At 41.5% G+C, this 66,371-nt stretch overlaps 1 protein-coding gene across 1 annotated transcript; it reads left to right on the forward strand.

Annotated features, from left to right (window-relative positions):
- The first annotated feature begins 18,405 nt into the window (after positions 1–18,405).
- Positions 18,406–57,091, forward strand: LOC110497498 (storkhead-box protein 2). The gene is made up of 4 exons (XM_021573630.2): positions 18,406–19,856; positions 31,213–31,365; positions 41,580–44,010; positions 55,102–57,091. The coding sequence occupies exons 1-4, from the start codon at positions 19,673–19,675 to the stop codon at positions 55,304–55,306; spliced, it is 2,973 nt and encodes a 990-aa protein (XP_021429305.2). The 5' UTR covers positions 18,406–19,672; the 3' UTR covers positions 55,307–57,091.
- The last annotated feature ends 9,280 nt before the right edge of the window (positions 57,092–66,371 follow it).

Consider the following 66,371-nt stretch of genomic DNA (forward strand, 5'->3'; position numbering starts at 1 on the left):
CGGCTAGCAGGCTAGCAGATGGGCATTCAGGGGACGTCGCGACCTAGGAGCCAGTTGAGTACCCCCTCCAGCAGATTGCGTCGGTAGTCTAGTCGTGAAGGATCAGCGGGGTTCTGTGCCCCGTACCGGCAGTAGAAGGGATCCGGGTATTGTTGCCCAGGAGTGGCTGATGGGCCTCTTCAGCTAGCCGGGAGATGGGCCTAGCATCGGCTAGCTTCAGGCTAATTGGTGCTTGCTTCGGGACAGAGACATTAGCCAGGAGTAGTCACTCAGATTGCAGCTAGCTAGCGGTAGGAACCCGGGGATATGGAGAGAAAATAGGTCCGGTATGATTTGGTTTGAATCGCGTTGTACAAACTGGCGAGAGCTTTCCGAGCTAAAGGTGATGACCGCTAGCAGTGGTTAGCTGACTACTAGCTAGTAGCTAGTGAGCTGGCTAGCTTCTGTTGGGGGATTCCGGTTCCGTGGTAAATAAAAATATTTTAGAAAAAAAACTATCCACACCACATTGGGTGAGGCGGGTTGCAGGAGAGCATTTTGAAGTTGAGGTTTAGAAAAATATAAAAAAGATATGCGAAGAAAAATATATAAAAAGATACGACAAGACGAGGATGAAGATGTCCGACTGCTACGCCATCTTGGATACTACTTGGTGGTCATGATGGGGGAAAAAAACGTTGAAATATACAGTATATTTTATGTAGGAAACTTTATTTAGCACTGTCTATTTCTACGGATGTGTGTTTACTAGGTGGATCACAATTCTATAACAAAAGCTTTGGATGGGTCACACAATGCCAAGCTTTTTGTCGCCTGCTGCTCATTGCTCTATCATTTGTATTTGTATTTATTAGGGATCCCCGTTAGCTGCTGCCAGCACCTTAAAACACTTACATTACACATAAAACAAAAGATAAAACACTACATCATATAATTAATTGGACCCTTTTCCTGCTTAGCATTCAAAATGTAACTAGTACTTTTGGGTGTCAGGGAAAATGTATGGAGTAAAAAGTACACTATTTTCTTTAGAAATGTAGTGAAGTAAAAGTTGTCAAAAATATAAATAGTAAAGTACAGATACCCCAAAAAACAACTTAAGTAGTACTTAAAAGTCTTTTAACTTAAGTACTTTACACCACTGGTATTTTTTTACCTGTTTTTCTAAATCTGATTCTACTGCTTACATCAGTTACCTGATGTGGAATAGAGTTCAATGTAGTCATGTCTCTATGTAGTACTGTGCACCTGTTCTGGACTTGGGGATTGTGAAGAGACCTCTGGTGGCATGTCTTGTGGGGTATGCATCATTGCTTTCCTGGCTGTAAATACATTAGACATCACTCCCAGATCCCTTAGTTACCTCACAAGGGCAACAATCATAACCACATAACTTCATCTAGTTACTTTGAAATGATTTGTGCATGCAAAAAATGGTATAATATTCTTAAATTGTGTTTTAAAACAGACATTTAAAGTAAATTGAACACTTGGGTTGAACAAAGGATTTGGAGAAAGTACTCAACAAAAAATACAGAGGTTAATTTATTTTTCACAGCTTTAATCCATTGTTATGATGAGCAGGTTACAGATGACTGAAGTTTCGATGTCAAGCTGATGTCTTCCTCAGAGTGACCCAACACTTGCACTCAACTCCTATTTAGAGCCTAGTGCCCTATTGAGACACAACTATGTGAAAATAAACATAAGGTTTGGAGAAAATGTGGGCAATTTTACCCTGCGAGGGGCCAATGTGGGTGCAGGCTCCACCTGATTCCACTAAATCTAAGTTTTAATGGAAGACGATGAGCCTTCATGGAAGACGATGATTCATTGGATGATTCATAGAATCAGGTGTGTTACTGCTGGCTAGACCAAAAACCTTCACCCACAGATTGCCCACACCAAATCTATAGCGATCTATACAGTAGTGATGTGTGACATCTTGGAGCAAACGTAGTTTCTCAGAGATGTAGTACCTTATGCCTCATGACATGTCGGCTTGGAGCAAGGTCAATGTGGAAACAGAATTATTTTGAAAATAAAGGTGTTGGAATTATGCTTTTAATTCGTAAGGCCTTCTCAACCCCTAACCTGTTTCTACTTGAACGTTCTAGTTTTGTAGTTTTGAAAGACAACATTACAGACCTGTAAATAATAGTCTACACCCTGGATGTCTCTGATGTGGAATGGAAAGGGTTCTGTATTTACCCTCATTAGAACACTTCCTTCACTATGATAATGCCAGCAAATGGGGATACTCTGAAAACTAGAAGTACTGCATTTGGAAATGTTTTTTAGTACATGTTTTAAAAAAAAAATGTGTGTGGAATAAAAACTGGCAAAAGTTTCTTCGCTTGTCATGGCAACAAAATGTGTTGAATTGTAATTGTTTTCTGCCCAGGCAACCCACATTGACAAAGCCATAGAGGGAAGTTGATGCTGCAGCTGCACTGACCTCATTGGCTGATATCAAGTAGCAGTAGCTCTTCAGGTGTGGTTGCACATTGAATTAAGCATAATAAATAGTATTTTGTTTTCTCACACACATACTCTTTTTAATTTCGGCCCAACAGTAGATTGGTCCCTAGCCTAATGCTTACCATATTTTGACCTATAGTGTATGTTTCATAGAAGTCTAGATATTCTCCATTGAACATGCTTCGCAGTCCAGGACAAGGCTTAATCTGTGTCCTGTAAACTGGACAGATTAAGCCTAGTTCAGGACTGAAAAGCATTCTGAATGGAGAATCTCTGTCTGGAAAACAGGCCCCCTAGGCTATTCATTTAGCAGTGTGAGATTGCTAGTATTGCATTTTGTTGCTGTAGTCACCTTGCTTAAAACCTGAAGATGATTATCAAGGCCAAGTGTACAATGTTTATTTTAAGACCTCGTCTAACACTGTACATGTACTTCTGATTCACCAGCTAAGGGGATGACTCAACTAAGGGGATCCCTGCCAGGGTCATGTTCATTATTAGGGCATAGCCCTGCAATGGAAAATGATTTTTTTTTTTTTTACTGTATTTTTATTTAACTAGGCAAGTCAATATTGGAGAGATTCAGGTAGTAACTTCCTGTTTCACAGTTTTTCCCACTGTTTTGTGCCTACTGAACACCACCCGGGATGTATTTATTCACTAGGAATCAAACGGAAGCCGAAATGGGGAGGGACATGAATTTGTTCATTAAGAAACACATTTTTATTGCAAAACGTTTTGCTACGGTTTGCTACAGTGTGCACTAATGTATTCACACCTTTGGGTTTGGTCAGCAGCCACCAGGGGGCTCAATACTTGTTTGCATATGAACAGTGGCCCATCTTTTGAGTTCTGTGTGACCAGATGCATATTTAAGTGAAAATACTAGGCACACTGTAAGGTGGACCAACTATCAAAGAGTGGGCCTGACCACCAATCAAAATGTAAACATTGCAAATGCGTCACACTACATTTTCACTTGCAAATAGGGCCCGATCTGTGCTCAATGAATGCCATTTCATAGAAATATAACTTTTTTGTTGTGATTTAATAGTCATCATCTGTTTGCAAACTGTTCAAGTGCTGTAAGACAACAAAAACATAAATAACTTTGGTTATCACCAGGTAAGAGAGTTGTATTAATTTATTAATTCATATTCTTTAAACAACTCTAGAGGTTTACAGTGTTTCCTCAATTTAAATTACGTGAAATTTTACAGACTTTGGCTTTAACACACACGCCAATAGAAAGAGATCCCAAATGCTTGCAAAGTATGTATTTAATAGAATATTGTATGAAAGTACATTCCATATACACAACAAATGCTGTTTCAAATGAGTCATTACATGTAATTCAAATACAGCACATGTGTATTTGATCCATAGCTGGCTCACTGGTATGAAACTGAATTGATCTGAACATTGTTGTACTCTACAATGCCTGTGTTCTGCAGAACTCTACATATTTCCCATACAGCAGCTTCTAAGTGTCAGTTTTTGTATTGCTTTTCATGTGAGTCTGCTGTGTGCCTGGCTCTGTCTGTGGTCTGTTCCGTGTCTATAGCTCCAACAACAACTCTTGGCTCTTTTTAAGGGATGGCACTCGGTAGCAGCTATGAGATCATCGGACTGGGTTGTCATGGCTACGGGGGCTGTTGCAGCGCGATTGAGAAATAAGATGGCTAGCTTGTTGTGTCTCCCACCTCCTCTCTTCCTCTCCTCTTTTCTCTTTGGTATGAATGAACTTCAGCAAACTTGACACTGTCCCCTCTATCCCCCTCCCTCCCTCATCTCCTCCTTCATTTCTCCCTCCATCTATACTCATGAGTCAGCAGGCTCTGCAGCAAGCAATGGCCGCCATGCTGTAGAGACAATGACTGGGGGCTCCATTGTGAGCTGGGGTTTGCGTTCACACTCAAAAGAGCCCTTTGAGGGTTTTCAACAAAAACAAACATGCTTTAAGGAAGGCTCCGTTTCTGGAGTGGTTGGCTGATCAATGCACAGTCGCAGTGTCAGTCTGTGGAAACTTATTGTCGTTGGCCGTACAGAGGTATGATCTTACTTTGAGACAGTTTGCTACAGCAGGAAAATAATCCTGAAGCAACAGGAAATGTGAATTGTTATATGGATTATTGTAGGGGTTGATAAATTTTTCGTTATGGCAAATCAAGTCTGAAACGTCACAAAGTGGAAATTTTAAAACTTTAAACGCCTTTTTAAAACTCATACGCTACAAGTATGCATTTCCTACAAGAACTGGATGTGAATAAGTACACAGTAGCAATCAAGTTTGGACACCTACTCATTCAAGGGTTTTTCTTTATTTGTACTATTTTCTACATTCTAGAATAATAGTGAAGACATCAACTATGGAATCATGTAGTAACCAAAAAATTGACTTGACTAGTTAAATAAAGGTAAAAAAAAATATGAAAGGTCACTCAATCCGGAATGTTTCTTCAAGTACAGTCGCAAAATCAATCAAGCGCTATGATGATGAGGACCGACACATGAAAGGAAGACCCAGAGTTACCTCTGCTGCAGAGGATAACTTCATTAGAGTTACCAGACTCCGATACTGCAGCCCAAATAAATGCTTCACAGAGTTCAAGTAACAGACACATCTCAACATCAATTGTTCAGAGGAGACCTTCAGGCCTTCATGGTCGAGTTGCTTCAAAGAAATCACTACTAAAGGACACCAATAAAAAGAAGAGACTTGCTTGGGCCAAGATACAATGGACATTAGACCAGTGGAAATCTGTCCTTTGGTCTGATGAGTCCAAATGTGAGATTTTTGTAAAAAAATCTGCCATGTCTTTGTGAGACGCAGAGTAGGTGAATGGATGATCTTTGCATGTGCGGTTCCCACCGTGAAGCATGGAGAAGGAGGTGTGATGGTGTGTTGCTGGTGACACTGTCTGTGATTTATTTAGAATTCAAGGCACACTGAACGAGCATGGCTACCACAGCATTATGCAGCGATACGCCATCCCATCTGGTTTGCACTGAGTGGGACAATCATTTGTTTTTCAACAGGACAATGACCCAACACACCTCCAGGCTGTGTAAGGGCTATTTGACCAAGAAGGAGAGTGATGGAGTGCTGCAGCAGATGACCTGGCCTCCACAATCACCCGACCTCAACCCAATTGAGATGGTTTGGGCTGAGTTGAAAAGCATACAACAAGTGCTCAGCATATGTGGGAACTCCTTCAAGACTGTAGGAAAATAATTCCAGGTGAAGCTTGTTGAGAGAGTGCCAAAAGTGTGCAAAGCTGTCATCAGAGAATATAAAATTAGCTTAACACTTTTTTGGTTGCTACATGATTCCATATGTGTTATTTCATAGTTTGATGTCTTCACTATTATTATACAATGTAGAAAATAGTAAAAATAAAGAAAAACCCTTGAATGAGCAGGTGTGTCGAAACTTTTGACTGGTACTGTAGGTGGAAGGCTAATCTGTGACTGATCAATTTATCTGACCCAAAACATGTTTGAAAGTGTGACAAAAGTGTCAATGGCTGTGTATTTTAGGCATATTGTACAGTCAGTCATAGGGTTTCTTCTGCTGACATGGTGTTGCCACATGTTATCACAGGCTGTGATGGCAAGGACCATGTCAGGTCATGTACTACCATTAGAGGGCAAAGTAGGGTAGTTAATCGAGAGGAGGCTATGACCACACTCAAACGCATGAACACGGATTACATCGTATATGACGTACATCATTGTCCGTTTTTGTCAGTCAAAAGGGAATGGGAAAGGGGATACCTAGTCAGTTGTACAACTGAATGCATTCAACTTAAATGTGTCTTCCACATTTAACCCAACCCCTCTGAATCAGAGAGGTAGCGGAGGGCTGCCTTAATCGACATCCACGTCTTCGGCACCCGGTGAACAGTGGGTTAACTTCCTTGCTCAGGGGCAGAACGACAGATTTTTACCTTGTCAGCTCGGGGATTCGATCCACCAATCTTTCGGTTACTGGCCCAACGCTCCTACCCACCAAAAAGTACAACTCAAGTCAACTATTTGGCGACGGACTGTCTTTGAAAAAGCATTGGCTTCATCCGAAAATCTCAGACACAAAATCCCAGTGTGCCGATGGCCTACAAGTACGGCCACATGAGATGCATGGGCACGGATCAAATCGTATATGATGTACATTGTGGTCCTTTTTGTCTGTCAACTCATCTCTACTTTTTTGGGACTAGTTGCATACTTTAAGGCAGACATATTGTGCGACTATTTTATAGACAATCGTCTCTGGTGTCATTCATCTGGCAGCAGATGACTCATATTAAAAAAACATTGGTTTAATCGGAATTTGCAGACACAAAATCTGTGTGGCCGTACCATGAGATAACTACTGCCCCCTCTCATTGAAGCCACAGAGTTCAAGGCTGACCATGGTACTGCAGGCATTGTTAGCAGAAAAACAGGATCCCCTATTATAGTGAATGGAAAAATTCACTATATTTACACAATCTTTGTGTAAATAAAAAAGTGGTTTCAAGATTATCATGGCACCAATAATTGCTTTTAATACACCAAAATGTATGTCCCTGAACCTATTATTTTAAAATTGCAAACAGAAAAAGTTTTAAGGATAATTTAGTTGCTAATCAATGAGAGGTGGCAGCACTGAGCTACCCTGCAATGTCACTTACTGGAGCTCAAACTGCACATGTTATGTCTCCATGAGATGCCATCTGAACCGACTTAATTTGGCTTCAATGCCTATTGAGTCTTCAGAAAGGACTGAATGGTGTCACGTGATCGATGGCTTTGACCATTCATATATACAGTCATTGGGTCCTACCCTTAAGAAGATCAGATTGGTGAGTATCAAACTTTCCCGACAGGCAAAACTGGTTGTAACAGAGACTTGTTGGATCAGGTTATAGGATCAGGTTATAAGATCAGGTTATATGACGTCCTTTCAACAAGAACCAGTTTAAAAACTAAAAATGTACATAATGTGCCATATTTTGCCAGCTGGGTCACCTGTTTGGTTGACTTACAATTCATGCATATCCAAAAGTGTGTTTAAAGTTGGGGGCACAAGATAAATATAATATATAGTGTCCCTTTATGTACTGTATAACTAGCCAAAATATGGTTTTGTTTACTTACCCACAGCATAAGCGTCATTGCTAAAGATGAATTTTTTTTCCATTGATGTTATCCTATGTTGTGGACATGCAAATTGGCAAGAGCCAAAAAGGGCAATCTTGGCAGATTTTTATTTACTTTATTTTTTATTTTATTTCACCTTTATTTAACCAGGTAGGCTTGTTGAGAACAAGTTCTCATTTGCAATTGCGACCTGGCCAAGATAAAGCATAGCAGTGTGAACAGACAACAACACACAGTTACACATGGAGTAAAATATAAACAATAAACAAGTCAATAACATAGTACAAAAAAAATAATCTATATACATTGTGTGCAAAAGGCATGAGGAGGTAGGCAATAAATAGGCCATAGGAGTGAATAATTACAATTTAGCTGATTAACACTGGAGTGATAAATGATCAGATGAATATGTGCAGGTAGAGATACTGGTATGCAAAAGAGCAGAAAAGTAAATAAAATAAAAACAGTATGGGGATGAGGTAGGTAAATTGGGTAGGCTATATACCGATGGACTATGTACAGCTGCAGCGATCGGTTAGCTGCTCAGATAGCAGATGTTTAAAGTTGGTGAGGGAGATAAAAGTCTCCAACTTCAGAGATTTTTGCGATTGGTGAGATACACCTGCTGGAGCGCGTGCTACGGGTGGGTGTTGCCATCGTGACCAGTGAACTGAGATAAGGCGGAGCTTTACCTAGCATAGACTTGTAGGTGACCTGGAGCCAGTGGGTCTGGCGACAAACATGTAGCGAGGGCCAGCCGACTAGAGCATACAGGTTGCAGTGGTGGGTGCAGTGGTAAGGTGCTTTAGTAACAAAACGGATGGCACTGTGATAAACTGCATCCAGTTTGCTGAGTAGAGTATTGGAAGCTATTTTGTAGATGACATCGCCGAAGTCGAGGATCGGTAGGATAGTCAGTTTTACTAGGGTAAGTGAGTGAAAGGGGCTTTGTTGCAAAATAGAAAGCCGATTCTAGATTTGATTTTGGATTGGAGATGTTTGATATGAGTCTGGAAGGAGAGTTTGCAGTCTAGCCAGACACCTAGGTACTTATAGATGTCCACATATTCTAGGTCGGAACCATCCAGGGTGGTGATGCTAGTCGGGCGTGTGGGTGCAGGCAGCGAATGGTTGAAAAGCATGCATTTGGTTTTACAGTTGGAGGCCACGGAAGGAGTGTTGTACGGCATTGAAGCTCGTTTGGAGGTTAGATAGCACAGTGTCCAAGGAAGGGCCAGAAGTATACAGAATGGTGTAGTCTGCGTAGAGGTGGATCAGGGAATCGCCCGCAGCAAGAGCAACATCATTGATCTGTTTGTTGACTTGGCTTTCCAAGACCTTAGATAGGCAGGGCAGGATGGATATAGGTCTGTAACAGTTTGGGTCCAGGGTGTCTCCCCCTTTGAAGAGGGGGTTGACCGTGGCAGCTTTCCAATCCTTGGGGATCTCAGATGATACGAAGGAGAGGTTGAACAGGCTGGTAATAGGGGTTGTGACAGTGGCGGCGAATAGTTTCAGAAATAGACGGTCCAGATTGTCAAGCCCAGCTGATTTGTATGGGTCCAGGTTTTGCAGCTCTTTCAGAACATCTGCTATCTGGATTTGGGTAAAGGAGAAGCTGGGGAGGCGTGGGCGAGTAGCTGCGGGAGGAAGGCATGGCCAGCCGTTGAGAAATGATGCTTGTTGAAGTTTTTGATTATCACGGATTTATAGGTGGTGCCCGTGTTACCTAGCCTCAGTGCAGTGGGCAGCTGGGAGGAGGTGCTCTTGTTCTCCATGGACTTTACAGTGTCCCAGAACTTTTTGGAGTTACAGGATGCAACAGGATGCAACAAGGATGCCTTTGCTTTCCTGACTGACTGCGTGTATTGGTTCCTGACTTCCCTGAACAGTTGCATATCGCGGGGACTATTCGATGCTTTTGCAGTCCGTCACAGGATGTTTTTGTGCTGGTCGAGGGCAGTCAGGTCTGGAGTGAACCAAGGGCTATATCTGTTCTTAGTTCTGCATTTTTTGAACGGAGCATGCTTGTCTAAGATGGTGAGGAAGTTACTTTTAAAGAATGACCAGGCATCCTCAACTGACGGGATGAGATCAATATCCTTCCAGGATACGCGGGCCAGGTCGATTAGGTCGGCCAGGTCGATCTGCTCGCAGAAGTGTTTTAGGGAGCGTTTGACAGTGATGAGGGGTGGTCGTTTGACCGCGGACCCGTAGCGGATACAGGCAATGAGGCAGTGATCGCTGAGATCCTGATTGAAGACAGCAGAGGTGTATTTGGAGGGCAAGTTGGTCAGAATAGTGTCAATTATGGTGCCCATGTTTACGGATTTAGGGTTGTACCTGGTGGGTTCCTTGATGATTTGTGTGAGATTGAGAGCATCTAGCTTAGAGGACTGCCCGGGTGTTAAGCATATCCCAGTTTAGGTCACCTAACAGAACAAACTCTGAAGCTAGATGGGGGGCGATCAATTACAGATGGTGTCCAGGGCACAGCTGGGAGCTGAGGGGGGTCGGTAGCAGGCAGCAACAGTGAGAGACTTATTTCTGGAGAAATTAATTTGTAAAATTAGAAGTTCGAACTGTTTGGGTATAGACCTGGAAAGTATGACAGAACTTTGCAGGCTATCTCTGCAGTAGATTGCAACTCCTCCCCCTTTGGCAGTTCTATCTTGACGGAAAGTGTTATACTTGGGTATGGAAATCTCAGAATTTTTGGTAGCCTTCCTAAGCCAGGATTCAGACACAGCAAGGACATCAGGGTTGGCAGAGTGTGCTAAAGCAGTGAGTAAAACAAACTTAGGGAGGAGGCTTCTGATGTTGACATGCATGAAACCAAGGCTTTTTCGATCACAGAAGTCAACAAATGAGGGTGCCTGGGGACATGCAGGGCCTGGGTTTACCTCCACATCACCCGAGGAACAGAGGAGGAGTAGGATGAGGGTGCGGCTAAAGGCTATCAAAACTGGTCGCCTAGAGCGTTGGGGACAAGGAATGAAAGGAGCAGATTTATGGGCGTGGTAGAATATATTCAGGGCATAATGTGCAGACTGGGGTATGGTGGGTTGCGGGAACAGCGGAGGTACGCCCATGCACTGGGTGATGATAAGAAAGGTTGTATCTCTGGATATGCTGGTTATAATGGGTGAGGTCACTGCATGTGTGGGAGGTGGGACAAAGGAGGTATCAGAGGTGTGAGGAGTGGAACTAGGGGCTCCATTGTAAACTAAAACAATGATAACTAACCTGAACAACAGTATACAAGGCATATTGATATTTGAGAGAGACATACAGCAAGGCATAAAGTAATCGCAGGTCTTGATTGGGAGAGCTTGCTAAAACAACAGGTGAGACAACAACAGCTAGTCAGCTAACACAACAACAGCAGGTAAAATGGCGATGACTAGGTAGAGAGGGTCGGATTAACTACACACAGAGCCTGAGTTCGCGGCTGGGGCAGACAGATAAAACATAAATAAACAGAATGGAGGACCGTGATTAATGGACAGTCCAGCAGGCATCAGCTATGTAGCCAAGTGATCATAGTGTCCAGGGGGAAGCAGTAGATGGAACAGGGAAGCCGCCACTACGCTAGCACGCGGGCGACAAAGCGTTTAAAGTTAGTAGCCCGCGGGTGGTAGGGGGGCGGGTCTGCTCAGACGGAGGCCGTTGAAGGCACAGACCAGTAGGACCAGTCGTGGTGGTGCGGCGGGGGGCCGTGTCGACAGAGAATCCAAGCCAGATGGCGAAAGAGGTGTTGTAGAATTTGATGTGCTAGCAGGGAGATGTGCCTGGCTCACGGCTAACTGGTGCTAGCTTCGTGGCAGTGGCGTTAGCCAAGGTCCAGAGTTTACAGCAAGGATCCGGTGGAGTATTGGGCTCTAGCCGTGTATGAGTGGGGTTCGGATGAACAGCTGAGTAGGCTGGGAGGTGTGCCTCAGGGATAGCTTCGGTACTGGGTGCAAGCTAGCTGTGAAGATCAGAAGTAGTGGTCCAGGGATTACGGCAGGAAACCGGCGTTGTTGTGGAGAGACATTTCGATACTGGTAGACTGGCGACTATTATCCAGGCTAAAAACAGGGCTGGCTGTGCAGAAGGTAAAAGCCGCTAGCAGTGGCTAACAATGACTAAACAGCTTGTAGCTAATTAACTGGTTAGCTTCTGGAGGTTCTTGAATGTATTCTAAAATTAAAAATAATAGCAATTCCATATCACATTGGGTGAGGCAGGTTACCGGAAGGTATAATCGAATTAAAAATCGAAAAGAGATTGAAAATAAATATGGGTCCAGTGAGTGGTTTGGCTGGCTGGGGACACGGTGATTCAGACAGTTAGCAGGCCTGTGCTAACAAGCTAACAGTTAGTAGGCCGGGGCTAAACAAGCTAGCAGTTAGCAGACCGGGGATAAACAAGCTAGCAGTTAGTAGATCGGGGCAGGCTAGCAGTTAGCAGGCCGGGTTAACAAGCAAGCAGATAGCAGGGGCTAGAAAGTTAGCCTTTGGGGGACGTCGCAATGGGATTAAGTCTGTTTTTGCCTCTTCATGCGGTGACGTCGAAAGATATCCATAAAAATTGTTGTTTAAAGTTTGCCACAAGCCACCTGGGAGACACACCAAACATGTGGAAGAAGGTGCTCTGGTCAGATGAAACCAAAATTGAACTTTTTGGCAACAATGCAAAACGTTATGTTTGGCGTAAAAGCAACACGGCTGAACACACCATCCCCACTGTCAAACATGGTGGTGGCAGCATCATGGTTTGGGCCTGCTTTTCTTCAGCAGGGACAGGGAAGATGGTTAAAATTGATGGGAAGATGGATGGAGCCAAATACAGGACCATTCTGGAAGAAAACCTAATGGAGTCTGCAAAAGACCTGAGACTGGGACGGAGATTTGTCTTCCAACAAGACAATGATCCAAAACATAAAGCAAAATCTACAATGGAATGGTTCAATAATAAACGTGTTAGAATGGCCAAGTCAAAGTCCAGACCTGAATCCAATCGAGAATCTGTGGAAAGAACTGAAAACTGCTGTTCACAAATGCTCTCCATCCAACCTCACTGAGCTCGAGCTGTTTTGCAAGGAGGAATGGGAAAAAAATTCACTCTCTCGATATGCAAAACTGATAGAGACATACCCCAAGCGACTTACAGCTGTAATCGCAGCAAAAGGTGGCGCTACAAAGTATTAACTTAAGGGGGCTGAATAATTTTGCACGCCCAATTTTTCAGTTTTTGATTTGTTAAAAAAGTTTGAAATATCCAATAAATGTCGTTCCACTTCATGATTGTGTCCCACTTGTTGTTGATTCTTCACAAAAAAATACAGTTTTATATCTTTATGTTTGAAGCCTGAAATGTGGCAAAAGGTCGCAAAGTTCAAGGGGGCCGAATACTTTCGCAAGGCACTGTATCCCTCCCATTAGGCCCCGCCACACTCTAAAATGCAGAGTGTGGAGGGGCCTGGAGTATCCTTTAGGGGTTCTTCAAGTTGAAACTGTGGGGGAAACCCCTAAAATGTTATTTGAAAAACCTTTTGTGGGAACCCCTATAAGTTCTTCGAAGAACCCCTTATAATGGTTCCTCAAAGAACCTTTTGGGGTTAATTTTTTTAACTCCCTGTCCCTCCATTATAAAAAATATTTAAATAATAACAATAACAATATTGATTTCAATAATTCATTGTTTATTTAGTGCCACCACAAATGTGAATTAATATTTACAAAACAATATCCCAAACAAAACACATTACAAAATTGAAACATTTCTGCAGACCATAATAAATAATAAATGTACTTTGTATAGTGCTTTTCATGACATTTATAAAAAAGAATGATGTACAATAAAAACAACATGCATAAAAAAAATTATCATAGGTGAACTAACAATATTGTAGACTTGATGCAAAAAAAAAAATTTCTTTAGTGTGTGTGTGTGTGTGTGTGTGTGTGTGTGTGTGTGTGTGTGTGTGTGTGTGTGTGTGTGTGTGTGTGTGTGTGTGTGTGTGTGTGTCCAACAACCACTTAGTTATGTTAGGAAGTTTGCCATCTTTATTCCCAAAACATAGTAATTTAAGAACATAAGTGTTTCTCTGACATTTTTGGGAAATTTAACAGAAAATAAAAAATCCAGCCCTAGCAGAGCCCCAAGTCCCATGGGAACGTCCTCTAGGGCGTGTATGTTCTCCCCATCAAAGGCCAGCGGGATTTCACTCTCATGGTGAAATGGATTTCCGCCCATGTGCAATAAAGGAGTGGGGAGCGGTGAAATCTGTGTCAACAAAAGTAAGAAAAGATGAATACACATGTTCAGCTGTAGTTTTATATAAGCATGCACACTTATGTTTATGAAGAGACAGATTATTTGTGCATAGTCATACCTTGTCACGGACGTAAGGCCACTCGGGTCATCATTGAAGAGGTAGGGCAAGATCAGGATCGCTGCTGTGGTCTTGAGTCCTAGTAAAGTAAAGCAATGATCTTACTACACTTGCTAATTTTATTACAAAATACATTAGAGAAATGGAAGGAATAAGAGCAAATACCGCTTCTGTATTGTCCTTCAGGGACTGTTAAAATAGCAGGATCAAATCAAATCAAATGTATTTATATAGCCCTTCCTACATCAGCTGATATCTCAAAGTGCTGTACAGAAACCCAGCCTAAAACCCCAAACAGCAAGCAATGCAGGTGTAGAAGCACGGTGGCTAGGAAAAACTCCCTAGAAAGGCCAAAACCTAGGAAGAAACCTAGAGAGGAACCAGGCTATGAGGGGTGGCCAGTCCTCTTCTGGCTGTGCCGGGTGGAGATTATAACAGAACATGGCCAAGATGTTCAAATGTTCATAAATGACCAGCATGGTCAAATAATAATAATCACAGTAGTTGTCGAGGGTGCAGCAAGTAAGCACCTCAGGAGTAAATGTCAGTTGGCTTTTCATAGCCGATCATTAAGAGTATCTCTACCACTCCTGCTGTCTTTAGAGAGTTGAAAACAGCAGTTCTGGGACAGGTAGCACGTCCGGTGAACAGGTCAGGATTCCATAGCCGCAGGCAGATCAGTTGAAACTGGAGCAGCAGCACGGCCAGGTGGACTGGGGACAGCAAGGAGTCATCATGCCAGGTAGTCCTGAGGCATGGTCCTAGGGCTCAGGTCCTCAGAGAAAGAGAAAGAAAGAGAGAAAGAGAGAATTAGAGAGAGCATACTTAAATTCACACAGGACACCGGATAAGACAGGAGAAGTACTCCAGATATAAAAAACTAACCCTAGGCACCCGACACATAAACTACTGCAGCATAAATACTGGAGGCTGAGACAGGAGGTGTCAGGAGACACTCTGGCCCCATCCGATGATACCCCCGGACAGGGCCAAACAGGCAGGATATAACCCCACCCACTTTGCCAAAGCACAGCCCCCACACCACTAGAGGGATATCTTCAACCACCAACTTACCATCCTGAGACAAGGCAGAGTATAGCCCACAAAGGATGATGTCATCACACCTGCCTCGCCTCTCTACCTCTGCTAGTCCTTGAATTACATTACACTGAACCCAAACCGGCTGCGCGCGTGTGCTATCGTGCAAACATTTCTTTTGCCCCCCCCACACCAAATGCGATCACGACACGCAGGTTCAAATACCAAAACAAACTCTGAACCAATGACATTAATTTGTGGACAGGTCGAAAAGCATTAAACATGTATGGCAATTTAGCTAGTTAGCTTGCATTTGCTAGCTAACGTTAATTTGTCCTAATTAGCTAGCTTGCTGTTGCTAGCTAATTTGTCCTGGGATATAAACATTGATTTGTTATTTTACCTGAAATGCACAAGGACCTCTACTCTGACAATTAATCAACACACAAAACGGCCAACCGAATCGTTTCTAGTCATCTCTCCTCATTCCAGGATTTTTCATTGTTTAATTTATATGGTGATCGCATCTAAACTTTCATTGTATTATCACGATTACCAGCAAAACAGTTCGTCTTTCAATCACCCACGTGGGTATAACCAATGAGGAGATGGCACGTGGGTACCTGCTTCTATAAACCAATGAGGAGATGGGAGAGGCAGGACTTGCAGCGTGATCTGCATCAGAAATAGGAATGAGTTCTATTTTAGCCCTTGGCATCGCAGACGCTCGTTGGCGTGCGCAAGCAGTGTGGGCGCAATAATTGAATAACATGGATTTCTAAATGTATTTAGTGACTCACGCGACGTGTCCGGTCTAGTCAGCATGTTAGAGTGCTTGAGAAACAGATGCCTCACAAGTCCTCAACTGGCAGCTTCATGAAAAAGTACAGGTTAAAATGCCAGTCTCAACGTCAACAGTGAAGAGGCAACTCCTATCTGGTTGCTGATAATGGGCCTCTGTACGCCTATGTAGATATTCCATTAAAAAATCTGCTATTTACAGCTACAATAGTAATTTACAACATTAACAATGTCTACACTGTATTTCTGATCAATTTGATGTTATTTTAATGGACCCATTTTTTTGCTTTTCTTTCAAAAACAAGTACATTTCTAAGTGACCCCAAAGTTTTGAACGCTAGTGTATATATTAAATAAATATTGAAAGATAAATGGCATCGACATACAATTTAATGCAAAATAGAACATATTGGAGAAAGCACTCGCCAATACAGTATTGCCATACAGTAAAAGTACTGCCATTACAGGCCTAATATCAGATTTAAAGCGATCTTTGTACACATTGTTCAATATTTTATACATGTAACGTTTCCAAAATGGGATAGTATTGTACATGTAATGTTATGCCCCTTTGTGAGTTAATAGTATTGCTTGCTGTAGCAGGCTATATAAAGAGGAAGCCCTCCATTGACCGATTCAGTTCGTTGTAACATCTCGTCTGGACAGGTCACCGTCGTTAGTTAGTTAATGTTACTTAGTTGATTAGCCAGCAAAACTTAGCTAGCTAACGTCAACGAAGCTAACATTAGCTAGTTCATTCTCAGAAAAGTGAGAACTGCTCTAGATTGGAAATTGACGTTAATGAGTGTAAAGCCATGTTGGCTTTACGGAAACAATATACAATATATGAGACAGAATATAGTTCAGGAAATATGGGGGTTCCTCGATGAACCCCACCTCCCAAGAAGTTCTTTGAAGAACTGTTTGGGGCTGTTTTTCATTGCGAAGAACCCTAAGGTTCTTTGGGGATCTTTGAGGATTTTAGAAGAACTCCAGTTGAACCCATCATTTTATGAGCGCAGTTAGGTCAATCACTCTTAAGGACCACTCCCAGACAGTCCAAGCAAAATTCTTGCTTGCGAAATAGTTTTTTTGTGTGTTTTTTGTTTATTTTTGACCATTTTAATGAAAAAAACAGTTAGGCACTTAATTGTTACCCAGAAATGATTTGATATTGAGATAAAAACGTCTGAATGCCATGTGTGCCCCTGACATTTGTAAAGGTAAAACCAAATTCATGCATGTTATTTTGAGTTTGTTTATTTTTTTTTGCATAAATAACATATTGGTTTACAATTGTGATTAAATATAATCATTGGTGCTGAATTAAGTTTATTGCAAGTCATTGCATGTGGTTTTAGTCCTATAATTTTCAGAATAGTCAAGAGTTCACGCTAGGGGTCATGGAGGATGATGCCTGGTAATAGCAATGTTACATTGAATTCGCCCCCCAAAAAGTTTCATCTGTGTGTGTGTGTGTGTGTGTGTATGTGTGTGTGTGTAGAAGCCTCTGTGATCTCATTAGTTCTCTCTGCCATTAATTATTAAGATCCTTGAAATACAAAAAAATGTCAATTTTGAGGGGAAAGGGATTAAAGACCTTTGGCTCTGTACATACTCAAGTTGTACAACTGATGTACAACACGTCTGGCACAACTGTTGTGATACAACAGAGTTTGTCTGATCTAATTACACAAATGTTGTGGAGACACTGCACAATGGTTGTGTAAACATTTTGTGTGTAGACAAACTCTCCATTGTGTCACAAAAATATCAGTTGTACCTCAGTTGTTCAACCTGAGTGTGTATGGGGTCTTTGTGAGTGTGGGGAAGCTGCGTATCCTCATGCCTCTAATCCCTATCACCTCAAAGATACAAACCTCAGAGTTAAGGACTGACAGGTCTACCAAATGTTGTTGTTGAACTACGACATTTATTAAACACAAAAAAAATGGTATTCTCTAGACTAGATAAATGTAGATAAGGTCTTACTGTATGATCAAGATGGGACCCCTTTAAGTTGTCTTCAGTGTCACTTACAAGTGGGAATAGGGGAAAGAAGTCCTAAGCATGACTTTTGAAGGAAGTATCCCTGTTGTGTTTAAAACATTTAATGATTGTAAGCCAAGTAAAACTATATGCGGTTTTGAATAGAAATAAGAAATGTGAAATCGATGTGAATGTGGATTAAGCAAATCCTTGATGGTGTTTCTGTTGTATTTTTTAATATCATTCATTGTTATACAGTGGTGATATAGAGGTGCTAACAATTGTAGCACTTTCTCTTTCAATCTAGTAGCAGAGCTTTCATAGGCTGGGCCAGAAGCTGGGGGTGGAGCCAAGCTTTGGGGGTTGTTCAGTTTGCATGTAATGCAGGACAGTTCTTCAATTAGCATGGGACATGTCTCAAGAGGGGAGGAGAGGGAGAGGGTCTCATGCTTATCCTGCCCCCTTTCCTGCAGTGGCGCTGCACAGCTGAGAGAGAGAGAGAGAGTTAGAGAGGGAGGGAGAGAACGAGAGAGGGGTTGGTTAAAAAAAACATTCAACCAGAGGCTTTCTCTTCATTAGTCCCTTTATCCAACTGGAATAAATTGCTTGCAGGACACATGTGGTTGCTGCATCTTTGTGTGTGTGAATGTTGTTATTTTCTTTCTTCTCCGCTATACGTCTGTCCTCGGTCTCTCACTCGCTCTCTCTACCCCTCCCATCATCTCAGTCACCCAGACACAGACACACGCACAATCTCGCGCAGTGGGCAGGCACGCGCGCGCACACACACTCTTTCTTGAGGTTCTGGGAGCAGCGGCAGCTGCGGTGGTTGGCGTTGAAATACATTGGCCGTTGACTGGAGTTAGCTGCAGCTCTGTTGGTTGAATTAATGGATGATATAACGAGCCTTTTAGGATTGGATTCTCGTATTGGATTTTCACGAGAGAGGAGGATATCTATTCTGGGATTTGTTTTATTTATATGCGCTCCATTCTATGCGCCTTTTTTCTCTCCCCACCCTTTCCAGGTGTGGTGTCGTCGAGGACGAGCGGGTCTTGCGCGGTGGATTTGGCCTCCGCTACACTCTGCAATCTGTAGAGTTTTTCAGTGGAGGTCAGGGTAAAGGGCGCTATTATTTCTCTTTTTTTTCCTCAAAGGGGGGCTCTTTTGTTTTCTGCCTATAGCTCCCATGGTGAATTGAGCAATTGTCGGAGAACAGCCTCTACAGATAAACTGCCGATTCTCTACCCATCTATTCCCCCTCCACCCCCTCCCCCAATTCCCCTCCACCCCTCCCCCAATTCCCCTCCACACCAAAAAAACTACATTCACCTGAACCAACCCCCTCCAACCTTCCTTTCCCACACCTCCATCTATCCTCGCCATCCTCCCTCCTTGCTTCCCATGCCCCATTTTCTTCATCCTTACCCCTGCCACCCCCTCCCCTTCCGCAGCATAGCGGCTACGTAATGCGCCTCCCGACGCATGCGAACAGGGATGCTACAAATGGTGGTTCGGACTGATCGCTGACATAAAAAAAAGGGTGATGCCTGGCGCAACCACCACCGCCGCAATGGATCAGCCCGGGAAAACGCAGCAGATGCCAATCCACCGCAGTCTGGATTGAGAGGCGGCTGTAGTAGCTTGCCTGTGGATGTGAATGACTAAACGTGCGTGTGTGTGTATGCAAGCGTGCACGCTGGTCCTCCGTCATGTCTCTCGCCTGATCCATTGCACGGGGCGACCCTGCTGATGTGGGGGAGGCACTAAGCCTCAGGTTGGCCTCCCCCCGAACCCAGTAGTAGCCCCCGTGGCAGGCCGCTTGCCCCTGGGGTCGCTATGAAGAATACCCGCAGCACCAACCTGCGGCGGGCCTGGCCCAGTTCGGACCTGTCCGAGCGGCTGCCAGAGCGCACCCGCTCCCGGAGCGAGAAGGACTTCCGTCTCCAGCAGAAACACCACCACACTCCCCCTCCTCCACCCCACATCTCACCAGGCCCCCCCCAGGGCTACCAAATGCCAGGTGAGTCTGACAGCAACCCCCACCACAACCACTACCATCCCTAACTCACCATTTTCTCCGATGTTGGCAAGCGTGTGTAAAGTTGTACGTGAGGGTTAGTAACGTCTTGGTTTCTTCCAAGACAACATGATACCAAGTCAACTAGGGGGTATCTATTGATATGGAATATGTGAGAACAAAGGGTAGTTTGTGAGCGTCTGTGTTCTGTAATATGATTTTTTTATTTATTTTTAAGTTGAAGTAACATAGTTAAAGGGTAAAGACAATATTGGAATTGAATAGTCCAAGGCAAGGATATTGCATCATGGCGGTTGATTATTTATAAATTAGAACGTTAATATTAGTATTTAATACAACCAATGGCTGAAAAGGGAAGCAATGGGATGTTGTTGGAGCTAAATCTTTGAAACCGTCTCATCACAGGTTTTTCTTTCCCCTTGATTCATGGGTTGAGCCGTAAGGGATCTGCATATCCATATGTCATGCATGTTTCTGTGAGATGCTTGTCCATCTAGTATTGTTGTGTGAAGTGTCAGATAGGACTGTGATTTGGGGTATAAGTGAAAATGTAGTTTATGGTCTCTGTTTTTAATGACACCGTGGTACATTTTAAAGGGACATTTCAGCTAAATTGCATATTTAGATGTTTTGTTTCCTTACCTTTAAAGCAGTCTGTACAAGGATTTACGATCCACACGTTGCTTTTGTTTATCCTCCCCCGTTTAGCATATTTTAAATTTAATATAGAAGTCATCCCAAAGTAATTTAAAACCAAGTCATTGTTGTGCAATACAATTCATTTTTGAGATGTTTTGGCATGAAATATAAAATATTCTAAACGGGGAGTTTGATTTTCATTGGCGTGACTTGTTTAAATTGTAATGTTTCATCACAGACTAACTAGCTACATGGTCTCCTTGCTTGACAAGCTAGCTAATTTATTAGCCAACATCAGCGACCTATACTGAACAAAAATAAAAACGCAACATGTGAAGTCCAATGTTTCATGAGCTGAAATAAAAGATCCCAGAAATGTTCCAAAAAGCTTATTTCTCTCAAATGTTGTACACAAATGTGTTTACATCCCTGTTAGTGAGCATCTCTCATTTGCCAAGATAATCCATGCACCTAACAGGTGTAGCATATCAAAAAGCAGATTAAACAACATGATCATTACATAGGTGCACCTTGTGCTGGGGACAATAAAAGGCCACTCTAAAATGTGCAGTTTTGTCACACAACACAATGCCACAGATGTCTCAAGTTTTGAGGAAGCGTGCAATTGGCATGCTGACTGCATGAATGTCCACCAGAGCTGTTGCCAGAGAATTGAATGCTCATTTCTCTACCATAAGCTGCCTCTAATGTTGTTTTAGAGAATTTGCAGTACGTCCAAACAGCCCCACAACCGCAGACCACATGTAATCACGCCAGCCCAAGAACTCCACATCCGGCTTCTTCACCTGCGGGATCGTCTGAGACCAGCCACCTGGACAGCTGATGAAACTGTGGGTTTGTACAACCAAATCATTTCTGCAGGGATTTCTAAGGGAAGCTCATCTGCGTGCTCATCGTCCTTACCAGAGTCTTGACCTGGCTGCAGTTTGGCATCGTAACCGACTTCAGTGGGCAAATGTTCACCTTCGATGGCCACTGGCACGTTGCAGATGAATCAAGGATGAATCCCGGTTTCAACTACACTGGGGAGATGGCAGACAGCATGTATGGCATCGTGTGGGCGAGCAGTTCGCTGATATCAACGTCGTAAGGATCTGTACACAATTCCTGGAAGCTGAAAATGTCCCACTTTTCCATGGCCTGCATACTCCCCAGACATGTCATCCATTGAACATGTTTGGGATGCTCTGGATTAATGACAACTGGAACCTGTATGAATACTTCGCTCCTACCGTCCTTGAAGTAATCTCAGATCTGAATTGGTTGGATCTGTGAAAGTAATAGGATGGCACCTTACTTACTTATTTGTGTGTACCTCTAGAAAACAAGGAAGTAAGGATGCATTTCTAAAATATTCAAACAAGTTTCTGGTGGTTCCTGTCCTCTAAGCAAAATATAGTTGACAATAAAATAAAAAGCCGTCTATGTCTGACATTTAAGTCACGTTCATTTTCAGTTCTATGTGAAATAGTTTTAAAAATGTATTTTACAGACGTTATAATGATAACTCTGCCAGACTTTCTATTGACATCCAGTTTAGGAATGAAGTGAACTTTTTAAAATTTCGACTTTAGAGAGATTCAATTATGGAATTTGAATTATTGCACTTAAAAGCTTTTGAACTGACAGTGATCATGTTCAATGGGTCAAGTCAAGGCCAGTCCATTTGGGACTAAATGGACCAAACATAGACAACTATTTTTGGGCCAAATCAAGGCCAGCCCATAAATCAACAACCCAATAAAGGCCAGGGTGGACCAACCTCATTTCTACCAATAATCAATGTCCATGGACGTCCTGTGTCAGTCTGTACTCACTTGGTGGGTGGAGATGGGTGATCTGTAGAAACAGAAAGCAATTAGGTAGGTGAATGTTTTAGGGATCAACTACGAATCTCATTGGATTGTTCTTGAATAATTAATGACATGTAACGGGATGAATTTGAATAAGTGACATATGATATTCAACCATTACTAACAGACCTTCGTAAGACTTACATTTGTAGAGAAGAATATCTTTGACAGGGTTTCTCACCCCTGTCAACTGATTGTTGTTAGCTGATTGTGAATTTGAAAAGTCCACAAAATCATAGAGGAAATAAGAACTATACTAGCCCCTTTTTAGTTGTAGAAAGAGGCCTACCTTTCACATAAAAATCTGGGTCATAACTATGTCACCTCTAACCCAGAATTTGTGTGGCCTAGTTGACCCCATTCATACTAGCCTCAGCTGCAAGGTTTCGCTCATGTTGTTCTTAAAAGCCTGGGGAAGTTTATATTGAAGAGTAGGTATGAGTGGTGCGCTGCTTGCATATTGCTGCTGTCTGATTGGTTGTGAATAGATGTAATTTTTCAAAAACAACCACCACCCTATCCATTCTTCAGAACTGCAAATTATCCAGAGTAAGCTACAGTGCTAGCAAGCTATTATTTAGAAAATTAACATCTCAGCAATTGTTTTGGTTGCAATTTCACTACCCCATGTCGGCACTAGAGAATATTATTGACTATTTGGTTTCCAATCTCCCGCCTGGTTCACCCTCTAATCCTCTGACTGACAATAACTTTCAGAGGCTTTCAGTCCAAAGGTATCGCTCTCTGTGGCTGACCTGAGGAAAACACTAAAAAGAGTGGATACTGGGGCCTCCCAGGTGGCGCATTGCAGTGTGCCACCAGAGACCCTGGGTTCGAGCCCAGGCTCTGCTCCGGCCATGACCGGGTGGTCCATGGGCCTAGCGTTGTCCAGGTTAGATGGGGGTTTGGCCGGGAGGGATATCCTTGTCTCATCGCACACTAGTGACTCCTGTGGCGGGCCGGGCGCAGTGCACGCTGACCAGGTTGCTAGGCGTACAGTGTTTCCGCCGACACATTGGTGTGGCTGGCTTCCGGGTTGGATGCGCGCAGTTGTGTTGTGTTTCGGGATGCATTAACCTTCGTCTCTTAACCTTTGTCTCTCTCTTTGTCTCTCCCACGAGCGTTGTAGCGATGAGACAAGACAGTAAAGACTAACAATTGGAAACCATGAAAAAGGGGCTAATTTTTTAAATATATTTTTGCTGACCAAATCAAACTTCAACCACTTGGTCATCATCCCAGTGCCCAAATTACTATTGCCCCGTCGCACTCACCCCTGGCATCGTGAAGTGCTTCGAGAGGCTGGTCAGGGCCTACATCAAGGCCAGCGTGCTAGGTACTCTGGACCAAATCCAATTTGCTTAGCGCTCAAACAGATCCAATGCAAATAGTCTGGGTGGCCATTTGATTAATTGTTCAGCAGTCTTATGGCTTGGGGGTAGAAGTTGTTAAGGGGCGGTATGCGAATTGGAGTGGTCTAGGGTATCCGGGAGGATGCTGTTGATGTGAGCCATGACCAGCCTTTCAAAGCACTTCATGGCTACCAACGTGAGTGCTACGGGGCTGTAATCATTTAGGCAGGTTACCTTCGTTCGCCACCCTCCACAGATGGGCCCCTAGTGGTCAAAGCATACCTTTCTATGGTTGCGTTTCAATACCTCTCTCCATAAGTGTGCACTTCTACACTCCCCATCATGGATCTAAAAGCATTGGACTGGTGAAGGAATAGGCTGGATAGAGTTCCACTATTGTTCTCACACCAGACCACTCCTTTTTAAATAATTGAGGAGACACTTAAGATGGGGACACTTAAGATGAGGCAAGGTACTTTAGATGTCCATGCTGGGTATAATACATAGAGGCCATAAAATAACAACAATCTGAAACTATTCAATGATAAATATTAAAATACATTGCCCTCAAAGTATTCACACCCCTTCACTTTTTTTCACATTTAGTTGTGTTACAGCCTGAATTTGAAATTGATTAAATTGAGATTGTGTGTCACTAACCTACACACTATACCCCATAATGTCAAAGTGCAATTATGTTTTAAAATGTTTTTATAAATCCATAAAAAATTTAAAGCTGAAATGTCTTGAGTGAATAAGTATTCAACCCCTTTGTTATGGCAAGCCTAAAAGTTCAGAAGTACAAATTTACTTAACATGTCACATATTAAGTTACATGGACTTCCTCTGTGTGCAATAATTGTATTTAAATAGAATAGAGCTAAGCATAGGCAAAATCCTAAAGGAAAATCTGGTTCAGTCCGCTTTCCAACAGACATTGGGAAACAAATTCACCTTTCAGCAGGACAATAACCGAAATCAAAAGGCCAAATATACACTGAAACTGCTTACCAAGATGACAGTTTTGACTTAAATCGGCTTGAAAATCTATTGCAAGACTTGAAAACGGCTGTGAAAACCTGACAGGGCTTGAAGAATTTAATAAATAATAATGTGCAAATATTTCACAATCCAGGTGTGCAAAGCCCTTAAAGACTTACCCAGAAAGACTCACAGCTGTAATTGCTGCCAAATGTGAATCTAATATGTATTGACTCTGGGGTGTGAATACTTATGTAAATATAAATATTTAATACATTTTTAATTCAGGCTGTAACACAATAAAATGTTGAATAAGTCTTATGGCTTGGGGGTAGAAGTTGTTAAGGGGCGGTATGCGAATTGGAGTGGTCTAGGGTATCCGGGAGGATGCTGTTGATGTGAGCCATGACCAGCCTTTCAAAGCACTTCATGGCTACCAACGTGAGTGCTACGGGGCTGTAATCATTTAGGCAGGTTACCTTCGCTTCCTTGGGCAGACTATGATGGTTTGCTTGACCGAATATTACAGACTCGGTCAGGGAGAGGTTGAAAATGTCAGTGAAGACACTTGCCAGTTGGTTCGCGCATGCTTTGAGTACACATCCTGGTAATCCGTCTGGCCCTGCTGCTTTGTGAATGTTGACCTGTTTAAAGGTCTTGCTCACATCGGCTACCGAGAGCTTTATCACACAGTCGTACAGAACAGCTAGTGCTCTCGTGCATGCTTCAGTGTTGCTTGCCTCGAAGTGAGCATAAAAGGCATTTAGCTCGTCTGGTAGGCCTGCGTCACTGGGCAGCTCGTGTCTGGGTTTCCCTTTTGTAATCCGCTTCTGGATGAGCATTTTCTTGTTTGCTTATGGCCTTATAGAGTTGGTTGAGTGCGGTCGTAGTTCCAGCATCGGTTTGTGGTGGTAAATAGACGGCTACGAACAATATAGATGAGAACTCTCTTGGTAGATGTGGTCTACAGCTTATCATAAGGTACTAGGCTAGCTTTGGTGTACCAAGACATTTCTAAGTGACCCCAAACTTTTGAACGGTAGTGTACATATTTAGCACATGTTATTGTGGGAAATGAGTAAAACAGTATGTAACATTATTAAAGTGACTAGTGGTCCATGTCTATGTACATAGGGCAGCAGGCTCTAAGGTACAGGGTTAAGTAGACGGCTAGTAATATCATGTTATGCTATGGATGGTTTTGGAGGAATTATGTAGCATATCAATCCATACATTTTAACACAAGTTCTCAGCCATAAACAAGCATCGCGGACTGCAGCAACTGCTTGACCCCCTGCGATTCGCCACCCTCCACAGATGGGCCCCTAGTGGTCAAAGCATACCTTTCTATGGTTGCGTTTCAATACCTCTCTCCATAAGTGTGCACTTCTACACTCCCCATCATGGATCTAAAAGCATTGGACTGGTGAAGGAATAGGCTGGATAGAGTTCCACTATTGTTCTCACACCAGACCACTCCTTTTTAAATAATTGAGGAGACACTTAAGATGGGGACACTTAAGATGAGGCAAGGTACTTTAGATGTCCATGCTGGGTATAATACATAGAGGCCATAAAATAACAACAATCTGAAACTATTCAATGATAAATATTAAAATACATTGCCCTCAAAGTATTCACACCCCTTCACTTTTTTTCACATTTAGTTGTGTTACAGCCTGAATTTGAAATTGATTAAATTGAGATTGTGTGTCACTAACCTACACACTATACCCCATAATGTCAAAGTGCAATTATGTTTTAAAATGTTTTTATAAATCCATAAAAAATTTAAAGCTGAAATGTCTTGAGTGAATAAGTATTCAACCCCTTTGTTATGGCAAGCCTAAAAGTTCAGAAGTACAAATTTACTTAACATGTCACATATTAAGTTACATGGACTTCCTCTGTGTGCAATAATTGTATTTAAATAGAATAGAGCTAAGCATAGGCAAAATCCTAAAGGAAAATCTGGTTCAGTCTGCTTTCCAACAGACATTGGGAAACAAATTCACCTTTCAGCAGGACAATAACCAAAATCAAAAGGCCAAATATACACTGAAACTGCTTACCAAGATGACAGTTTTGACTTAAATCGGCTTGAAAATCTATTGCAAGACTTGAAAACGGCTGTGAAAACCTGACAGGGCTTGAAGAATTTAATAAATAATAATGTGCAAATATTTCACAATCCAGGTGTGCAAAGCCCTTAAAGACTTACCCAGAAAGACTCACAGCTGTAATTGCTGCCAAATGTGAATCTAATATGTATTGACTCTGGGGTGTGAATACTTATGTAAATATAAATATTTAATACATTTTTAATTCAGGCTGTAACACAATAAAATGTTGAATAAGTCAAGGGGTATGAATACTTTCTGAAGGCACTGTAAGCAATGCAGAAGCAGATGTGCTTGTAATCTAACATTTGACTGTCTGTTTATCTTTGTGAAGTAGAGCTGGGCCCGGTTTCCCAAAAGCATCTGAAGGCTAAATGTTATTTCTGGCTCAATTCTTGGCTAGGACCGTGTGGACCTGGGCCCCAGCTGCATTTGAGGCGTGGGTAGAGAAATGAGGCCATGGTAGTGCTGTGGTGTTAGCCAGCCCTCTCTGTAGTAATATGTATAGAGGAGAGGGAGGAGGCTGCGTGAGTAAGCCCTTGTTCCCCGCCTCCAGTCAGCTGTTTGAGTTGTAGAAAATCAGTCAGCCACTAAGATGACGCCTCTTAAGCCTCTGGAACTGGTACTGTATATCTCTTTCTCTCTTTCTCTCTTATTCACTTCGGGCCAAATCCTAATTACAGTTACGTGCAACTCCGAACTCTCATTCAAATATTCAAGTTACAGTACATCAATAAAGGATTTGTTGTCTCGCTCCACATTCATGTACTGAACTAGGCTAAACATAATCACCCTCATTCTGGCCATCCCAGATGCTGACGTCACTGACTAACCTCTGTAGGATTTCCTCAGGATGATTGTGTAAAAGGGTAGCAGAGAGGAGCTTGACAGATGGAAGCACTAATAGCTCTCTCTTCTCTGCATTCTTCAAACATGGACTGTATACAGGCAGCGGAGTTGTCATTGTTGATGTTCTTAGTAATGACAATGCAAGAACCCAGTTGTTACTGTACAAATGACGTTGTTTTGCTTTTACGAGAAGCTGTAAATTCTATACGGCATCTGAAAAATGAAGGAAATTTGGTCAAATGTGACAGGTGAATAATAGAAACACTGGTGTCCTGCCCGGCAAGAATAAATGAATGAATGTCAAGCTTAACTGCCCTGTTTTAGTCATTGGAACTGTGTTAGCATCAATTACCAGGTTTCCAACCATTTCTTGTGGATGAATTACCCGAAGCATGAAAAAAGTAGGCTGTGAAACAGGAAATGCCGGTACAATTTTATAAATGTCGACAATTTGTTCATTCGACATGGTGGGGTCTTTTTGGTACATGGGAATTTAACAGAAAAATACATTTGTATGCACACTACATCACGCACAGCCCATATTGTTTAATGCCGATTTTTAAATATTCAGCCTGAAGATCTGTCGCCAATTGGATGGAAATTCAGCTAATATGGTGAAAATAGTTTTGTTCTTCCAGTTTTCGTCACTAGCTAGGTTTCCACCCACAAAAAGATATGTGCATTTACCAGCAGTGGTGCGTTTCCATCAAACTGGCTTGTTGCGAATAGCAAGCTGTGTGTAATGAATAAATACTTTAAAAAAATACTTTGTCCTATTACTTTTCATTTATTGAATAAAAACAGAAGTTTTGTATTTCTATCCCATGTTGTATTCTGTCAATGGTTTTGCCACAAAAAGTCTTGCGATAAATGGCAAATTTGCCAATGCACATGCACTCTTGCCAATAGCTCGCAAATATAGTGCAGAGGGTACATTTTGAGATTGTGGATAACAGAAACATAATATTTATTTTTTCAATTGGCAGCCAAACACAAATTAAGCATACAAATGAAGACCCTTGATATTTATTGGAAATTAGTATCAAGCTCATCACCGTGCACTTTCATCACCATGTAGAGTTCATCATCATTTATTTAATCTGTAGCCTAATAAACTGCATTCTTTTCCAAGTCATAGTCAGTGGACCACATAGCATCACGTGACTGTAGTTTATTTGACAGTTATTCTATCAACAACAGAATAAAAAAAAAGTTTTTCCACTGCCATTGTCGCATGATCTATTTCACTGACAAAAAAATAATTCTTCCTTGTTGAATGTATATTGTTTTGTCAACATTTAGGGAAGTTTACTGACAATGTGTTTCCGTCAGGCCTATAGTGTATTTTTTATCCGACACGTACTTGACTTGCATAAAAATGGTTGAATGGAAACATGGTTATAGTCACATAAGCATTTGGTCCATTACCAATATATAATTGGGCTGCTGATACTGAGCAACACCAAGGATAAATAGTATTTATTGGTACACTATATATAACAAACATTAGGAACACCTTCCTAATATACATGTGTGTTGAGTGTGTGTGCTAGCGTTTGTGTGCATATGCCTGTGTCTGTACCCGTGCGTGTGTGTCTCTTCACAGTACCCACTGTTCCATAAGGTGTATTTTTATCTGTTTTTAAATCTGATTCTATTTCTTGCATCAGTTACCTCATGTGGAATAGAGTTCCATGTAGTCATGGCTCTATGTAGTACTGTGTGCCTCCCATAGTCTGTTCTGGACTTGGAATGTGAAGAGACCTCTGGTGTCTTGTCTTGTGGGATATGCATGGGAATCTGTGCTGTGTGCTAGTAGTTGTCTAGTTGACTTCAATATTTTGTCTTGCCCATTCACCCTCTGAATGGCAAACATACACAATTCATGTCTCAATTGTCTCAAGGCTTAAAAACCCTTCTTTAACCTGTCTCCTTCCCTTCACCCTTTATTTGGCTCCGAGTGGCGCAGTGGTCTAAGACACTGCATCATAGTGCAAGCGATCACTGCAGCACCTGGTTTGAATCCAGGCTGCATCACATCTTGGGATGGGCGGCGCACAATTGACCCAGTGTCGTCCTGGTTTGGCCGGGGATGGCCTTCATTGTAAATAAGAATCTGTTCTTAACTGACTTGCCTAGTTAAATTAAATATATATATATTTTTTTACACTGACTGAAGTGGATTTAACAAATTACATCAATAAGGGATCATAGCTTTGAACTGGATTATCTTGGTCAGTCTACGTCATGGAAAGAGCAGGTGTCCTCAATGTTTTGTATACGCGTGAAAATGTAGAGTTTCCATCAACTTTGCTCGAACGCAATGTAAATATCAAAGAACTTCACTGTTAACGGTCAGAGTAGTGGGTGGAACCATCCACTTCAGAAAAAGGTGTGATATTAATCAAGTTTCCATTTATTATGTGTTATTTACTGCAACTGTAGTAAGGTGGGCAATACGAGAGGTCTTCAGATTTACCTTTTTTGTATTATTTTCCTTGAAAGAACAACTAGTGGGTTTTGAGTGCTTCTCCACTATTTGGAAAGTTGGTCTGCCTAATCTTCAGTCTGGGAGCAGTTTTGTGTCTCCTCCCTCTGTACATAAAAACAGTTTAAAACTGTATAACACAATAGTGTCTTTTGAAAACTGGTTAATATATCCCAAAGTCAATAGCAAATGGGATTATGTATATATTTATGTTGCTGTTAATGTATTTAAAATCTATTTAGGCAAGTTAACCAAGTGTTTGTTGGCTTAGCTATTTTTATTTGACCTTTTATTTAACTAGGCAAGTCAGTTAAGAACAAATTCTTATTTACAATGACGGCCTACCCTGGCCAAACCCTAACGACGCTGTGCCAATTGTGTGCCACCCTATGGGACTCCCAATCACGGCCGGTTGTGATACAGCCTGGAATCGAACCAGGGTCTGTAGTGACATCTCTAGCACTGAGCTGCAGTCCCTTAGACAACTGCTTGAGAGAATGTGTGTGCATTACCGGTGGAGAGCTTTGAAAACTGGTGAATGCCGAACTTGATTGTGATTGGTTACACCTCCCTTGTCTTTGCGAGGACTAGTTCATTTAGAACCGGGCTCAGAGTATTCACGCTTGGGTTTCTGAAGGCTCATGCTTTTTAATATGGTGGGATCTGGCTAAATGTGTGGTGAGAGAAGGCAGGGATATTTTATAGGGGAGAGTGGAGCTCAATTTATCCCAATCTCCCTTACAGATGATCACCTTTGTGCCTCTTTAATTGACATGACTTAAAAATGATAGCGCTATTATAACCATATGAAGCGATACTAGTTCTGGGAGGAGACTGCTGAGCTTTGCTACCATTCAGATTCGGTCAGTTACTGAATCCCGGGGCTATATTATGTAGGAGTGCTGATCAGTTTTGCCTTTTAAATCATAGTGATTATAAGATTATTATGGACAGGAGGGACCTGATTCTAGATCAGCACTCCTACTCTGAGACCCACAGTTCATTCACTGACTAGTCTGTTTCTCCCTACTGCAGGTGATGTGTCTCCCATCAGCATGTCTCCTATCAGCCAGTCCCAGTTCATCCCACTGGGGGAGATCCTGTGTCTGGCTATCTCAGCAATGAACTCTGCTCGGAAGTCCGTCAGCCAGGAGGCGCTGATGGAACACCTCGCCACCTGCTTCCCAGGTACAGTAGCTACAGTGTGAAATTTATAGCGTTAGCGCAATTACTAAGTCTATGGGTATGTTGAGGCTGTGTTGATTAGGCACAAAATGGAATAAACAAACTGAAATAGGGAGGAACTGCCTTGCCTTCTCCAATAAGTAACGTTCATTTTCCATTGTGAAACATTTTTAAACACTTTCTGTTGCGTGCCCTAATTAACACAACCCCTGCAACCCCTTAAAAAAAAAAAGACACACACACACACACACACACACACACACACACACACACAATGTCCTTATGGTAGTGTATGCATTCATGGCCCATTTGATAGTTGTCGAGAGGCAGTTTGTTAAAGGCATTCAAAATCCCTGTCCCCTTCACTCATTCCAGGGTTCCACGCTGCAGCAGCGTTATATACTGAGCAAAAATATAAACGCAACATGCAACAATTTCAAAGGATTTACTGAGTTACAGTTCATATAAGGAAATCAGTTCATTTAAATAAATAAATTAGGCACTAAAATATGGATTTCACATGACCTGAGAATACAGATATGCATCTGTTGGTCACAGGTACCTTAAAGAAAATAAAAAAGGTAGAGGTGTGGATCAGAAAACCAGTCAGTATCTGGTGTGACACATCTCCTTCACATAGAGTTGATCAGGCTGTTGATTGTGGCCTGTGGAATGTTCTCCCACTCCTCTTCAATGGCTGTGTGAAGTTTCTGTATATTGGCGGGAACTGTTGTGCACGTCAATCCAAAGCATTCCAAACATGCTCAATTGGTGACATGTCGGGTGAGTATGCAGGCCATGGGACATTTTCAGTTTCCAGGAATTGTGTACAGAGCCTTGCGATTTGGGGCCATACATTATCATGCTGAAACATGAGGTGACGGCGGCGGATGAATGACACGACAATAGGCCTCAGAATCTCATCACGGTATCTCTGTGATTCAAATGTATTTGTCACATGCGCAGAATACAACCTTACAGTGAAATACTTACTTACAAGCCCCTGACCAACAATGCAGTTTTAAGAAAAATACCTACAGAAAATAAGAAATAAAAGTAACAAATAATTAAAGAGCAGCAGTAAGATGACAATAGCGAGGCTATATACAAGGGGTACTGGTACAGAGTCAATGTGCGGGGTACCGGTTGGTCAAGGTAATTGAGGTAATATGTACATGTAGGTAGAGTTATTAAAGTGACTATGCATAGATAATAACAGAGTAGCAATACAAATAGTCTGGGTAGCCATTTGATTAGATTAGATGTTCTTATGGCTTGGGGGTAGAAGCTGTTCAGGACCTAGACTTGGCGCTCCGGTACCGCTTGCCATAGAGTAGCAGAGAGAACAGTCTATGACTAGGGTGGCTGGAGTCTCATGCCCTCTTCACGACTGTCACGTGGAGAGGTATACGCCCACTAAAAACCACTTAGCACCTAGAGTGATGGAGTAGTAACTATTACCCATGAAAAATGAGTGATGTTGGCAAGAACAGTGGCAGTGATAGCGATAGAGGAGCAGCTTCCAGCAAAGACATTATTGATAAAAAGGGTTCAACTGTCTCAGATATTTGGAAGTGGTTTGGCTTTTTGAAGTCCGACAAAGAGCAGAGAAATGTTCGGCGCAAATTGTGCCGTAGACAGGTGGCTACCAAGTCTGGTAATACGACAAACCCTTTTCACCTTTTTGAAGCAAAATCACTATTTGGAACATGCAGAAAGTTTGTTTATGCAACGGTATTGATAAACGGCACTCAAGCACCAGCCAATCGAGGGATGTTCACCCGAAGCAGTCAACACTGACAGCGTTTATGCCCTATGAGCAAACATCAAAAAGTCACAAAGACCTCACAAATGCTATTTATACATTGCATCGCTAAGGACATGCTACCAATTAACACAGTCGAAAAGGAACGTTTCAAGAGGCTTTTCAATTTAATTGAATCGCCGAATGTAGGTAAAAAGTTGAGGAACGGCTCAAGACAGATTTGACGTATTTTGCTACTACCACCGATCTGTGGTCTAGTCACATGCCAGAGCCTTATATTAGCCTCACTATCCACTATGTTGACAAAGAGTGGAATCTTCAAAACAAATGCCTTCAAACATCATACTTTCCCGAAGACCATATGGGTGAAGCTATAGCAGAGGGGCTCATTGACGCTCTCGCCTCCTGGGGACTGTCAAGGCAGACAGGTCTGCATAACAGCGGATAGTGGTGCGAATGAAGGCCGCTCAAATCAACTAATGGACCGGACTGCAATGTTATGGACATTGTCTGCGCTTGGCCATTGGTAAGTAACCTTGTCAATTATGTATATTGTATATATTTTTTAATCTACTGATTCAAGTTAAATATTACATTTGTACATAATTAAAAGGGATTATTGTGATTTTAACATTTTATTAAAATGTCTTGATTTCTCTTAGAGAGAGTGGGTAGAGACAAACGGGTGGATCGAGCAATTGGAGTGTGTAAGAAAGTGGTAGGTGCCTTTTCCTATTCGTGGAAAAAGAAGAGAGGCCTGGCAGTTGCTCAAAAAGAACACAGCCTACCCCAGCACAAGTTGGTGACAGAGTCGCCTACCTGGCGGAGATCACGTCAAAAGATGGTGCAAAGAGTACTGGAGCAGGAGAAAGCCATTTCACAGGTTTTGTGCAGCGACAAGAAGACATTTAGCTCCCACCTATACAGATATAGATGTTCTGGAGTCCATCAACCAGGCATTGACCCCACTCCTAGAATTTACAGATGCTCTGTCTGGTGAGTCTTATGTCAGTGTGTCTTACTTGAAGCCAGTACTACACCTGTTCAATACAGAGGTCATGAAACCTGATGATGGTGAAACAGAGCTCACCCAAACCATCAAAACAATAGTCATGGACTATCTGAATGAGACATATGATGACCTAGCCACATATGACCTCCTGGACATAGCCTCGTTGGTCGACCCTCGGTTTAAAACACATTACATCATAGAGGAGGAGGTGGGCCACATAAAAGCAAGAGCTGTCTCAGAGATGGTCAATGAGGGACATGAAAACCCAAGCCCAGCACAGGGAGATGTTGCTGCTGCTTCACCACAACTGCCAGCTAAAAAGTGAAAGTCACTGGGCATTTTTTCAAAAAACTTTCTTACTACAGGTCTTACTGAAATCCAGCTGGTAGAAAAGGAACTCAGTTGCTACCCTCAGTCTCCTGATGCTGACAGTGAATCCAGTCCACTGGACTGGTGGAAGATCCATCAAATAAACCAAAGCATTAAAGCCTTCGGTTTGTTCATGCAGGCTTGAGTCTGAAGCAGAAAGGATCCTTTTAAACATTATTTGATTAAAATTGTGATAATTATCATTAAAGCTAGAGACAGTAGACGTACTTTACTTTCTTTCTTGTAACTTGTAAGACAACTACCCCAACATAAATGATAATGTGCTATTTAGGCTAACAGTTATAATGCATATTGACTTTTGCTATTTAAAAAAAAATATATATTTCTTGCTCATGACTTGTAAGGCTTCACAGCTTCATTTTTTTGGAGTTAATGTTATTTGTGAGTTCTGCTTCTGACAATAAATAAGAAACATTAAAGCCTTTGGTTTGTTTAGGCATTCTTGAGTCTGAAGCAGATATGCACCTTTTTAAACATTATTTGATTAACATTGTGATAATTATTGTTATCGAATGGAAAAAAAAACTATAAATAATATAAAACTTTCAGTGTGACTGAAGTATGTTTTGAGTTGAATGATGTAATGATTAGAAAGTTGTAGGCCATTATTTGGGTAGAGAAATATGATGACAGCTCTAGTGATGGACGCGCTTTTAAAATTATTTTTGTGATTATTGAAGAACTATGTAGAATACAGAAAGTTTTCCGACCCCTTGACTACTTCTAAATTGGATTAAGTTGTTTTTTTTACCCCTCAACAATCTACACACATTAACCCATAATGAAAAAGCAGACTGTTTTTTTTAAATGTTTGCAAATGAAATATCACATTTGCATAAGTATTCAGACCTTTTACTTAGTACTTTGTTGAAGCACCTTTGGCAGCGATGACAGCCTCGAGTCTTCTTGGGTGTGACGCTATTTGGGGAGTTTCTCCCATTCTTCTTTGCAGATCCTCTCAAGCACTGTCAGGTTGGATGGGGAGGGTCGCTGCACAGCTATTTTCAGGTCTCTCCAGAGATGTTCGATCGGGTTCATGTCCGGGCTCTGGATGGGCCACTCAAGGACATTCAGAGACTTGTCCCGAAGCAACTTCTGTGTTGTCTTGGTTGTGTGCTTAAGATCGTTGTCCTGTTGGAAGATAAACCTTCATCCCAGTCTGAGGTCCTGAGTGCTCTGGATCAGGTTTTCATCAAGGAACTCTCTGTACATTGCTCCGTTCATCTTTCCCTCGATCCTGACTAGTCTCCCAATCCCTGCCACTGAAAAACATCCTCACAGCATGATGCTGCCATCACCATGCTTCACCTGGTGCCAGGTTTCCTTCAGGTGTGATGCTTGGCATTCAGGCCAAGGAGTTCAATCTTGGTTTCATCAGACCACAGAATCTCGTTTCTCATGGTCTGAGAGTCCTTTAGGGGCCTTTTGGAAAACTCCAAGCAGGCTGTCATGTGCCTTTTACTGAGGAGGGGCTTATGTCTGGCCACTACCATAAAGGCCTGATTGGTGGAATGCTGCAGAGATGGTTGTCCTTCTGGAAGGTTCACCCATCTCCACAGAGGAACACTGGAGCTCTTTCAGAGTGACCATCGGGTTCTTGGTCACCTACCTGACCAAGGCCCTTCTCCCCCGATTGCTCAGTTTGGCCGGGCAGTCAGCTCTAGGAAGAGTCTCGGTCGTTCCAAACGTCTTCCATTTAAGAATGATGGAGGCCACTGTGTTCTTGGGGACCTTCAATGCTGCAGACATTTTTTGGAATCCTTCCCCAGATCTGTGCCTTGACACAATCCTGTTTCGCAGCTCTACGGATAATTGCTTCTAGCTCATGGCTTGGTTTTTGCTCTGACATGCACTGTCAACTGTGGGACCTTATACATACAGGTGTGTGCCTTTCCAAATCATGTCCAATCAACTGAATTTACCACAGATGGACACCAATCAAGTTGTAGAAACATCTCAAGGATGATCAATGGAAACAGGATGCACCGGAGCTCAATTTTGAGTCTCATAGTAAAGGGTGTGAATACATATATAAAAAAATATATATTCTAAAAACCTGTTTTTGCTTTGTCATTATGGGATATTGTGTGTTGATTAATGATTAAAAATATTTAATCAATTTTAGAATAAGGCTGTAAAGTGGGGAAAGTCAATGGGTCTGAATACTTTCCGAACTGTGTATGTAGACCTACTGATAGCTAGCTTTTGGCTAAAAGTAAATTTCCTGAAGAAAATGTGGTGTGTGTGTGTGTGGTGCCAGCTTCTTTTGAAGTATGTGTGGTTTAGAAATATGTTATAGTCGTGGTAGTGTCTGCAGTAGTAATGATGATGACTGATTATAGTTGGAAAAAGTAGGTAGATGAAAAGATAGGATAGCTTGAACATATGAACGTTGGTTTGGTGTATCTCGCTTGAACTGTTCAAGAGTTACTGGTGGTGATTTATTTTATAGAAATGTATGCAAATGTATAAAGTTAAAGTTAACTTTTTAAAGAATGTGAAATTAGGATAGCCTGAACATGTGAAAGATGGTGGTTGTGTCTACAGTGGTTTTTATTATTTATTTAACTAGTCAAGACAGTTTAGAAATAAATTCTTATTTACAATTTACCCCGGCCAAATCCTAACCCGGACAATGCTTGGCCAATAGTGTGCCGCCCAATGGGACTCCAATCACGGCCGGTTGTGATGCAGCCTGGAATCGAACCAGGGTCTGTAGTGATACCTCTAGCACTGAGATGCTGTGCCTTACACCGCTGCACCACTCGGGAGCCCCCTGAGTGACTGGTTATAGTTGAAAAAGTAGATAGATGAAAAGATTGATTGAATGATTTGATTGGTTTATAGGATAGGACAGCCTGAACATTGGGTTGATGTCTCTAGCTTGAACTATTCAAGAGTTACAATTATTGTTGTTGGGTATTATATGCTAATGTATTCTCATTTAAGTAGTAATAATTTATAGTGGAGACCAGAGCTAGTGCGAACCAGAGCTAGCTAGCTATGCCCAGGACCAGAGCTGGGGTCAGAGCTAGTGCAGACCAGATCGGTAGTTGTGGTCAGTAGTTCTGTAGTTGTGTTGCAGGTTCTTCGGACCCTACAGTATAGACATGGTCAGTACTTGTGTGGTTGTGGTCAGCATTTGTGCTTTTGTGGTCATTAGTTGTGCGGTTCAGTAGTTTTGTGATCAGTAGTTGTGTGGTTGTAGTCAGTAGCTGTGTAGTTCATTGGCTGTGGTCAGTAGTTGTGGTCAGTCATTTGGTAAGTACAGTTGAAGTCAGAAGTTTACACTTGGAGTCATTAAAACGTGTTTTTCAACCACTCCACAAATTTCTTGTTAACAAACTATAGTTTTGGCAAGTTGGTTAGGACATCTACTTTGTGCATGACACAAGTAATTTTTCCAACAGTTGTTTACAGACAGATTATTTCACTTATAATTCACTGTATCACAATTCCAGTGGGTCAGAAAATTACTGAAAGTTGACTGTGCCTTTAAACAGCTTGGAAAATTCCAGAAAATGATGTCATGGCTTTAGAAGCTTCTGATAGGTTAATTGACATAATTTGAATCAATTGGAGGTGTACCTGTTGATGCATTTCAAGGCATACCTTCAAACTCAGTACCTCTTTGCTTGACATCATGGGAAAATCAAATCAGCCAGGAACTCAGAAAAAATTGTAGACCTCCACAAGTCTGGTTCATCCTTGGGAGCAATTTCCAAACGCCTGAAGGTACCACGTTCATCTGTACGAACAATAGTACGCAAGTATAAACACCATGGGACCACACAGCCGTCATACTGCTCAGGAAGGAGACACGTTCTGACTCCTAGAGATGAATGTACTTTGGTGCGAAAAGTGCAAATCAATCACAGAACATCAGCAAAGGACCTTGTAAAGATGCTGGAGGAAAAAGGTACAAAATTATCTATATCCACAGTAAAACTAGTGCTATGTCGACATTACCTCAGGCCCCTCAGGCTGCTCAGCAAGGAAGAAGCCACTGCTCCAAAACCACCATAAATAATCCAAACTACGGTTTGCAGCTGCACACGGGGACAAAGATCGTTCTTTTTGGAGAAATGTCCTCTGGTCTGATGAAACAAAAATAGAACTGTTTGGCCATAATGACCATTGTTATGTTTGGAGTGAAAAGGGAGAGGCTTGCAAGCCGAAGAACACCATCCCAACCATGAAGCACAGGAGGTGGCAGCATCATGTTGTGGGGGTGGTGGTGCACTTCACAAAATAGATGGCATGATGAGGAAGGACAATTTCGTGGATATATTGAAGCAACATCTCAAGACATCAGTCAGGAAGTCAAAGCTTGGTCCAAATGGACAATGACCCCAAGCATACTTCCAAAGTTGTGGCAAAATGGCATAAGGACAACAAAGTCAAGGTATTGGAGTGGCCATCACAAAGCCCTGACCTCAATCCTATAGAACATTTATGGGCAGACCTGAAAAGGCATGTGTGAGCAAGGAGGCCTACAAACCTGACTCAGTTACACCAGCTCTGTCAGGAGGAATGGGCCAAAATTCACCCAACTTATTGTTGGAAGCTTGTGGAAAGCTACCTGTGACGTTTGACCCAAGTTAAACAATTTAAAGGCAATTCTACCAAATACGAATTGAGTGTATGTAAACTTCTGACCCACTGGGAATGTGATTAAAAAAATAAAAGCAGAAATAAATCATTCTCTCTACTATTATTCTGACGGTTCACATTCTTAAAATAAAGTGGTGGTCTAACTGACCTAAGACAGGGAATTGTTACTGGGATTAAATGTCAAGAACGAATGAAACACTCAGTTTAAATGTATTTGGCTAAGGTGTATGTAAACTTCCGATTTCAAATGTAGCTGTGTATTCAGTAGTTGTGTGGTTGTGGTCAGTAGTTTTGTAGTTGTGGTCAGTAGTTGTGTGTTTGTGGACAGCAGTTGTGGTCAATAGTTGTGGTTTGGTAAGTAGCTGTGTATTCAGTAGTTGTTTGGTTGTGGTCAGTAGTTGTAGTCAGTAGTTTTGTGGTTTGTCTATAGTTGTAGTCAGCATTTGTGGTTGTGGTCAGTAGTTATTTGGTTGTGTGGTCAGTAATTTAGTGGTTGTGGTCACTAGTTTAGGTCAGTAGTTATGTGGTCGTGTTAAGGAGTTGTGTTCAGTAGTTGTTGTCAGGAGTTATGGTCTGTAGTTGTGTTTTTTGTGGTCAGTAGCTGTGGGCATTATTTGTGAGGTTGTGGGTAGTAGTTCAGGTCAGTAGTTGTGGTCATTACGTTTTGGGCAGTAGTTTTTGTAAATAGTTGTTGTGGTCAATAGTTGTGTGGTTGTGGTCAGTAGTTAGGGTCAGTAGTTATGGTTAGTAGTTGTGTAGTCAGTAATTGTGTGGTTGTGGTTCAGTAGTTGTGTGGTCAGCAGTTGTGGTCAGTAGTTAAGTGATTGTGGTCAGTTGTGGTCAGTAGTTTTAGTTATTAGATGTGGGTAGTAGCTTTGGTCAGTAGTTATGTGGTCATGGTCAGTATGTGGTCAGGAGTTGTGTTCAGTAGTTGTGTAGTCAGTAATTGTGTGGCTGTAGTCAATAGTTGTGGTGAGTAGTTGTAGTCAGTAGTTTTGTGGTCAGTAGTTTAGTGATTGGTCAGTAGTTGTGTGGTCAGTATTTGTGGTCGGGAGTTGTGTGGTTGTGGCCAAGAGTTAGTCTGTAGGTGTGTTGTGGTCAGTAGTTGTAGGTAGTAGTGGTGGTCGGGAGTTATGCTCAGTAGTTGTGCTCAGTATTTGCGGTAAGTAGTTGTGTGGTCAGTAGTTGGTTGCAGTCAGTAGTTGTGTGATTGTGGTCAGTAGTTTTGGTCATTAGTTGTGTGGTTGTGGTCAGTAGTTGTGTGGTTGTGGTCAGCAGGTGTGTTCAGTAGTTGAGTCAGTAGTTATGGTCTGTAGTTGTGGTGTTGGGGTCGATATTTGTGTGGCTGTGGTCAGTAGTTGTGTGGTCAATAGTTGTGGTCAGTAGTTGTGTGGTTGTGTTCAGTGTCTAAACTACTTTTGTTGTCTTTGAAAACTGAAAGAAGTGCAATGAGAAGTGATGGGTGAAATATCTAGAGTGAATGGTGGCAATTGTTATCCGTTTGCTAGGCAACAGTTGCCTTGGCTACAGCCAGTATGAGGAACATTCTAACAAAGATGTGTGCTTTGAAACTAAATAAATACTGCACTCTGAACCACAAACATATTTGCTAGATTCATGATAGTGTTGTCAGACAAAGCAAGGAAAGTGAACTTTAAAACATGATGTATTGCTATTGAAATGTGCAGCTGTTGTTGGTAAGCAATGAATCTGCTAGCTTCTGACATAACTTACTGCATCCATAAAGAGAGAGGTTGATGGGTTACAGCTCTATCTATTGATTGGTAGAAGCTATTCCTTATCCACTTTCCAATTTGAATAGCTTTTTTGGAAAGTGGTCAACATTTCAGTTATTTATAAAAAGTTACAAAAGCTGTTGATGCGGTTACTAAAACAGCGGTAACTTTTTATCGGAATATTTTTGTTCATCATTCAGATTTGAAAAGCAGAGAAGTAGAGGAAGATTTCATATGCTCTAACTTTTTGTCTAAGTTATTGGCCAAGTGGTCAAAATAGAGGATTTGTGTCAAAAGTTGCATTTACAGTGTGTTGGAAGTGAGGATGTCACAATGGGGCCTTTAGAATTATGAGGAATTGCCATGAAAGTGGTTGGAGGACAAAAATAAGAACAATAAAAATGTATAACTTAAAAAGTATAAAATCTATCAATAGGTAGGTAAGCACACTATTCCTGACCAATCTACACATTTTAAAGTTTGAAATTATTTTCTAGCTATTTTGTGTGGTTGTGGTAAGGGGAGAAGCGACCTAAATAATAATGGTAAAAAGTATGACGAAGATTTAAAGTTGAGACTTTTGCTTTGCAAGTCCCACCTAAAAACACTTCACTCTTGAAATGTAAGTCATAGAACTTTGGTTTTTAACTGCTGATGTGACTGTAAAACTGTTCTTTCCCCCCATTTGTGTTTCCCTCAGGTGTTCCGACACCGAGCTCGGAAATTCTGCGACATACCCTAAACATGCTGGTGCGAGAGAGGAAAATCTACCCAACACCTGAGGGCTACTTCATTGTCACTCCCCAGGCCTACTTTATCACCCCCAACCTCATCCGATCCAACAGCAAGTGGTACCACCTGGACGACCGGCAGCAACAACAACAACAGCAGCAGCAGTGTACCTCCCCACAGTCGGGCACCATCACGCCCTCCACCCCGGGCTGCACGAGGGAGAGGCCCAACCAGAAGAACCACGGTGACTCCTACAACACGTACCGCGATGATACACCCATTCCTCATGCCCCGGCTTACCAGAGGAAGTCTCCCAAGGAGCCTCGGGGAGAGCCCCCCTCCTACCCTGAGCCCCCTCCGGCTCCCGTTCAGACGTCACAGTTGCAAGAGCCTCTGATGGACAAGAGCAAGAGCAATGCCCCCTTCCCCTACAAGACTGACACGCTGACCAAAAAAAAGGAGGGCAGTGGTGGTGGCAGCAGTGCCGAGAAGCAATCAAAGAAATTTGGGCTGAAACTGTTCAGGATGAGCTTCAAGAAAGACAAGCTGAGGCAGCTGGCCACGTTCTCGGCCCAGTTCCCCCCAGAGGAATGGCCCCTCCGCGATGAGGACGCGCCTGTCATCACCATCCCCCGCACTGTGGAGATGGAGATCATCCGGCGGATCAACCCAGACCTGACGGTGGAGAATGTGGCACGCCACACGGCCGTGATGAAGAGGCTGGAGGAGGAGCGTGCCCAGAGGAGAAAAGCAGGCAGCTCGGCTGAGCACAGTGCACGCAGCCGGAGGAGTCGTGGTCACCGTCGGGTGCCGCACGGCAAGTCCCGTTCACACAGCAAGGCTCGCGTCTCCCGGGGTGGCCCGTCCGAGAGTTCAAACCTGAACATGGCCATGGTGGACAGGGATTACAGCCGCTTCTTCAGCCACTCGCTGGTGCGCTCCCCTCGTGAGGCCATGTACACATTGGAGCGCAAACGAAGCGGCGGGACTTACATAGTCCACAGTAACCCCAACATCACAGAGTCCCACTTCCCCGTCACCCCAGAGTGGGACGTGTCCGGAGAGTTGGCAAAAAGGAGGACAGAGATGCCTTTCCCCGAGCCCTCGCGTGGGACATCCAGCGGGAGAGTGCACCGAAGCCACAGTCAAACTCAAGAAGGAAGGAAGTCGCGCGACGAGATGCCCGATCAGGCTAAGGAGAGGTCCCACTCCATGGATAACGCTTTGAGCCCTCTGGGTGGAATGAGCACCTCTTTGGGGATGTCAGAGGACTATGAGCGGAGTCCCGACGAGCGGAGTCATTACTACACAGATGATGGGACTTTGCGGGCCTCCCAGAAGTCGTCCCACTACTCAAGGATCATGTTCTCGGCTGCCAAGTTCAACTCTGAAATGTATGTGCCTGATTTGGGGAAGGGGAGCTTAGGGAAGGGGAGCTTGGACGAGTCTAGGATCCGAAGCCCACTGGAAAGGAACAAGAGCAGAGACAGCTTGCCGGCCTACAGTGATCTGAAGGGACTCTCGCCCAAGCCCTCGGCGGACGACTACTTCCAGTGCAATACGTCGAACGAAACAATCCTTACCGCCCCTTCACCTCTGTCAAAAGCAGACCACGACACGTTAACCTCGTCTGAGGGAATCCGGAAGGGCACTCCGGCTGATCGCCACACCCCTCACCTTACCTCTCCCCTCACAATGGAATACAAAGAGGACTCTTTGGCAAAGGGACAAAACGGCTCAAAACGGCCAACACCAAGCCAGACCCCAGAGCCCATGCCTAATGGACGTTTGATACAACACCAACACAACGTAGACCCTGGAGGGGGAGGCGGTGGTGGTGGGGCAGACAAGAGGAAGGAGATCTTCAGCAAGGACACTTTGTTCAAGCCTCCACACAACGCGTTGACTGCAGGCTACGTGGAGGGCACCTACACCAAGTCGGGCACCCTGCGAAAGACCCCACACATCAAATCAGTCGATGTTCTTGACAATCTAGAGGCCCAGCAGCCTTCGAATTCAGCAGCTTCCCCCGCTTCCGCCCTGGGCCTCCAGGGCTCCGAGCCAGCGGTCCCGTCAGCCTCCGAGGCCGCCTTTGACTACTACAATGTGTCGGACGATGACGAGGAGGAGGAGGAGGAGGTGGTGGTGGAGGAGGCCTCACGGGAGGAGTTAGTGGCGGCAGAGGTCAAAGGGCACGGGGAGGGTGAAGTCGGAACCATGCAGTGGCTTCTGGAGCGGGAGAAGGAGCGTGATCTGCAGCGCAAGTTTGAGACTAACCTCACACTGCTCAGCCCCAAGGAGACAGAGAACAGTAGCAGCCAGAAGTCAGCACACTCGGCACGTCTGGATAGCATGGACAGCAGCAGTGTGACTGTAGACAGTGGATTCAACTCCCCAAGGTAAGCTGAACCCAGTTTGTCCACTACAGCAACCAGAGGGTTATGACCAAAGAATACACATAGAAAGTGGATATCATCACAGTCTGTCAAATGTAAACAGCTGGAGACAACTTGTAATTTTTTGAGGTATGTTTCGTACACTCCGCTACGGATTTGAGATCAAATGTTTTATATGAGGCGACAGTACAAAATGTCACCTTTTATTCGAGGGTATTTTCATACATATCTGTTTTACCGTATAGATAACGAATGCACTTTATGTATCTAGTCCCTCCATTTGAAGGTGTCGTGAGTTTTTGGACAAATTCACTTATAGTGTATTCAATTTCCTCAAAAGTTTACTATACAAACGCATTGGAAGGCACTTGTTGATCTCAAATACAAAATGCTGAAGGATAGAGCCAAATTAAAAGTTTTAGCTTTACTGTCCAAATAAAGACGTATGTTTTTGACACGACATTGTTTTTAAAAATGTTTTATATAAATATTTTTATTGGACATATAAAGAAATACAAATTACAAATTGAACAGATACGTCCTTTTATCTCTACTTTTTGAAACACCTTCCTCCCTTTAACAACAAAAGCAGCATACATTTTTTATTTATTTTATTTCACCTTTATTTAACCGGGTAGGCAAGTTGAGAACACCTTTATTTAACCAGGTAGGCAAGTTGAGAACACCTTTATTTAACCAGGTAGGCAAGTTGAGAACAAGTTCTCATTTACAATTACGACCTGGCCAAGATAAAGCAAAGCAGTTCGACACATACAACACAGAGTTACACATGGGATAAACAAACATACAGTCAATAATGCAGTATTTAATACAATACATTAACATTTTTTAAAACTAATTTACAATTAGAGATAATATATAAATATACATAAGCACACAAGTACACATATACACGTACACACAATGTGTATCCTGTTGGCCAAAATTCTTACTCCTGATCAATAGAGGGCAACTGTACAAAAAAGGAAATTAAAGGCTGCCATCTCAAGTAAAAGTTATCAGTAGAGCCTCTCGAAGTGTATTACATTTTTTCTAAGTGTAGAAAAGACAGTAGATCTTTCAACCAAGATGATATAGTGGGAGGTTTGAAGGATTTCCAGTAAAGCAAGATCTGCAGACGGGCTATAAGGGAAGCAAAGGCTACAACGTCCGCTTTACTTTTAGTGAGACTAGGCAACAAAGATGGAACTCCAAATATACATTTGAAGTCGGAAGTTTACATACACTTAGGTTGGAGTCATTAAAACTTGTTTTTTTTTGTCTTATTAACACAAAATAGTTTTGCCAAGTCAGTTAGGACATCTACTTTGTGCATGACACATTTTTTCCAACTATTGTTTACAGGCAGATTATTAAGTCACTGCATCACAATTCCAGTGGGTCAGAAGTTAACATACTTAAGTTAACAAGACTGTGCCTTTAAACAGGCGTAGAAAATTCCAGAAGCTGTTAGGCTAATTGACATCATTTGAATCAATTGGGGGTGTATGTGTGGATGTATTTCAAGGCCTACCTTCAAACTCAGTGCCTCTTTGCTTGACATCATGGGAAAATCAAAAGAATTCAGCCAAGACCTCAGAAAAAAATTGTAGACCTCCACAAGTCTGGTTCATCCTTGGGAGCAATTTCCAAATGCCTGAAGGTACCACGTTCATCTGTACGAACAATAGTACGCAAGTATAAACACCATGGGACCACGCAGCCGTCATACCGCTCAGGAAGGAGACGTGTTCTGTCTCCTAGAGATGAATGTACTTTGGTGCGAAAAGTGCAAATCAATCCCAGGACAGCAGCAAAGGACCTTGTGAAGATGCTGGAGGAAACAGGTACAAAAGTATCTTTATCCACAGTAAAACGAGTCCTATATAACCTGAAAGGCCTTTCAGCAAGGAAGAAGCCACTGCTCCAAAACTGCCATAAAAAAGCCAGACTAAGGTTTGCAACTGCACATGGGGACAAAGATCGTACTTTTTGGAGAAATATCCTCTGGTCTGATGAAACAAAAATAGAACTGTTTTCTCCTTAATGACCATTTTTATGTTTGGAGTAAAAAGCGGGAGGCTTGCAAGCCGAAGAACACCATCCCAACTGTGAAGCACAGGGGTGGCAGCATCATGTTGTGGGGGTGCGTTGCTGCAGGAGGGACTGGTGCATTTCACAAAATAGATGGTATGATGAGGAAGGACAATTATGTGGATATATTGAAGCAACATCTCAAGACATCAGTCAGGAAGTTAAAGCTTGGTTGCAAATGTGTCTTCCAAATGGACAATCAAATCAAATCAAATTTATTTATATAGCCCTTCGTACATCAGCTGATATCTCAAAGTGCTGTACAGAAACCCAGCCTAAAACCCCAAACAGCAAGCAATGCAGGTGTAGAAGCACAGTGGCTAGGAAAAACTCCCTAGAATGGCCAAAACCTAGGAAGAAACCTAGAGAGGAACCAGGCTATGTAGGGTGGCCAGTCCTCTTCTGTCTGTGCCGGGTGGAGATTATAACAGAACATGGCCAAGATGTTCAAATGTTCATAAATGACCAGCATGGTCGAATAATAATAAGGCAGATCAGTTGAAACTGGAGCAGCAGCACGGTCAGGTGGACTGGGGACAGCAAGGAGTCATCATGTCAGGTAGTCCTGGGGCATGGTCCTAGGGCTCAGGTCCTCCGAGAGAGAGAAAGAAAGAGAGAAGGAGAGAATTAGAGAACGCACACTTAGATTCACACAGGACACCGAATAGGACAGGAGAAGTACTCCAGATATAACAAACTGACCCTAGCCCCCCGACACATAAACTACTGCAGCATAAATACTGGAGGCTGAGACAGGAGGGGTCAGGAGACACTGTGGCCCCATCTGAGGACACCCCCGGACAGGGCCAAACAGGAAGGATATAACCCCACCCACTTTGCCAAAGCACAGCCCCCACACCACTAGAGGGATATCTTCAACCACCAACTTACCATCCTGAGACAAGGCTGAGTATAGCACACAATGACCCCAAGCATACTTCCAAAGTTGTGGCAAATGGCTTAAGGACAACAAAGTAAAGGTATTGGAGTGGCCATCACAAAGCCCTGACCTCAAACCTATAGATAATATGTGGGCAGAACTGAGAAAGCGTGTGCGTGCGAGCAAGGATGCCTACAAACCTGACTCTGTCAGGAGGAATGGGCCAAAATTCACCCAACTTATTTTGGGAAGCTGATGGAAGGCTACCTGTAACATTTGACCCAAGTTAAACAATGTAAAGGCAATGCTACCAAATACTAATTGAATGTATGTAAACTTCTGACCCACTGGGAATGTGATGAAATAAATAAAAGTTTAAATAAATCATTTTCTGTACTTTTATTCTGGCATTTCACATTCTTAAAATAAAGTGGTGATCCTAACTGACCTAAAACAGGGCATTTTTACTGGGATTAAATGTCAGGAATTGTGAAAAACTGAGTTTAATTGTATTTGGCTAAGGTGTATGTTAGCTACACTTGAAGTCGGACGTTATTAGAGGACAAGGCTACAGGTCAGTATCTCAAATTTGAGAGAGAGTATTAAAACAGGATGACCAATACTCTGACAGCTTAGAACATGAATAAAACAGAGTTTGGTCTGCCGGAGAGAATGAACGTCTATCACGTGTCGTTCGTGTCTGGGAGGAATTTACTATGTTTTTCTTTGTTGTAATGAAGTCTGTACAAGACTTTGAACTGAATGAAACTTAACCGAGCACATGAGGATGTGGCGTTAACCCTAAGAAGGTCCTCCTCCCACCAGTCATCTGCCAGGTCAAGTTCAAGTTCACTACCCCAGTCTTGATTTGGTTTATTGGAGAGTGTTCAGAGGAAAGCACAATGTCATATAATCTAGAAATCAGAGCTAAACGACTCCACAGGAGGGACAAAATCTCCTCTAGCAACGTCTTGGGAGGCAGTTTGAGGAAAGATGGGAAAAATGAGAGCGAACAAAGTTACGGGCTTGAAAATAACGGAAAAGATGATGAGAATTAGAAAAAAAGAATGAGCCAGATTAGATTTAGAGATGAGATCATTAAAACTGTCAAACATCCCATCTAAAAATACATCTTTGAAACAAACCAAACCGCTCTCATGCCACAAAACCAAAAAAGCCTGGTGGAGTTTGGAGGGTAAAAATAGGTGGTTGTTACACGTGGGGTTTAGGAGAGAAGTTAAGGTCCCCGCCGAAGATGAGGCGGTGGGTGTCAAGATTAAGGAGGCTAAAAGAGATGTCATAAATCTAGTGTCATCCCAGTTAGGGGTGAAACATTCACAAGTACTACAGGGGTTTGGAAGAGGGTGCCACTAACTATTGCATAAGGATCTGAAATGATCTGTGAGGGTGAAAACTGTACTCGTTTGTGAATCACTATTGCTGTTCCTCTGACTTTGCCGTTAAACATGTGAATGAAAAACCTGTCCAACCCATGCTTTACGCAATCAAGTATGGTCATTTCTTGAAGAAATGCAATATCAGTATCCAGGCTCTTCAGATGTGAAAATACTCTGGCACGCTTAATTTCCCCCCCACAACCGCAAATGCTTCATGTCACCAGTCTGACTGGAAGCCGCAAGATACCATCCTGACTTGTTGTTGAACTAGACATTAATCTTCATAAGAGGAGAAGTCAAATGAAAAAGAAAGAGGAAAAGAGAGATTGAGAGAGGAGCAGCATAAAAAAATATATACAAATCCTCTAAAAAAGCAGAGCACAAGAATCTTTGGATAATGCCAACATAAAGCCCTCTCACCATCCCGAACATTCCAAACATACACAAAAATAAAAATGATAGTACAATACACTTCAAAGAAGAAAAAAAATGAAAACATACAAATCCTAAACTCGTCATTATTAACGAGACGAGTAGCAGGAATTCTCTTTTACTCAGCATCCGTTGATTACCCTACATCTCTGTGAGGTCAAAAAAGAAGATGCGATCGGTGGCATTTCAATGTCCATAAAATGTAGTCCACTAGGTGTCGCCACAGGGCTGAGTAATGAGAAACATTTTAAATTAACCAGTAAGCTATGAAAAGTATCGCCCCCTGAATTGTTAAATTGTTAAACGTCCTAAGGAGGAAACAATAAATAAAAGTATACAAACGGACAACTAGTATTTTGGATATGTACAATTAAGCAAACAAACCGTGGGTCTAAACTCTTCAGCTAGTGCAACAAATAAACAACAAGAGTACAGTTGGAAGAGAGGAGTGATATTATTAGACTCTAATGTCGTAGTGGAGACAAAGAAAAAGGGAATGTAACTGAGGACCGTCTGTGACCAACATCACCAACTATGGCCAACGTAAGCCACGGTAGTTCAGAATGTCCATAAAAAAAAAAAGTAAAAAATACAATTAAAATAACGGTGGACAGGATCGGTGTCTAGCTAGTAACATTAGTATCCAAAATGATCTAAAGGCTGCCAAACTGCAATGTAGGCTATAGATTGCTATTAGTGGTGCAGCAAGTTCAAAGCTTTAGTAAAAAGAAAGAAATCAAAATGCTTTTAAAAAGCGATTGCCTTTGATTAAGAAACTGAACAAGATCAAATGGAAGTTTAAAGAGCAGTGAGACAGCGTAGTGTGTAATTGTCAACAACACAAACGAGTTATGTGCTGCTTCAAACATACTTACTGTAGCCAGCAAGCTTTAGCATATTTTTTATTTTACCTTTATTTAACTAGGCAAGTCAGTTAAGAAAAAATGCTTATTTCCAATGACGGCCTAGGAACAGTGGGTTAACTGCCTTGTTCAGGGGCAGAACGACAGATTTGTACCTTGTCAGCTCGGGGATTCAATCTTGCAACCTTTCGGTTACTAGTCCAACGCTCTAATCACTAGGCTACGCTGCCGGATTGTTTCCCTTAGAAACGGATCAATAGATGGCCCTAGATGTATACTTACCAGTCAAAAGTTTTAGAACACCTACTCATTCAAGGGTTTTTCTTTATTTTAACAATTTTCTACATTGTAGAATAATACTGAAGACATCAAAACTTTGAAATAACACATATGGAATCATGTAGTAACCAGAAAAGTGTTAAACAAATCAAAATATATTATATATTGGAGATTCTTCAAAATAGCCACCCTTTGCCTTGATGACAGCTTCGCATCGCACACTCTTGGCATTCTCTATACTAGCTTCATGAGGCAGTCGCCTGGAATGCATTTCAATTAACAGGTGTGCCTTCTCAAAACTTAATTTGTGGAATTTTTTCCTTCATAATGCGTTGGAGCCAATCAGTTGTGTTGTGACAAGGTAGGGAGGGTATACAGAAGATAGGTAAAATACCAAGTCCATTATGGCAAGACCAACTCAAATAAGCAAAGAGAAACGACAGTCCATTACTTTAGGACATGAAGGTCAGTTAATACGTAACAACATTTTTTTACATTTAAGTTTCTTCAAGTGCAGTCGTAAAAACCATCAATCGCTATGATGAAACTGGCTCTCTTGAGGACCGCCACAGGAAAGGAAGACCCAGAGTTACCTCTGCTGCAGATGATAGGTTCATTAGAGTTACCAGTGTCAGAAATTGCAGCCCAAATAAATGCTTCACAGTTGAAGTAACAGACACATCTCAACATCAACTGTTCAGAGGAGACTGCGTGAATCAGGCCTTCATTGTCTAATTGCTGCACAGAAACCACTACTAAAGGACACCAATAAGAAAAGAGACTTGCTTGGGCCAAGAAACACGAGCAATGGACATTAGACCGGTGGAACTTTGGTCTGGAGTCCAAATGTGAGATTTTTGGTTCCAACCGTCATCTTTGTGAGACGCTGTGTGGGTGAAGGGATGATCGCTGCATGTGTATTTCCCACCGTAAAGCATGGAGGAGGAGGTGTTATGGTGTGGGGGTGCTTTGCTGGTGACACTGTCAGTGATTTATTTAGAATGCAAGGCACACAACCAGCATGGCTACCACAGCATTCTGCAATGATACGCCATTCCATGTGGTTTGGCTTTGTGGGACCATAATTTGTTTTTCAACAGGACAATGACCCAACACAACTCTAGGCTGTGTAAGGGCTATTTGACCAAGAAGGAGAGTGATGAGTGCTGCATCAGATGACCTGTCCTCCACAATCCCCCGAACTCAACCCAATTGAGATGGTTTGAGATGAGTTGGACCGCAGAGTGAAGGAAAAGCATTCCAAGTTAAGCTGGTTGAGAGAATGCCAAGAGTGTGCAAAGCTGTCAAGGCAAACGATGAAAATAAAACCTAACATAACTCAAACGGAAAGCATTTGCATTTCTGCGCATACCAGTCAGTGCTGAGAGGGAAGCATCTCAAATATAAAATATATTTTGATTCTTTTAACACTTTTTTTTGTTACTGCATGATTCCATATGTGTTATTTCATTGTTTTGATGTCTTCACTATTATTCTACAATGTTGATAATAGTGCAAATAAAGAAAAACACTTGAATGAGTAGGTGTTCTAAAACTTTTGACCGGTAATGTATGTAGCCTAGTGTCCACACGGTCACTAGAACTAATGTTACCCACATAATACAGGCAGGTGAGAAATCATCCCAATTCAGGAATTCAATGTATGTGCTGTCGGTAGAAGGACTCAGCTTCTTCAGGAGTTTCGAAAAATGGACCTTGCCGTTAAAGGTGACACGAAGACAGGCAGGAAAAATCACCCCAAAGTGGATTCCCTTCTTGTACAGAATGGACTTGATGAATAGAAAACCTGTACAAAATAAAACATATTCCAAAATGCATCCGCTGTTTGCAATTAGGCACTAAAGTAATATTGCAAAAACCGTTGCAAAGCAATTACATTTTTGTCCTGAATACAAAGTGTTATGCTTGGGGGGAATCCATTACAACAAGTTACTGAGTACCACTCTCCATATTTTCAAGCATAGTGGTGGCTGCATCATATTATGGGTATGCTTGTAATTGTTACGGACTGGGTAGTTTTTCAGGATAAAAAAAGAAACGGAATGGCGCTCAGCACAGGCAAAATCCTAGAGGAAAACCTGGCTCAGTCTGCTTTCCACCAGACACAGCAGGACAATAACCTAAAACACAAGGCCAAATTTACACTGTATCTTACCAAGAAGCCAGTGAATGTTCCTGAGTGGCTGAGTTAGTTTTGATTTAGATCTGCTTGAGAATCTATGGCAAGACCTGAAAATTGTTGAATTGCAATGATCAATTTGACAGAGCTTGAAGATTTTTGAAAATAATAATGGGCAAATGTTGCATAATCCAGGTATTCAAAGCTCTTCGAGACACCCAGAAAGACTCACAACTGTAATCGCTACCAAAGGTGATTCTAACATGTTTGTTAGTGTTTTATTTTTCATTAATCTTTTACAAATCTTAGAATTTTTCTTCCACTTTGACATTAGAGTATTTTGGTATAGATCCTTCACAAAAAAATATATAATTAAATCAATTTTAATCCCACTTTGTAACACAACAAAATGTGGACAAAGTCAAGGTGTGTGAATACTTTAGAGGTTAATGCTAACCAGCAGTGTTGAGCAGAATTTTATGTTTTACACTTGTTGATTTCTATTCCTTTGCTTTTACTGGTATGTAGTGACATTTAGTGGTAGTTGCAGATGTCAATGTTACAGTGCCGCTGGTCGCCCCAGGTACATTTGTTATTGTTTTTTTGTTTTGTTGACTAAATGGAGGAGAAGAGCATCCAAATGGAGGTGAGCATCATGGTAAAAACAATTGCTGCACATATTCGCTGTTCTATCTCACATGCAATGACGTCTGAGGGAAAACTGTGTTGTTGTAATATCTGAAATGGACATGGCAGTTTCACCATTGAGGATTACAGCTTTAATAATTTACATAAAGCAGATGTGAGCGTTAATCTAAATGGTGTTTTGAGTCCTGTTGATTATGATGCCAAATTGAAACATTAAAACTTCAATGTGTCTGTTAATGTAGCTTATCCCCAAAAAACTGATTTTAATTTGACCAGATATACACCCTGATTGAAGCCTCTACACTTTGGCTGTAGTCTCTGCTGCTTTGTCCTGTTGTTTGGAACTCTTCCTTATGGATGTGGCACTAATGAATGTATTATGTCAGGGGTGTCAAACTCAATCACCTCCAAGGGCCATATTGAAATAACACAAATTCACAGTCCAGACATAACCTATATGCCCCTTTATATAATGTCCATTAAAAAAGTACATTGAATTCTGTATATAGCATTTTAACAGAAATAAAACAAAAGAGAGAAAAAATATTTGTCCAGCCTTTACTGCAATGCTTGCAGATGTGCATAATATGCTACGACACTAATCAAAAACTATTTAAAAACGGAAAATAACAAAAATGTAGTTTGGTTGTTGTAGCATTTAAACTTTAAACATGTTTTACATTTGTCTTGCTGCATGGATCACCAGTTCGGTTGAATGCAGCATTGCTGTATGGCAGTGGTGGGAAAAGTACTCAATTGTCATACTTGAGTCAAGATACCTTAATAGAAAATGACTCAAGTAGAGGTGAAAGTCACCCAGTAAAATACTACTTGAATAAATGTCTAAAAGTATTTGGTTTTAAATATACTTAAGTATCAAAAGTACATGGAATTGCTCAAATGTACTCAAGTATCAAAAGTTAAAGTTAAATTAGAAATAATTTCAACTTCCTGATATTAAGCAAACCAGACGGCATATTATTTTTTTATTTTTTATTTTTTTTAAATATTTTTTTTAGCCAGGTGCACACTCCAACACTCAGACATAATTTACAAACGAAGCATTTGTGTTTAGTGAGTCTGCCAGATCAGAGGCAGTAGGGATGACCAGGGATGTTCCATTTTCCTGTCAAAATGTAACGAGTACTTTTGGGTGTAAGGGAAAAATACATTATTTTCTTTAGGAATGTGGTGAAGTAAAAGGAGCCAAAAATATAAATAGTAAAGTACAGATACCCCCAAAAACTACATAAGTAGTACTTTATAGTATTTTTACTTAGGTACTTTACACCCCTGCTGTATGGTGCCCTGGAAATGTATTGTAGTTGAGTAGCGAGCCTCGGCTACTGCGCAGATGTTGCCGTAATAGGACTACGTTTACCCTTTGTATGGTGTTTTGTTGCAGGTTTAGTTTTTTGGTTATTCATTGTCAAGCTTTAAAAACCAAAGCCAGACTACAACATTTTAGTAGACTAGGATGTGGTATGTGTCTGTGCACTTTCCCTCCGATGCACTCTATAAACAGGACACACTTAAGCAGCGCAATTTGGGTTCGTATCAGGTTGTAATTTCATACACTTTTAACTCATCATACTCACGTGTGTCCTAATTTATACTGACGTGTGTAACTTTTTGTCAACCAATATGACACTTTCTGTAGTACAGCAATAACAACACGCTTAAACTTTCGGGCCGGTAGAAGATTCAATCAGTGCCATTAAGGAGAACAATTGGGAATGGTGCAAATGTTTAGTGATGATATGATACAGCACACTGGTTGGCTCGTAGGTGTATGTGTGTCTGTGTGTCTGGAAGGAGGTGTGTGTGTGTGTGTGGGTCAAGGAAGAAAAGTGTGTGGCAATGCACTGCCATTGGTGCACAGCACGTTGGCTGTGCCTAAATGAATTGACAACCCAAACCATTGCCCAGGCCAGATAGAAATGTGTCACGGGCTGGATCTGGCCAGCGGGCCTTGTGTTTGACACACAGGGTTTGAGATAGTCAAATGTCAAATGTACACATTACCTTGAAAGAAGTCTTTGGACAAGGAGAGACTGCAATCCATGCTTTGGTTTATATAAACTAGCCACCAACCGCTAATATTATTCTAACCAAAACACAATGTCCCCAAGTTAGCATGGTTTAAATTGCATGCCCAAATCCTCCCCAAGTAACTTTCAACTAAGTCATAAAGCTACACAATCACATTTTTGGTTAGAAAATGAAAAGCTGTCGGTGGCAGTGGCTAGTTTACTTCCCACTTATTGCAAGTCTCTGTTGTCCCCATCCTCTAATTCTCTTTCTGTCCTCTCCTTCTCTTTACTCCACCACGGATGTGTCTCCGTCTCACTGTCGTGACAGGACACGTGAAAGCCTGGCTTCCAACACGTCGAGCATCATGGAGAGCAATAGACGACAGAATCCAGCATTGAGTCCGGGCCACATGGGCACCACCAGCATTGGTCCGCCTTTCAGCTTTCGCACCATCCCAGAACCCCCCCATACCGCACAGCCTGAGAAACTGCAGAAATCTTCAACCTGCCTGGCATCCATCACCAGCGTCTGACCTGACATACAGACAGACATACATCAAGGCCTGAAATGGAGGACGTGGATTATTAAGGTTATGGTAGGGACCATTGGGGGTAATAGGGGGGGTGGAGAAGGCAGAAGTTGGGTCACGTTGTGCCCCCACCTTCTCCTCACCCATCCAGACACACATGTCCACCCTCCCTCACCCAACCCCCAGAAAATCCAACTACTACTGGGACTGTTAACCACACAGGCATGGCTTCCAGAGACTGTTCCCACAGCTTCAAAACTTCACTGCAAAAAACAAACAAACAAAATGACAACCACAAAATGAAGAAACTATCTTGACCTTGATTCATTTTGTCTCCCATTGCAAGAGAGCCAATCAGGAATTATCTTGATTTGGATTATATTGACTTTAATTTTGTTTTTGGGACAGATTTCCAGATTCCTCAATGTTGGTATTAGAGAAATGTAGTCACATTTTGGAAAATCTATACTTTTACGTGTTATTTCCAATCCATGTCCAATGAAATGTTTTCTATCAAGAATTATAAATAATTTATCAGGAGAATTATCTTATTTGTATGTTGATGTTGATGCACAGTATTAAAAATAATGAAGGAAGAGATAAGGAGGTGGAAAGGCAAAATGTCAGAGGTTCCAATTTGTGTAGTGCAAAGCAAAATAGGCTATTGTAGTTCTATCCATACAGTATCATTTATTCATAAGTACAATAATGTATACTCAAAACTTTTTTTATATTTAAGTGACTGAAACGAAATCATTCAAATGAATAATGACAATTTAGTAAGGGAAACGGTTGTTTTACATTGTTAGTTGAATTATTACGTTTCCATCCTGGAGCACTAATGTGCCTTTTCTGTGGTATTTATGACTAAATAAAAAAAATATTGAAAAAATTCTTTATCCAACACATAATCTCAGGTCATAAGAATTTATTCTCTTGAACACACGCACACACACACTCTGTGATCTTGTTGGTGGTGTGTGAGGAGTTTGCCTTGCTGATCAGTGGCGCTCTGAGTGTTGTAATTGGTTTGAAAGGACTTGACTTTTCTGTTTGTTTCAGATGTGTTTGCCTTTTCACTACATGTTTGCCAGAGTGTGCATAGATGAACCATAAAATGGTTGCAGCGGGTGCAAATTGTAACTATATATCCCAGGGGTATAGGACAGACAAACACCTTGTTTCCCTAAACATGTTTATCACTATCATTGCCAGAGCCATCAAGGCATTTATACAACTTATGTCTGCGGTATTTCTCCTTAAGTGTTGTTTCATGAAATTGACCAGCTACTAAATTGTCTTGCCAATTGCAAAATCTCACAAAAATATTAGAGCATGCGGAATAGCGATGGCTACCTTGCAAGAGAAGAGTGAAGAGTTATTGCAGTCCTGCCTCTTTATTCGCAATATTGTTTGTATCACAATACTGTAAGTATCGTGTTTTGGGAATTTGTTTTTCTTGTACAGGTGCTAAGATTTCTATATGAAACGCTCGATTCCATCCTTAATGCTGAAGATCTGCTTTTTAGCATGATTGACAATTAAAGGCAATGGTTTGAAAGGACTTTACTTTTCTGTAAATTGTCCTGAAACAAGTATCAAAGCTACATTAGGGGTTAAGTTAATTACCCCCCACATGCAGAATTGCAATGTGCATTATTGAAGGAATTTAAATATGTCTGGTGCCCATAAAACACAGTAAGTTTATCAATCTTGCATGATAGTGATCAATTAATGAACTACACATCCAATTGTACAATTGTATTCACTTCTACTTTGAAACTCTTTTTTTGAAGTTATGCAGTCTCCTCCCAGTGGTCAAAAAATGTTGGTTGAAATGTGATTAAAGTTATGTCATATAACCTGATTACAACCAGTTAAAGATACCTTTTTCTTAACATCAAGATGCCTGGGAAAGACTGCATAACCGGAATACAAGGTAAAGGCGTCTTTTTATGGTAGCTAAAGAAAACTATAAAAACATAATTTTACAATCATTAGCTAATGACATCACAAATTATGACTATGACATCACAAAATCACAAAATGTGAACTTGACCTCAGTACAACCAGTTTAGCCCGCTGAGACGATCGTAAGGCTAGAAGATTTAATTTTTGTCATGACAAAAATGTGTTCATTATAAAACAAGTGACATATCAATATGCCCATGAATGTCATACATCACAAAGGCTATGTCAATCACTAATCAATGTCTGGTAACTTTAGTCCAATGGATGATCAGGATCACACTTGATAAAAGATTATGTGAAATCCCTAGAATATTATCGAGTTAATAACAGTGAGACGGAGTGGAGACAAAGGGAAAGATTAAATAATGGATAATGTAGATTAATCAGTATAATCATAGATTTTGTTCACAGCCACCATACAAAACTAGCTTGCTTATTCAAGCCAGTTGCTGTGGCCGTAGTTAGTTAGTTTTGTTTTTCTGACGTGTCTTTAGTATGATGTCTGCTATCAGAAATGGGACGGGAACAATTTCTGGCCTTTTGGTAGCCTGTTTGATTGACAGGAGTCTTCCTTAGTCTATACTCATTTATTGATAGTCTTGCTCACCAAAGGCAGGACGCAACATTTAGGAAGTTATAGATAATGAGGGTTGTTTGTAAAAGTTTCTAACTGCTTACAAATAAATGTTGTGATGGGAGCAACAATCAGAAAATGTTTAAACATTACCTACATAATTTAGGATGATTAGCCCTGAAGGTCTAATGGGCATCTTATCTAACTAAAACATTAAGGTGAAACTGCTGGTAACTTATCTAAAGACATTTATTTCATGGCTTATAAGCTATACTAGCCAAAGTTCATGAGATAATTATACTGTATGTCCTTTTATTTAAATTATTTTTAAAGAAGGGAATGCAATGCCACGTTCAAAGTTAGACATTTAGCAATGAAAATACATTTACAATAGCCTATACTAGAGAACATCTACAAGTGATGCTTTTGGATTGTTGAAAATCTTTGAAGTCAGTAAGAAAACCAGATAGGGGTTCAAATACCATTTGAAATCTCTCAAATACTTTGAGCTTTTGCATCAGCCTGCCTGGTGTGCCAGGAGGGTGCCGTTTGCACTTTTGGGACTTTTGCAACAAGCAAACTCAATCAAGCACAACTAAGGTATTTGAAATTATTTTATCCTAGGTCTGAAGAACCTGGACCTCATGATTAGATTTCTTTCAGTGAATGTGTGCCTCGAGTGATTTGACTATAGCCGGTTGACAAATGTTACGGTACTCCATTTTGGGGTAAGCTATGCTTTTGGCCAAGGCATATTAGAGAGCTATACTGTACATCTGGCAAGTGAAGCTAATAAAGTACCTGCTAAAGGAAAGTCATGGGCGCAAGGATGACTGGATCCAGATTCCTACATTATTTTCACATACAATGACAAAAAAAAGTATGTGAACCCTTTGGATTTCTGCATAAATTTGACATAGATGAAGATCAGATACAAAGTCACAACAATAGACAAACACAGTGTTCTTAAACTAATAACACACAAATTATTGTATTTTTCTTGTCTATATTGAATACATAATTTAAACATTCAAAGTGTAGGTTGGAAAAAGTATGTGAACCCCTAGGCTAATGACTTCTCCAAAAGCTAATTAGAGTCAGGAGTCAACTAACCTGGAGTCGAATCAATGAGACGAGATTGGATATTTTGGTTAGAGCTGCCCTTGCCCCATTAAAAACACTCACAAAATTTGAGTTTGCTATTCACAAGTAGCATTGTCTGATGTGAACCATGCCTCAACCAGAAGAGATCTCAGAAGACCTAAGATTAAGAATTGTTTCCTTGCATGAAGCTGGAAAGGGTTACAAAAGTATCTCTAAAAGTCAGTCCACAGTAAGACAATTTGTCTATAAATGGAGAAATTTCAGCACTGTTGCTACTCCCAAGGAGTGGCCGTCCTGCAAAGATGACTGCAATAACAGCGCAGAATGCTCAATGAGGTTACAGTTTCTCAGTCGCTTTGGTGCATTTTTCACATCATCCCTAACATGTGCAAAATAATAAGTGCATTTCTCAGAACAATTTGTACAAACTGCAATATACAATAGATATGTTTCTAAAGCTAGTCAGTCACTAAAAATCCTTAGTACATCTCTCAAAAGTAAATATTCATGCCAATGATCATGTCAGTGTCATCAGAATGATAAGTCATTGAGTCATTGTTCACGAACAAGGTCGTCAAAATGTTTAGGCATGTTGTCAATGTAACTGTGTAATTTGACAGTATTACCTGATGTAAACTTAGGCTACAGTTTGGATGACAGTTACTGTATTGAAAATGCACAAGGCTGCACTTCTATGGCATATATCAATTTCAACAGTACTATTTACATATTACATATTGTATGTGGGTTATTGATTGAAAGAGACTGGACAACCCAAGGGGCACAAAGGAAAACAAACAAAATTAGAAAGAAACACAGGAAACCACCCCTAAGGCACAACTTTGCCCGCAGCACTGTTGTGCTGTCTCTACACATCCAGATGTTCCTGTCTGTCGGCCCACATATTCTCATCCACATCACACCGGATATTTTCCCTTCCAATGCAATGTGTAAAGAATCTTTTGGAATGCCTTATCCATCCTCTGCAGGCGTCTACTGTGATGTCCTCACATGCTGCATCCATTGCAGCCAGCAGGGTCATCTGTGTGTGGCTGACGATCGTACACCTTCCACCATGCTGAAAATAACTCCTCAATTGGGTTAAGGAATGATGAATAAGGCGGGAGGAATTCTTTGAGCATCCTCGGGTGGGTCACAAACCATTGCCTTATGATGTTTGATCGATGTAAACTCACATTATCACAAATGACCACATACTTTGGCAAATCCTCTCTAAACAGACCCCTCTCATCATCAGGGATGAGAGCCCTGTAGAGAGTCTCTAAAAAGTTGAGTAGATGCTGGGTGTTGTATGGCCCTATAAGGGGGATATGGGTTAGGACACCATGCTCCGAAATAGCAGCACACATGGTGATATTTCCTCCCCGTTGGCCTGGCAAATCCACAGTAGCTCTGTGACCGATGATATTCCGACCCCGCCTTCTGCATTTGGTCAGGTTGAAGCCAGCCTCATCCACGTATACAAAGTTGTGAGAGGGTTCACTTGATTCCAACTCCATTATACGCTATATCCCAGAACACAGTTGAATTTGTTTTGGTAAGGAAGAGTGACATAAAATGTACATATATTGCATGTTCCTTCCACAGCAATGGAAATGTGTGCAGTATATGCTTACTGTACTATGTATCACTAGAAAATGTTGCTGTAAAGTAGTTACATAGATATATGTTTTACCTGTACATACTGGTACCGTAGCTCCTTAACTCTGTCCTCATTCCTTTGGAATGGAACACAGTACAGCTGTTTCATACTCATCTGGTTTCTATGCAGCACCCTGTCGATGGTTGAGATGCTAACCGTATGGATGTTTTCAAAGACATCGTTGTCTTCTATAATGGTCCTTTGTATTTCCCTGAGTCTCATGGCATTGTTTTCTAGGACTATGGTGCAAATAGCCTCCTCCTGTTGAGGTGTGAAAAGGCGTCCTCTGCCACCGGTTTGAGGTAATCTTGCAGTCCTATGTGGGGAAAAATGCAGTGATGCACACTTTCACATAGACAAAAACTATGCGAACACACATTTTACTGTAAAACATACAGGTGGGTGCATGTAAGGTGCAGTATGTATCTGTATAGAGTATATTTCTGTATGCTGTGAAATACAAGTGGACTACTGTAATATGAAGCATTGTAGGAAGTATACAGTATACTGCTTATATACAGTAACAGTGCACTGTACATTGGTGGACATACCTGTTCTCTCTTCTAAACGTTTGAACTATTGAGGACACGGTTGATCTCCCAATATTCGGCTGCACCCTTCGACCCGCCTCAGCCATTGTAAGGCCATGATTGACAACATAGTCTACAATAGTGGCCCTTATGTCATCAGATATGCGCCTATGTCCTCTTCTGCCTCTTCCTCTGTTTTGCCTTCCACCACGCATCCTTGCTCCTCTTCTTCCTCCTCTTGGCTGTTGACCCTGTTCGTTTCCTGGTCCATCCATTATTGGAAAATTGCAACTCTGTGTTGTGGTCTGTCTATATATGCTTGCCAATTGATTCTTCATGAAATGCACCTTTGAGAAATTTAGACAACTGGTTGATTGTTGGTTGAACTAACACTTTTACATTCCTTCATGAGTGAGGGTCAATTTCACCTGCACGATTCATCAATTCACGTTTTTGTTCAAAAGGTCTAATAGAAATGTGTAAAACTATGCTTGACAGTTTATGACAAATAGTTCAACAACTTTGCATGTAATGGCTTATGGAAGGAACTAATTTCTAGATGTTTTGAGGGGTAAGACTATTCAACAGAGAACCATCTACTATATTTTGATCAACATGACATGAGCAATTGATAATGTGGAAAAAGCTGACACTTGTACATTATCAATGGCAATTTGTTCAAAGGAATAAGAAATTGCTTTAATGATGTGCACAAGTGACTAGATGATTTGGAATTTGTACAAGTAGTATCAAGAATTGCACTTTTGATCTAAGAAATGCACCAAAGCGACTGAGAAACTGTAAGAAGAATCCTAGAGTGTTAGTTAAAGATTTACAGAAATCTCTGGAAGATGCTAACATCTCTGTTGACGAGTTTACAATATGTAAAACACTAAACAAGAATGGTGTTCATGGGAGGACACCATGGAAGAAGCCACTGCTGTCAAAAAAACAACTATTTCTGCATGTCTGAAGTTCGCAACAGAGCACCTGGATGTTCCACAGTGGTACTGTCAAAATATTCTGTAGACAGATGAAACTAAAGCTGTGTTGTTTGGAAGGAAGGAACAAAAAAAGGCACAGCATACCAACATCAAAACCTACGGTGGAGAGAGCATCATGGTTTGGGGCTGCTTTGCTGCCTCAGGGCCCAGAGAGCTTGCTATCATCGACGGAAAAATGTATTCCCAAGTTTATCAAGACATTTTGCAGGAGAATGTAAGGCTATCTGTCCACAAGCTTAACAGAAGTTAGGTGATGCAACAGGACAACAACCCAAAAGACAGTAAATCAGTAAATCAACAACAGAATGGCCTGAACAGAAGAAAATACGCCTTCTGGAGTGGCCCAGTCAGTCCTGACCTCAACCCGATTGAGCATGACCTCAAAAGAACGGTTCACACTAAACATCCCAAGAATATTGTGGAACTGAAGCAGTTTTGTAAAGAGGAATTGTCCAAAATTCCTCCTGACCGTTGTGCAGGTCTGATCCGCAACTACAGAAAACGTTTGGTTGAAGTTATTGCTGCCAAAAGAGGGACAACCTGTTATTAAATCAAAGGGTTCACATACTTTTTCCAACCTGCACTGTGAATGTTTACACAGTGTGTTCAATAAAGACATGAAAAATATAATTGTTTGTGTGTTATTAGTTTAAGCAGACTGTGTTATTGTTGTGACTTAGATGAAGATCAGATCAAATTGTATGACCAATTTTTGCAGAACTCCAGGTAATTCTAAAGGCTTCACATACTTTTTCTTCCCACTGTAGAATTTAGAAATGTAACCTTTATTTAACTAGGCAAGTCAGTTAAAAACAAAATCTTATTTACAATGACAGCCTACACCGGCCAAACCTGGACAATGCTGGGCCAATTGTGCGCTGCCCTATGGGACTCCCAATCACGGCCGGTTGTGATACGGCCTGGATCGTAGTAAGAAAAGGCTTCAGTTCAATTTAAACCACGTAGCACTTTAAAGCTCATTTAAAGGCAACACTCCAAGGAAATGTATAATATTGTTCGACAACAACTCATTAGTGACACATTACCAAATAGTTCACTGACGGAGTCGCAGGATTCATGAATATGTCAATAAGAAGTTAATTGTAATGAACCTTTACTTACTCAACAATAGAGTTGAAGGTAGTAAGAGGGACAAAGGAGTTAGGTTACATGACAGGCTTGTTACATGAGTAAGTTGGGAAATCAAATGCATTTACTTACACTAAAGCCACTTTACAACAGTCATTTTTTCATAGTTAGTGGACCATTTGTTAATCCAGCTATAATGTAGCTGCTACATTATTATGGTCAAGCATTCTTCTGAAGTATGACCTAATCCTTCATCAGTGATAAATTAGAAAAGTTTAGTGCACCTCTGCTTTTTACCGTCCTCATTTGCAGACCTGGACTTTTGTGCACTGTCAATAAACTATAACGTTTTAGTAGACAAAATAGGAGCACAACACTTCCTCCAATGAAAACATTATATGGAAATGATATTAATAACATCAACCACTTATTTTACTGTACAGACTGAACATCATAAAACTAACTACATTTTTATGTTGTTTCCCCCTTGCATTGAAGTATGCTGCCTTAATATAAACACCTCTGTGAATAATTGGCACAAACATTAGACAACTGCAGAAGATATGGCAGTATGTATCTAAATGTGCATATTGGGAAGAGTGATGATGATGATGGGACAAAGAGGAATTCTGCTTTCAGACATTGCAGTGTGGGTCATCCTCTACTGCACTTCTTCTATGATGTTTGTTCATTTGTTTATCTCCAATGTTTCAGTACAAAGAAATGAACTTGTATCGAGTGACCATATATAACGACATCAATATCGAACTTTGTAAATGACAGACATTTCAATAAAACCTCCCACTACAGCGTATGGATCATTCACTCTCTGATGATCCAAAGGGGGGAATATGCATTTTAGGGGCATATTCCCCCCTGTTTGGGGGGAATAACTGTGCAGCTATTGCTGCTCAAATTAAAATAAAGAGCAGGTGGGGTCTTGTGTCCAATGAATGGATAATGCTTGAAAAGCTTGTTGGTGCAGCCTGCTCTCATAGGCTAGACGTAACATAGTAAACGATAAATCCCAGACACTCAAATTAGTATGATACAGTATGTTACGTTTGGTAGGTTTAAGAGGGTTTATGTTTATGTTGGTATCAAACCTTGGGTTGCACTGGCCTATTGCAACTTTCTGCCCTGTTTCTGTGTTGTACATATAACCAACCGGTCTGGAGAGGGTGGGAGAACATGAGAGGCCGAGAGCTCCGAGGGGTCACTCACAATGATTCAACAGGAGGAAGACAATTATCAATAAAAATCCATTATGTTTGGTAGGGTTTCAGAAGACAGATAGTTACTTAAGTCAAAAATGAAAGGAGGGTGGTTGAATGGATGTATTACGCAAATGTCTAACAACCCGAAGGTTGTGTGTTCGAATCTCGTGATGGACAATTTGAGCTAATTAGCAACTTTGCAAGTAGTTACTACTTGTTGCTACTTTTGAACTAGTTTGATTGCAAGTTCATATCCCAGAGCTGACAAGGTACAAATCTGTCGTTCTGCCCCTGAACAGGCAGTTAACCCACTGTTCCTAGGCCGTCATTGAAAATAAGAATTTGTTCTTAACTGACTTGCCTAGTTAAAAAAATAAAATAAAGGTAAAATAACCCTAAACTTAACCACTAGCCTAACTAACGTTTACGACCTATCTAATGTTAGCGATAGCCACCTAGCTAACATTAACCAGAACAAATTGGAATTTGTAACATATTGTACGAATTGCAATTCGTAACATATCATACAAATTGTTATTCGTAACATTCCTTACGGAATAGATTATGGACGTCTACACATTAAACCATACCATGAAAAACGTAACATATTCTAAAAGGAGTGTTGGCAAATTTACGTACATATTAATATGAAATGCTCTGAGACCAGGCTGGTTGGTGGATGAAGCTGACATCTCCAATTTACGGTTGAAGTCGGAAGTTTTCATACACTTATGTTGCAGTCATTAAAACTCGTTTTTCAACCACTCCACAAATTTCTGGTTAACAAACTATAGTTTTGCCAAGTTGGTTAGGACATCTACTTTGTGCATGACACAAGTAATTTTTCCAACAATTGTTTACAGACAGATTATTTAACTTATAATTCACTGCATCACAATTCCAGTGGGTCAGAAGTTTACATACACTAAGTTGCCTCTAAACAGCTTGGAAAATTCCAGAAAATTATGTCATGGCTTTTGAAGCTTCTGTTAGGCTAATTGACATCATTTGAGTCAATTGGAGGTGTACCTGTGGATGTATTTCAAGGCCTACCTTCAAACTCAGTGCCTCTTTGCTTGACATCATGGGGAAATCAAAATAAATCAGCCAAGACCTCAGCAAAGAAATTGTAGACCTCCACAAGTCGGGTTCATCCTTAGGAGCAATTTCCAAACGCCTGAAGGTACCATGTTCACTTGCACAAACAATAGTACGCACGTATAAACACCATGGGACCACGCCATCATACCGCTCAGGAAGGACGCGTTCTGTCTCCTAGAGATGAACGTACTTTGGTGCGAAAAGTGCAAATCAATCCAAGAACAACAGCAAAGAACCTTGTGAAGATGCTGGAGGAAATAGGTACAAAAGTATATATATACACAGTGCCTTGCGAAAGTATTCGGCCCCCTTGAACTTTGCGACCTTTTGCCACATTTCAGGCTTCAAACATAAAGATATAAAACTGTATTTTTTTGTGAAGAATCAACAACAAGTGGGACACAATCATGAAGTGGAACGACATTTATTGGATATTTCAAACTTTTCTAACAATTCAAAAACTGAAAAATTGGGCGTGCAAAATTATTCAGCCCCTTTACTTTCAGTGCAGCAAACTCTCTCCAGAAGTTCAGTGAGGATCTCTGAATGATCCAATATTGACCTAAATGACTAATGATGATAAATACAATCCACCTGTGTGTAATCAAGTCTCCGTATAAATGCACCTGCACTGTGATAGTCTCAGAGGTCCGTTAAAAGCGCAGAGAGCATCATGAAGAACAAGGAACACACCAGGCAGGTCCGGATTTGGATACAAAAAGATTTCCCAAGCTTTAAACATCCCAAGGAGCACTGTGCAAGCGATAATATTGAAATGGAAGGAGTATCAGACCACTGCAAATCTACCAAGACCT

The sequence above is a fragment of the Oncorhynchus mykiss genome, chromosome 19, assembly GCF_013265735.2.
Source record: "Oncorhynchus mykiss isolate Arlee chromosome 19, USDA_OmykA_1.1, whole genome shotgun sequence".
NCBI classification, from domain to species: domain Eukaryota; kingdom Metazoa; phylum Chordata; class Actinopteri; order Salmoniformes; family Salmonidae; genus Oncorhynchus; species Oncorhynchus mykiss.

Bases quoted from the DNA above. Each gene is read 5' to 3' on its own strand.
- LOC110497498 (XM_021573630.2), top strand. From the start codon at position 19,673: ATGAAGAATACCCGCAGCACCAACCTGCGGCGGGCCTGGCCCAGTTCG. The intron at 19,857-31,212 runs GTGAGTCTGACA...TCCCTACTGCAG, and splicing joins CCAGGGCTACCAAATGCCAG to GTGATGTGTCTCCCATCAGC. The intron at 44,011-55,101 runs GTAAGCTGAACC...CTGTCGTGACAG, and splicing joins AGTGGATTCAACTCCCCAAG to GACACGTGAAAGCCTGGCTT.